General features: G+C 38.6%; 1 protein-coding gene across 1 annotated transcript; it reads right to left on the reverse strand.

The window, feature by feature from the left end:
- Positions 1-34998: 34998 nt before the first annotated feature.
- ndfip2 (Nedd4 family interacting protein 2) lies at positions 34999-43705 on the reverse strand. The gene is made up of 8 exons (XM_062445540.1): positions 43494-43705; positions 40160-40388; positions 39760-39890; positions 39297-39384; positions 38433-38557; positions 38234-38300; positions 38030-38144; positions 34999-37954 (listed from the first exon to the last, which is right to left on the reverse strand). Exons 1-7 carry the CDS (start codon positions 43518-43520, stop codon positions 38041-38043), a joined length of 771 nt encoding a protein of 256 aa, XP_062301524.1. The 5' UTR covers positions 43521-43705; the 3' UTR covers positions 34999-37954; positions 38030-38040.
- Between the last annotated feature and the right edge of the window lie 15927 nt (positions 43706-59632).

Raw genomic sequence — 59632 nt, forward strand, 5'->3', positions numbered from 1 at the left:
GAGATTAACTACATTAGAACATTTATATAGAAACCGACTGTTTCAGATAACAAAATGATCGGAGGCTATAATTAGAGGCTTTGACTTGAATTTCTGCCACGACTCATATCATATATGAGCAATCTGGCAATCTAATCTTCAATTTGAACCTTTTTTGTTGTTGCAATGCGTGATGGCCTTTTCTTTATCGCTGTGTCGGACCATGATGGTGGTGTACTGCATATGCGTATGAGTGACAGCTTAAAGACGAAATAGGTTGTCATGGAAAAACTTAGTAGTTAGACTTCCTGTTTGTGGTTTGACCAGGCTGATAAACGATGGTATACGATCGGATCGCTTGTTCAGCGGGGATGTTTGCCGATGTTCAGTCATTCACGCACACATACACACACGTGTACTAACAAATTATCAGACAAAATGTGTAACTGACAACTGATGCAGATTCTGTTATTTATATAGTGTTATAATGTCAGATATATGTTAAACATTCCCTGTAAGTCCCAGGACTTTAACCTGCTCTGAATGCTTTGTTTGCAATGTTTTTGCAAAATGCTACCACTATCATTGGCCTCAGTGGCCTCCGCAGCTGGCTCATGTCTGCCGAGGGGCAGCTTCAGAGAGCTAGCCAATCAGAACAGGAAGAAGAGGGTCTACTTAAAGAAACAGGAGTTAAAACGGACTGTTTCAAACAGATGCTGAACAAAGGAGCTGCATTAAGGGCCAGAAAAAGATAAATAAGAAGTTTTTGAGCTGTAAATCATGCAAAGATATTCCAGTAGATCCCCAGATTAAAAAATATAGATCTGAAAATGTGCGTGATATGTTCCCTTTAATTGTGATCGGTGTATTATTAGTACCCAGCTAAAATATTATGTGTTTTGGCTCAGGAAAGCTGTTGGCTATCAGCAGAGGCCCCCACACACCGGAAAGCTGCTGGGTGAGCACGCTGCAGTCGAGACACACTTCACCGGTCGGTACCGAAGCGCACACACACACTCTCAGCTGTAGCCAGGCAGCCGAGGCCCTCAGATATACTGTCGACAGAGATTGTCAGCGCAGTTCTCTGGCTGCCTTTCTCTCTCTGCATGTGGCAGTTTACTTTGAGCTGGGGACCAGGCCCTGACCAGCATCCACCTGGTCAGAACCAGGGCGAGAAACTTGGATTTATAGAGAGACGGAGAGCGAGAAAGGATGAGGAGAATGAGTTCAGAGGGAGGAGAGGGCCTCATAAAGGGAAACATTTGCAAACCGGAAGGGAGTTATGTAAATGGGTTAGTCATTAAGGCCTTCTAAAAGAGAGGAGGCCAGATTGGGGCCAGGGGCGGGCGGGTAGGCAAGTAGGGGAACATAAACCCATTATGTGAATAGGCTTCTCTGTTTAACATAAGCTCCCCTTTCTTTTTCCTCTTTTTTTCCTCTTTTTTCTAAGTTCAGATTTGTTTTCGGGAGGATACAGTCCTTTACCGAAAGGCTCATATCAGCAATCGGTGTGCACTTTCCAGTAAATGTAAGGAAAGGTTCAAGCAGTCATTATTCAGCAATGAGCCTTTTACTGGACTCATCCTTTCAGTGTCGCTTCCCCTGGTGGACACTGATTGTTATTCACAGTGTGCCTCTGTGATACTAATGTTTTCAGCTGTATCAACACCACAGGCCTTTACAGTTCATTCAGAATACTTACTAAGAGATTTTTTTGTAATGATGATCCACGATCGGAATATGACATGAGCCACCATTTGAGCTGACAATGTCAAGTATTTCTGTTTCTGTAGTTTTGAATGAGTTGTGGTAACCTTTTCACACATCAAACCAGGTTTTGGGCTTTCTTCTTCTATGTGTAGATTGCTAAAATTGTGACACCTGTCTACAGCTTATTATGTAAGATTGTACTTACACACTGTACACATGCAAACTAGACATGAATGGAATTCTTGACATTTTATACTGATTAAAAGATCATCTGAACTGTTTCATGTGGGAAAATAACATTTTAGTTTAGTTTAGTTTAGTTTAGTTTAGTTTAGTTTAGTTTAGTTTGGTTTGCACAAGACAGATAATGACAGATAATAAACAGTGCAGGGAGAGGCAGAAAACCTGAACAGATTTATTTAAAGCCTCCACCTAAAACAATGTTAAAAGTTCACAATATTTATGACCACATAAAAGTGAGACCAGCATTTCTACACAAAGATGTATCTTCCTACAAGAAAGATTTGTTTTCTATTATTAATCTGACACGTCAGTCATTTAGGCAGATGTTGAAAACCTCAACATTTGCTGTTTTGCAATGACACTCAAAAAGACTTGTAGACATTTAGGAAATGCAGTGTTAAAGTTGCAATGACAGAGTAACAGGTTGTGTTTATAAAATTACTGGTTGCTGTTAGTTTTGACAGTGTTCTGTGTCACAACCGGACCGATGAACGCTAGCTCAACCCCTTCATTTGTATTACATGTGACAAAAAAACACTGAATGCGCAGGAACTGCAAAATATTTAGAAAGTGTTGAAATAACATTGTTACGTATTGTGATGTAATACTGGTGATTGCCTACTGTTAAGTAACCTATATGTTGCAATTGCATTGTTGAGTCTGCTACAAGACGTTATTTCTGTTGGTACCATACAGTACAAACATGAACAAAAAGGAATTTCTAGTGGGAATATGCAAGCTCAAAAACTAACAAACTTTCAAAGTGGGAGCTAGGTAGCTTAGCTTGCTAACTCCATCTTCTGAATGAAAGCACCATCCTCCCAAATATTGAGTATTAATATTTGCTAAAAAAGGAGGAAAATGTCTTGAATCAACTCTTGGGATCTATACAGGGTGCTCCAATCAGTAGTGTGCTATGGAAGTAGACAGCACATCCCTTATCATTGCCATCTCTCAATGAAACACCCTCCCAGAGGCTTGAAGTTTTGAAGCTGTTTCCATTAATGTCCAAAAAAGAAGTGTCCTTTTTCGAAAAATAGGAAAAGTTTATAGTTTTTATTTCCTTACACAAAGAGTGAGGGGAATTCAAAATTCAGTTTAAAGACTCAGTATGCTTCAAAGAAAGTGCACGAGGGACCATCTTAATAGCATCCACATCACCCTTTACAACACCGGAATCAGGAAAACTTTCCGATACATACAATCAAACAATGAGGCCCAGTTCCGGTGAGAGGAGGTGTTAAACGTTGGGGGAGAGTCTGTTAGTTCATTTCAAGCATACTGAGCCCTTTAAAACCTCACAGTACAACAGAAGTTGACAGAAGACCAAGCACAACAGGTTTAATCAATTGCTGCTTTGAGATGTTGAAAGTCTTCTTAAACCTCTACAAGAAAAGTTCCATAAACACACAGCTTATCGCGTCGGAAAACTGCAAGCTACCGTCGAGGTGTCAGCTCTTGCAGTGGGAGCTCACACACCTGTTGCGAGCGACACCAAAAAGGCAGACGAGGCAGAAAGACAGAGAACGACATCCTGTGTCTAATGTGACACCTATCAAAAACCTGATGTGTAATTTTCACAAGAGGGGAAGCGCAACACCTGAGCCCCATCTGTCAGGAGGCAGGAAACAGATTGAACCTTCAAGTATGTCACGGTGAAGAGGCAAATGTGGTCTGACACATAGAAGCCTGGGCTCTTCAAGTCTAGTCCTAGAAAGACACAGATTGTAACTGAATTTCAACTTTTTTAACACTCATTATGTATGTTTACTGGCTTTATTTCAATGAGACTGCCAGAAGATGTCACTGTCGCCCATTACTCTTAGGTTTAGAGGGCAACGGGGCGAAACGATTCAGGATCCCGGATTTTTTTTCTTTTCTCGTCTTCTTCCATAAAGATCGGATCCTGCAGGAGCACGAAGATCACAGGAACCTCACGCTACTCACACTGCCAGGCACTTAACCTGTAACTGCTCCAGTGGAGCCAAACCTCAATATCAAATCTGCGGGTTTCATTTATCAGCTTCCATGGGTGAGGGGAATGTATGAAGCCAGCGCCTCCCTGTGGTAAATCAAGCTATTACATGATTCCCACCATGGAGACTTTTAACACATTATCCTCTCATCACAATAAACATGAATTCAAGAGGCTTTGTAGATTTTGGAGTTTATTAAACATTGCGTTTAATTGGTATTTATTGACAAGTCATATCTGTAGAAAGCAGAAAAGACTTCTGTTAATTTTGTAAATAAATGCATTTTACTAAGTTTCTTAATTGGAAATGGTAGATGAAATACAACCCACAAAATTCTTCATTTAGCAGCTTTGGAACAATAAATCAGTAGTTTCAATTTTCAGCTGATGAAAGACACTAAAGGCCAAAATGTGTAAGAAAAAAAAGAAAGTCTCAGTCTTTTGGTTTTGCAACCTTCATCAGACACTTGTTTGATGCCTCAGCACCAGATCTTTGAGGAAAAACCCAAGGCGCGTGTCTCTTAGTTTCAAAGTTTCCAGTCTGGCCTTGAGAGCATGTCTTTTCATCAGTTCATGTTTTATATTTTGGGCTGCACACCAAATGCCATTTGAAGTATTGTGTTATTTTAAAGGTTTTGTTCAATCTTGAGCTGACAGTGAGCCACATAATGACCCACTGATTTTTCTACCTCCTGGCCTGTGGTGTCTTTTCACATAAAACCAGGCTGTTATATCTTAACACAGGCAGCTGGGTAAGGAGAGAGGGGCTAGTTAATAGCCTGAGGCACTGGGGTGTGAGGACACATTGATCTAGCAGGGAGCAAAAGGCTCTCCCAGAGCAGTGCTAAAAAGCCTCCGGCTTATATTTATCAAGCCTCTCCGAGCGGGGCCACTGCACTCGGATCAGCGGTCGGGTCACACCACCATTTAAACTTCAATATAGCTACAAGAGTAAAACGGGCCACAAATCACAACTGTGACTTTTAGAGAAACCAAACCATAAAAATAAGATTTATCAGATCATCAATGAAAGAGAAGCTATTTAATAAAACAGGCAAAGAGGTGTTAAATCAATATTTTAGAAACACTCTGACTTTAAGATTTTATCGATAATAAAGATGTCTGCTCATCGGAGACGCCATTCGACTTTAACGCTCCGGCTCTGGCCCCGCAATGTTAATGCTGCCTCACGCATACAACCGAGGAGTGTCTTTGGCTCCAAACTCATGAAACTTAAATAGAAAAAAAACTTTATTTTTCAGATGACATAATTAAAGTCTGGATCTTTGGTGAGCGAGAGGCTGAAGATGGCCTACGAGTGTCCAATTTATGAGTTTAATATGACTAAAAATAGGTGTTACGCTTACACTCCCACATACCTTCTATCGTAAAGAAGGGCACGCTTCGGTGGTAATGAGGGTTTTGACACCGGTTGGAGCTTTGACCCATCTGAGGACAGTGTGATAAGCCCATGATGAAGCTGCTATGGCAGATTCTTGGAAGCAATATTTGGCTCCATCTAGTGGACATAATGAATACAAACAGCAACGTAACCACCACTAACCTCACTTTTAATCTGCCAATGCCACCAGCTGTCGAAATGGAATATGAGAAATAAAATAGATTCATAGAGCACTTTTCCGAGGCAAGTATAAAAAGCTAATAAAACAAAGTATCTTTAAATTTAGTCCAGTCTTGAAATGACAGTTGTCAATTGAATCGAGTCAGGACTTTGGCACATTCAAGATACCTGAGGAAACACGACATCTCATGACGATAAGCTGTCATGTGCTTCAAAAGTTAATGGTAATTTTTTTTTTAAGCTGCTCTCGTCAGTACGTTTCTATTAAATACGGATCAAACGAATGTGTGAAGTGAAAGGGGTCAATGTCATTTCCAGCAGCAGCAGGCAGAAACATTCTACACCACCTTTATAACTGCACAGCAAACAAAGTTAGCAGCTTGAGCCAAGACAACTCAACCATTAATTATCCCCCAGTTGAAACAATATTGACACATGGTATTTACAGCTTCTCCCTTTACATAAATTCCCTCATGGGTGAGGTTATTTGTCCTTACTTGCACCGGTCTAATAAATGTGTGCCAAAGTGCTCTAGAGCCAACGTGCCAAGTAATAGCAGGAATTTGGGCACATTTATTACTTTAAGTGTCCTTTCAAACATTATATTTCCAGTTCATTTATTTTTTATTGGGCTGCAAAGTGAAGGCCAGGAAGATAATACAACAGAATGAAAAGTGTGGCAAGGCAGCGAGGGTTAAATGTATCTGATTTGGTGTTACCAAGTTCCTATTACGCCACCTAGGGGAATTTCACCCACAGGACATTCAGAAGGGGTTCAACCCCTAATGCTAAATAGAGAAAGCTCACACAGGTGCAAATGAAACGCAGGCAGCAAAGACATGTTTCCAAAAAAATACAAGTTTTTATTAACAATAATAGTAAGAAACAGCAAATATAATAAAAGGTCAAATGATAGTATATAGGCCAATTTTAAAAAAAGAAAAAAGAAGGTAATGCAAGACAGGGGACATAAGATGCAATGATCAGCATGCTGATACTGCGCCTACACCAAGTCTGGGTAAACCAGAAAAACAAACTACTAAAACAATGAAAATCAATAAATAGAGGGTATCAAAACAAATCCTAAAGTAAACACTAATAGTCACACAAAGTCAACACAAAAATTGCAAATACACAAAAAAAAAAGATTAACACAATATTACACAAAAGTAAACAAATCCTAAAATAAAACTTATCAAATAAAAACATTAACCACAAATATAACACCAAATATCATATATCTGGTAACTACCTGGCATGTACTATCATGAAGTTAAACTTTCACACACCCATATAAACATAAATATAATATAAATATAATAAATATTACATTTACATAAAACCACTACCAAATATAAATCCATTATCAATAAATATATACACACCAAAACCATCCAAATAAATATCCATAAATAATTTACATAAAAAACATAAGCAAAAACAAGCAACTAAACTCCCCTCTACGCTCTTCCCACTTGGTACCTCCCTCCCCGAACTAATGGAACTAATAAAAGGTGCCAGAACACCTGGTCTCTGGTTTGACCGAACACCTTGGGAGGAAGAGAGGCGGCAGAGGTAAAATAAGACAATTAAATTATCGGGTTGTTTAAACTGAGTCTCACTTTCTGCTTTTACCACACTTAAGTGCTGCAATGACTGGACAACCAATGCACCTTTTTTTTTAAAATGTTGTCAGGTGAACATTGGTGGAATAGTAAAACAGACTTCACACAAACATTTTAAAATGACCTCGCGCTCTTTCAACTTTTATATTACATGCCAACATGTGTTTTTACAATGTATGCTTTCAATTTACCATTATCATTTATGATACATATAAACTAGTGACGGCCGTCCGTTGTAAATAAATAAATAAAATAGACCTTTTTATTTCTGTAATGTGTTGTATTAGCTCAAAAAAAAAAAAAAAGAATTCGCCGCAAACTGTTTAGGGTAATTGTACAAATTTTAAGTGTGCCTTCCTTAAACACTGTAATGCTCATGGTGAATTTTAGTCAGATAATTTGTCAACTGTCTCTTAATCCGCGGGACGTCATGCACATGCGCAAAGCCAAACTGGACAAGTCCGCCATTTTCTTATAATCCCGCGCTGTGAGATAAATTTGTTAGAAGTTGTTTATTTACAGCGTGCATACATTTGGCAGTTTAAGCAGCGAAAGAAAGCAACATCTTATTATTCTTTTGTTAATTTGTTGTGGTACGCTGGTGAATATACTTGCGCTGGCGTGCAGTAAGTTTCCACCATGCTGCCTTATGTTACTTATGTGACCTGACCTCCAAAGACAAAACAAATGAAGAGCATATTATAGACTTGTGTTTTTCTTTTAAGTTTGGAGATAAAAATGACTCATGATTTGTAACAGTTTCTTTCTGTTGATAAATACAGATTTTAGTTTAAATTTGAATCCAAACAAGGCAGCAAGACATACTGTACTATCTGTGGATGTAACGTGCTAAGTTGCTCCTTACCTACTTAACATTTTAACATGCAATCACCCCTTATAGTACAAAGAAATCGAAAATAAAAGTTCAATTCTCCCTCTCACCAAAATGAACAAACCAAAAGTTGTATTGGGTGTTTTGTAAATTATGGTCTGAAAAACCATGTTTAATTTAATGCTTGTAATGTTAGGTAACTGATAAGTTGTTCTGATATTTTACTCAGGCTGCAACCTTTTTATAAATTCTATCTAACTTTTCACTCTACTACTCAAAAGTAGATCAAACAAGTGGTCATTGTGCAACATCAGGGGTTTGTGGTTAACAGTGATTGGTGTAGAATTGATCATTGCTGTTTGATGTTTCTAGTCAGAAAGGACAAAAAAACACTATAATCTGACTTAAACAGTCATTTCATGTTTTTGCAGATCCGTGCAGAGTTTCACAGAGTGTGGAACATCAACCCGGAGAAGTGCTTCTACACTGAGCTGGACCGACATGCCCCTTGTCTAGAGCTTGTTCAGGAGGAAAGCTGCACGCACAGGAAAAGAAGCCAATGCCATCAGTCAAGTCTTCAAGATTTATGACCTCCAGGTTAGTTGGTTTCTGGGTGCTTGATCAGGGCCTGAAATTCATATTTTTAAATAGGGGGGAATTCCCTCCTTAATTGCTTCATATAGGAGGGATTTTACTTTGTCGGGGGGGACTGTAGGTCGTACCTTGTCGTATTCTTACCACAGATTGTATTTTGTCACTTTCCTTCAATTTAAGATATTCTCTGAACTATATTATTTAATAATTAGTTATTTAGTATACACAGTTTTATTCTCTAAACTACAGTCACCTGCAACTTCATTAGGAACACATGTGCAATATAATTCAATCCAATACAACAGCTCTGCTATAAATTGAGCTTTTTTGAAGTTTATACATTTTCAGTTTTTGTTGACATTGTCAAAAAAGTGATAATTGTACTTTGTTTATTACTGAGGTCGTACTAAGTGGCGGTGGTGTACTTGGGTGCATTACATTGAATGATGTTCTTAATGTTTTGCCCTCCTTATGTATTTTTAATGGAGTGGACAAAATATTAGGAACACCTTTCAATATAATGCACTCTAATACACCACAATCACTCAATAATGAACATAAAGCAGAATTTTCACCTTCTTGTCAAAAAATGTATAAGCTTCATAAATGTAGAATTGATAGCAGAGCTGCTGTATTGGATGAAATTATATTGCACAGGTTAGGCCAGTGAGTATCTTACATATATATATATATATTATATTCAGTTTCAGTAGCATTAGCATCACGATTTTGTTGAATCTGCCTCACTGTCTCTCTTCAGGTCTGTTGAATGAGAAACATGTGAGTTAATTAAAATTGATGTTTTGTAACATCAGCTGATAAAACGTGCAGCACCGCAGCATTTTACACATCGGGCCGCTAATATCACCTGTTTAGTCGGAGCCGTTCATACACTCTGAGCCGGATAGCCTGAAACGTGTTACTATAGTAACGTCACAGTTACCTGTCTGAAGATAAATGTTGTTAATGTTGACATCACATGGCGCTGTTTTTATTAGCAGGTTCTGCCTCAGATGATGTAGATTTATGCGTTAACCAGCGGTCTGTGTTATGCCTTAAACTTAATATCACTGTTAGCATGTCTGTGTTATGCTAGCGAGAGGCGCAGAGAGCTACAGGTGTGTTCAGGGTCGAAGTCAGACAGTCGGACACAGCGGTTCCGGCCAGTCGTCCCGCAGTAAGCACAGCCGCAGATGTCGGTCGAACAGTAATATACATCGCTGTAAACGTGTGCGGGAATTTCCAGCATCATATCTGTTAGATTTGCGGGAATCAATTAAATTGTGCGCAATACCGACAATCCTGTGCAGAAATTCAGGCGCTGAGCAAGACGTCATCAGCATACATTGCTATTTTATGTTCTATGTTATTAATCATAATTCCCTGTATGTTACAGTGTTCTCTTATTGCTGGAGCCAAAGGTTCTAAGTAAAGTGCTAAAAGTGTCGGTGACATAGGGCATCTCTGTCGTGTAGATCTTTCCAGTTTTATAATATCGGCAAGGCGTCCGTTTATCTGGATTCTTGCAGTAGGGGCAGAATATATGGTTTTAAAATTGTTAATTGCTTTTTCATTGAAACCAAATCAATCCAAGACTAAAAATAAATATTCCCAACTAACACAATGAAAAGCTTTTTTCAGCATTTAGACTTGCCAACACAGCACTTGTTTTTGCTTCTTTAATATTCTGCATTATATGGAGAGAGCGCCTAATATTGTCCTGTGTTTGGCCTCCCTGGACATAATCCAGTTTGGTTACTGTCAATTAATTCAGGAATAAAGGAGTCTAGTCTTCTGGACACGATAGACACATACAATTTGTAATCCTGATTAAAAATTGAAATGGGTCTATATGAGCAACATAGCATTTTGTTTTTGTCTTCTTTTGGGATAACAGAAATGACAGCCTCACTCCATGAGGGTGGGGATGACAAGTTCTCAAGCGTCCAATTAAAAGAATTTAGTAGTACCGGATTCAAGTCTTCTCTAAAGATCTTGTGCCACTCAGCTGGTAATCCATCACTTCCTGGTGTTTTATTATTTTTGAATTTATTCAATGCACTTTCCAATTCTTTCCACGTAACCTGTGACGTTAAACATTTGTTTTGATGGTCTCCAATTGTAGGCAGGTCTAGGGAATTTAAGAATGTTTTTATATTTTCTTTATTTTCTTGCTTTGGTTGTGGGTAAAGGGTCTTATAATATGTTTGGAAGGCAGAATCAATTTCATCTAAGTTCCAATATATTTGCTAATATTTGATATATCGATTGTGACATTTGCTTTTGACGTAATTTCCCTGCTAATAATTTAGTAGCTTTAGGGCCTACCTCATAATATGATTGTTTTAGAAACTTATATTTTTTCTCTAATTCCTCTTTATAAATGTCCAAAATTGAGTCATCATTTCATGATTCTGATTCTCGCTATGTCGTCTTTGCAATTCTTTTAGGTTGTTTTTGAGCTGTTTAAGTTTATTTTCTTTTGCTTTCTTGATTGTCATACTAAGGGATATTAGTTTACTCCTGATAACTGCTTTTAAAGTGTCCCATAGTATATTTTGGTTCACTTCCCCATTTTCATTAATTTCAAGAAAAGTCTTAATTTCAGATTTGACTTGTTGAAAGACCTATTTATGGTTGAGCAAACTTGTATCCAGTCTCCAAATTATTTTCTTTGGTCTACTGTCCAAATGTAATTTTAAATAGATCGGCGAGTGATCTGATATGTCTCTAGTTCCGATTTCACAATTCAGGATCCTATGCGTGTGAGAAAACCTCTGTCCCCAATGAAGATCCAGTGGCTCAGTGGTTAAAACATCTTCCCTCTCAGTCAGTCAGAGATTGTGAGTTCAATCCCAGGTTGCTACTTTTAAAGTCAGAAAGCCCAAATAAAGACTGATAAGAACTTGTCCGAGATCATAAGGCGACGGCGAAGCAACACCCGGTTGAAATCCAGGTTAGAGCGAGGAACGGGAGAGGACGGCAGGAAAGGGAGCGAGAAGGGGCTCTCGGCCACCAAAGTTTCGGAGAGGTGAAACTAAGGGGTTATGAATCTTGACAATTTTTCTGTACTTGACAAACCCTTGTACTTGTTTCACCTTTCCTTTTTTTGTTTCTTCTTCTCTCTTCAGCTGGTGGTGTTTTCCATCAATGTGATTAAACATCCAGCAGTGTGTGTTGAGAGAGGATCAGCTGTATCCTGATGATCCAGAGAGGTTGAAGCAGCAGCAGCAGTTTGTGTGTAGAGAGGCTGCGACCGGACCATGTTACCGGGGGGTAGAGTGGAGAGGTGAGCTTCATCCAGCCGTGACTGACAGAGGAATCAGGAGAAGCGGAGATGACTCTCAGCGCTGCAGTATCAGCGTATCCGGACCGATCCGCTGCCGCTCCGTCCTTCTACACACTCTCCGCAGACACACCGAGACTCCTCCACTCAACCGCCTAGATGTGAGTCTGGATGTCGGTCCATCTGTATCATCTCCAGCAGAGAAGACTTGTAAAAATCATGTCTTGGCATATCATTTTTAAATGTCTCTTTACATGTGACTATATGTATCTGTTGAAACTAGAATAACTGTTAATTTACAGGATTTGTAACAACTCTATTTACTTTAGTACTAGCACTTTATTGGTTTAAAAGTATTAACACTAAAAGTACTCAGTTTGGAGAAAATCAGCCCCTGTGTGTCAGTGTAATTAATTTAATTACCGTCGCATCCATGCGTGCACAGCGTGTTACAGTTGTAGCTGCAGCAGTCGGAGCTAGTTGAACTACTTTATATACGGGTCAGTGACAAATAAGGGTTGGCGAGATGAGAAATTGAAAAACGTCTTAAAAAATGTTTTAAAAGTAACATTGGGTTTATTAATATATTTATTTATTGTTTTTGTCGGTTTTACGTCATTTGAAATGATAATTTGTAAAAAGAATACTTGATTTTAAAACATCAGTATTCCTTCATTTAAATGTTCATGCATTTTTTCAATATTGAGCAGGACATATCCTAAAAACAATTTTTTGTTCTAAACACACAGTCCATTGACTCTTTTAAGGACATTAAACAATATGTAACAGAGAAGTTTGAAGATTTTTGATTTTTATTAATTCTTTGGAAATTTGCAAAAGTTTGGAAGGTTTTAAATCAATTTATTTTAAAAAAACAATTTATTAAACAATGTGACTTCCTGTCAATTGCGGAGGCAGAGGTCAAGATGTCTGTCAATTTATTAATGGCATTGTCCTTGTCCAGACTGTCGCTATAGTACTGCTCATTTAGGCAAAACAAAGGAATTTTTTTTATTGACCTATATTTATATTAATAATTATGAATTATTCATATCTATTAATTGATTCATCATCACACTGACAGCTTCACAGGGTCAAAAATCCCCCAAATTCAAGCTTTTAAATAGAATATAATAAACTTGATTAAATAATTAGTGCTTAGTCTATTTCAGACATATACATTTAAAATAAAAAAATAAATGCAGGTTAATACATGTTCACATTTTGAAGAGCAACAAACAAGTCAAACCATTAAACAGGCTTCAGCAGCAGGACCAGTCTGATAACCAGTAACACCAGAAGCAGTTTTACCTGAAGGGGGGTGTCACCTAAAGTCATGTGATGCTGGTCACATGACTGTCATCACTGATTAAAGCAAGCCGTTTGGACTCTTCACGGTAAATTGGCTTTCTTTCATACTTATTTTACCTTCATCTACAGTAACTTTACACTTTGTTTGTTGCTCTTTTGTGATTGTAGTTCATGTTTTTATTGATTTATCATAAACTTTATAGAACATGTTCACAGATGAAAAGTAGCCATTTTAGCTAATTCTGGTGCATTTACATTTGAATTTGAAATGTTCATGAATGTACACTGTCCCTTTTTTGAAATAAATACATAATGTTAGAAGATAAATCTAAAATCTGGCTAATTATTGATCAACTTGCTGGTGGAATGAAACAATATCAATCAGCTAATCAATATTTCCTTTCTTCAGCTCTAAAAAATGAACACGTTTCATATGTTTGAATATTAAATGTGTCGTATTCACTGATGTGGAGGAACAGTCAGTCAGTATTACTACAATAACATGCAAACAGCCTAATTACACTTAGACAGGAAGAGATGATCTGTGTATTTATTGCTTTATTTCTCTTTGTGATTATACTTCATCTACTGAGCGAACAGTTAAAAGTTAAACTAGTAAATGAAGTTAAATTAAGATCTAACATCTGCTGCTGTGAAGTTTTGAATGTAAAATAATTAATATCAAAGTAAATGTGTCACGATTATATTTGAATACATTTGTTTTTGTGTATCATGTGAAATATTAATGTTACAACACTAAAGAGAATGAATAGATACCCGAATCTATTTAAATGATGTTTTATTGGCGTTGAATTTGCTGAATGTTAATGATTCAGTCAGTGAATGTAAATCTTCCTCTAAGCATCATGTGTGCTGCTTAACCCTGTAAAGCCTGAACCATGAAATAATGTGGATGGAGTGTTTATTGAACCTTCTGACACATGAATTTTTTCATAAAGCAGGAATTTTTGTGTAATGTATTGCTCACAGTTTGTTTATGTTATTTGACCAAAAACATGTAAAACCCAACATTTTAAACCCATTTAACTTTGAGTTTCCTTTAAACCCCTCAAGTCAAACATCCAAAAGAAAATGTTTCCATATTTCACAACAACGTCATAGGTATTCTGTATCTGCTGAAATGAAGGTATCGTGCAGCAATGACAAAGGATTGTGTATTTTATTCTCTGAATTGTTCAGTTTTAGTAGAAATCAATGAACAAAAGACAATCATTAGCAAGGGAGCCATGGCCAATATTCAACTAGTTATCAATTGTCACGATACAGCAGGTTGCATATATAAAAATAGAAAATAGGTTAGAAATATCTCAATGTCTACTCTATACCTAATTGTCAGTTAAACCTTGAATTAATTTAAGAAAAACACTATGTTGCTTTATTGAATGGAAAATGCATAGAATGCAATAAAATGACAATTGACAGATTTGCAAGGGTTAATGTCGCCATCTAGTGGACTCATGGTGGAACTGCATCAACTTTCTCTGACTCAGTTTTATTACATTATCTATGAAATTAGAGTCAAAAAAGTAATGTTTGCCTGCAAAATATTTTGAAAACAGTTAAGTGTAACAGAAGACCTGCAACACCTACGCTCTGTCAGTATTATGCATAATAAATAATAATATAATATATTAATCCAAATAGTGGATCTGTTACAGGAAATCCACTTTCACTCACAAGGTTATTTGTGAGTTATAGGCCAGATTTTTATTACTTAATCTTGTTAAAGTAATTGCTTCAGGTCCCTTGTAGGTTTAAACATTGTTGCAGAAAGAATTTAACAGCATCTAAAAATAGAAAAATCCTTAAACAGTACCTTTTTTATTTAGTTGGAATGAATAAAAAGAATTAAAAATCAATAACATAAGTAAGTTGTACACGCACCCTGCAAATATTTAAAATTTAAAATAACTGTTAGTGGTTAATATGATCTTAAACTTCAGACTCATCAGTGTTATAATTATTATTCAAGCTTGTGAATATCATATTATGTAGTGAAGGCAAGGTTTTAGTCTATACTCTACTATGTATATATTTGCGAGAGCTGCAAAACCACCAGAAACTCTTCCCAGGTAAAAGAAAATCCAAGTTTTTGTTTTTATGCAAATGTATTACAGCATATAAACACACACAATAAGTTGTCGATGCCTGTCTAACTCTACAGCTGCAGGTCTCTGTACAGATACCAGAGGATCCTGATCCTTTCCCATCCCACACCTCCTTCCTTGCTCCTCCTTCAGCATAATCAGTGCAACAACCAGCACCTCCTCAACCTGTGGCAGCCCCTCCCGCTGTTGTGAGTAAGTTGGTGAACACACTTACACGCACATATATAAACTTATGAGAGGCGTCATTCACACATTATTATTGATTTGATATTCATAATTACTCTGCTGGTAGCCCTCAAGTATCAACACTTTACTTTAGTAATTAAAAGAAGTCAAGTTGTGCTTAAATTCATTAAAGAGAGTTAAATGTACAGAAAAGTTGGTGATTATTGCAGATGTGGCAAAAAAAGGAGCAAAATCTTATGAACTAAAACTTGTAATTTCTTTAAAATGTAAAAAATGAGTTTAGTCTCATGTTGAAATGTGATAGAAAATAACTAAATACAATGTTGACTGACTTAATATTTTCATACCCGTCTTTAAATATTGTACATATATTACACATATGATGTATTATAGATTTAACTTTAGCTCCATTGAATGCATCAGTGACTGCTGTTCAGTAGTACTACTACTATAGTACTTTTACTGTTGATACTTGAAGTACATGTCGCTGATAATACTTTCTGAATGCAGGATTGAATCTTTTAAAGCAGAGTCAGAGCGCCCTCTGCTGGCTGCAGCTGAGAGAGAAACTAAAGTGGAACAACAAGAACAGATGCATCAAGTAGAAATAAGTCGTCTTTAAAAAGTAAAATACTGTATTTATTATCAGGTAGGATGTACAAAGTGAGAGAAAGGGTCAAAATACATGCAGCAACTACTATTCATACTAAATCCAATAATATGTTTTATTGCGATTGCACATAAAATACAAAGCAAAGCATTGTCATCCCAGCAGCATACATGGAAATAAATATATGCATGTTTATATTATAGATACATAGTAAAGTGCAGCAGTAGTGTGTGTGTTGGGAGGGGTTCAGTTTGTCAAACATGTAATATTACATTGAAATAGCGAATTGGATAAATCTAAAATTATAATCAGTGGTTAACTTGAGTTTGTTCTTTCTTTCTTTCTTTCCTTTGCTGCTCTATATATTTTGTTTGTGTTCAGAGATGAACGTGTAGACGTTTGTTTCACTGAGCTCCTGAAATATTATTTCAAAACTTCACTACCCAGAAATCCTGTGTGGTGACATCACTAATAATCAGCGATTGTTTGTTTTTTTGGTGTTTTTCTCCACAGGAGTCACATTTCAAGCAGAGAACACAGAGAAGAGAAGAACACACAGGAAGAGACGGAGGGTTATTAAAGGTAAGATTTTATTACAATGAATAAAAGTAGTCGTTGAGCCGAAGTTGAGTTTAAATCCTCTGAAATCACCTTAAATGTAACTTGGACGTGCTGCAGAACATATAATATTTCTAACTTTACTTTAATGAAGCTTTTTAATTGATGACTGGAATAAATAGAATAAGCCAATCAGAGAGAAGTACTTATCCCACATCTTTTAATTCGAGATTCAAGAAGTTTATTTAGCCATTTGTGCGGTTTGTTCAGAGTCAAGACAAAATGTAAAAAGACACACAAGAATGACACATTCATAAAACACATACACATACTGTAGACATAAAAAAAGTGCCTAAAAACTCTGTGTAAAGGGAAAGTTAGAGTGTTGTAGTAGGCATAGGTATATTGCACATGCCCAGAAGACAATATAATATAATAAAATAATTACGAGACGATATAGCGTGAGGTAGTGGATTTTGTTTTGGCCAAGAGTCTCACCGCGGCAGGGAAGAAGACGTTAAAGAAGCGCGTTCCGTTTGCGACGACGCCGTCCCCGCGTCCGAGGTCGTACGTGCATCGTTTGCGTTCGAGCAGGGAGCGAGCCGGACGTAGCGCGTCTCTGGTGATTCTCTCCGCTCTTTTTTGACAGCGCCGTGTGTAAATCGTGTCCACGGAGGGGAGTCGAGTTCCGGCGATCCTCTCTGCAGTCTTTCTGACTCTTTGCAGAGCCTTCCTCTCTGTCTGTGTGGTATTCCCATACCAGACAGCGATGCCTGTGGTGAGGATGCTCTCCATCAGTTCTTTGTAGACCTGGGCGAGAGGGCGACAGCGCAGACCAGCTTTTCTGAGCAGCCTGAGGAAGCACAGTCTCTGCTGGGCTTTTTTTCAGTGTGGCAGCAGTGTTCAAAGTTCAGCTCAGATCAGATGTTACCTGTAGTCCCAGGAATCTGTAACTGTCAGCCCTCTCCACCTCAGTCCCCTTGATGATGAGGGGCGTGGATTTTTTTTCTAAAGACCATTATTATTTCTTTTGTCTTCTCTGCGTCGAGGCATAGGTCGTTCGCCTAACCGTAGACAAGAACGTCATTCACCAGACTCCCGTAGCCCGACTCGTTCCATCCCCTCGACGAGGCCCGGGACGGCGGTATCGTCCGAATACTTGACGACGACGACGACGGTGCTTCAGAGACCTGGGGTTACCCAGATTGCATTGGTGTTTGTTATAAGGAGGCTTTGTGGGTGACCTTGAAGTTGTAGAGATTTGGTAGTGGCACATTGTGTACAGTTGCTGACAAAAGTCTTGTCACTTATCCATTTTGTAGAAACAACAGCTTATAACTCTAAAATCCGCCTACCTGCCCCGTCCGCGTTAATAATCGACATCATACATTCCTCGCCGACTTCCGGCGTCGTCCCGGCATCGCTAAAGACCGTCGCAATAACACCGACGCCGATCCGAACAACTTCCGACCCATCTCAAACCTGCCATTTGTCTGGAAAATTCTAGAAAGAACCGTCGCAGCACAGCTCCACACCCACCTATCCGACAATAATCTCTACGAACAATTTCAGTCTGGCTTCCGTCCCCTTCACAGCACCGAGACAGCACTAGTGAAAATCACCGACGACCTCCCGACGGCATCCGACTCTGGACTTCTCGACCCGAGCGCGGCTTTTGACACCGTCTCCCACAAAATCCTCCCGGACAGGTTATCCTCCATCGGAATCACCGACATCCCTCCGGCCCGGTTCCGATCATATCTCTCTGGCCGCAAACAGTTTGTTCTACCCTAGCGACACTCGACACTTTCTCCACGTCCATCGACAATTCCACCGTTCGTACATCCCCTCGGGTAAAGAGCCCGGGCGTTATCCCGGACGGCACATTATCTTTGGAAGCCCACGTCGATAACGTTACTCGGACCGCATACTTCCATTTACGGAACATCGACCGTCTCCGTCCTTCACTTTCACCTACCCGCACCGCTATCCCGGTAAACACCCTGATCACATCCCGTCCGGACTACCGTAACTCTCTCCTCTTTGGTCTTCCGCGGAAATCTCTTCACAAACTCCAGCCGGTACAGAACGCAGCTGCCCGTATCATAACCAGAATCCCCTCTATCGAAAACATCACTCCTGCCCTGCAGCAACTTCATCGGCTACCTATCAAATCCCGCATCGACTTAAGATTCTACTCCTTCACAACCCGGCACCGTCATATCTCTCGGAACCGATTCGCATCTACACACCCTCCCGAAGTCTCCGATCCTCCTCTGCCAACCGGCCGTTTGCCCCATCTGCCAACTTAACTACCAGGGGGTCAAGAGCTTTTGGCCGATCCGCCCCCCCGCCTTTGGAACTCTCTCCCACCAGACATTTGCACTTCGGACTCTGTTTCCACCTTTAAATCCCGCTTGAAAACGCACCTATTCAGAGCGGCATACTCTGTCTCACATTAACTACGCAATCACGTTCTTGCTTATTTGTTGCACCGATGCACTTTATAGTCACATTCATATTTATTTCTTTATGTTTGCACTAAAATTGATGTGATTTTTATTGTTTGATGTACCGTTGTTGTGTTTTATGTGCTTTGAAAGGCGCCTTTAAATATAATGCATTATTATTATTATAACCTGACTTTTAATGAATCCATTGTTTTTAGAAACGGCTCATATGAAAGCTAAAACCCTCCCAAATGATGTTTAATATACTAAAGTAGATTTGCTTCACTGAAGAAAGATTGATCATTTAATGAACACAGAAGACAAAAGTTTTGTCGCCTACAGAGAGTAATGTGAAAATGGAAGAAATAATTGACTTGAAATCCAAAAATATGTTGCATCACATCAGTGAATGAAGTAGTGGTGCTGTGAGATCCATGTCGAATATCTTGTATGACTTCCATGAGGTCGAAGGACAACGATTCATAGAATTTATCGATGTAGTCATTGTTAGGGAATTTTCCATAACTAATACGCACTGGGTCAAACTAGGCTTTGCGGTCATAGCAAGGCCACACCAAATATGGGGTTTAGACACCGTCTCCCTTTGAGATAGCGGTAAGCAGCGAGTCTGCTCCTTTTGGGGAAAACGGGAGGCATTCCGATAGCGTCGCTACAGCGGCCGAGGTCAGATACGTCTTTGACCGTTTTCCCCGAACGGGGTAACTGGAGTCAGAGGTTTGATATAGTGTCGGATGTCGGACAAAGGTCCCGAGCGAGGTCTAAGCAACGTTTTGGCTATAGACCAGTAGACTACATTCTGTATATTGAAGATGTGTCGGTCTGCCCATATTTGGGCACGGCTCAACCTGTGCGGTTTATACCGATCATTTGTTCATTTCTCCTTTGTATACAAGTAAATAAACCTTTTCAATGCAAGACATCCTGGACTCCTGTGTACTCTTTCCATTGACGTATGGGCTGCATAATTCAAATCATTATTGGTGATCAGGAATAGCAAAGAAAGCAGTCTTACATGCCTCCTAGAGTTCATCAAGATTGTTTGGTTTGGTCTTTGACGCTTCCTATTTCATTCTATCCCAGACATGCTCAATGATGTTCATGTCTGGTGACTGGGCTGGTCAGTCCCGGAGCACCTTGATCTTCTTTGCCTTGAGGAACTTTGATGTAGAGATTCAAGTATGCAAAATTTGACCCCTTTTATGGTTGGGAATGTAAGAGGTAGCTAATACTTTTTGATATTTTAGGCTATCGATATCGCCTTTCACCCTGCAAACATCCAGGTGGGCTGCAGTAGGTCTCCTGCAATATTTGCGGCGGCCGTGATGTAATCCGACCGAAGATTGGTCTGAGAAATCCACCTTCTGCCACTTTTCCAGCGTCCATCCTTTTAGCAGGTTGTGGGCCTTGGCAAATGCTACAGGTTTTTTTAATTGCGCTTTGTTTAGTGCTGGTTTCTGGGCAGCGATTTGACCGCGGAGGCCATTTTGAGACAGAATTCTACAAACTGTTGTGGTCGACATGGGGAGTTGAGGTGACAAGGACTGGTGGAGCTGCGCTGCAGTGGAAAAGGGGCCGGTCTTGGATTTCGGAGCCAACAAACGGTCCTCCCGAGCAGTTGTGTTGCGGGTCTGCTGGACTTGGGCTTGTCCAAAACATCTCCAGTCTTTTGAAATGTTTTGTACTTGAAGGTGTCAGCCACCTCAGCAGTGGATCTGGTCTTTAGCCTCTTGATAATCAATCAATCAATCAATCAATCAATCAATCAATCAATCAATCAATCTTTATTTGTATAGTGCCAAATCACAACACAACAAAGTTATCTCAAGGCACTTTACACAGAGCAGGTCTAAAGCGTAGTCTTCAGGTTTGAGACCCAACATTCCCACATGAGCAAGCACTTGACAATGTCAAGGAAAACAAAACTCCCTTTTAACAGGAAGAAACCTCAGGCAGAACCAGGCTCAAAGTGGGCGGCCATTTGCCTTACATTGACTGGTTGGGGGAGAGGGAGAAGCACATTGAAAATAAACATTGAAGGTAAAAAGGTCTGGGACTGGAATCTGTCATCTGGATTGCCTGTGAAATGAGAAAAGCACAGGGTAAATTTTAGGCATGTTGTAGTTGATGTGAAGGTCTGGTGTGCTAGGGTTCTTCTCATACACACCCAGTAATTGAGTAATCAATTATTGGTTGCAGGTGAGGCTGCGATCTAGTCATTGCACAAACTTTTTAGCAGTTTGTTTTGGTAGCAAAACATTGTTTGAAAAAGTGTGGGGGATTAAGATTAGCTATGTTTTGTAAAAGAAATGGATTAGACATACTTACAGTCGACTTGTAGCCCAGCGACAAGACTTTAGTCAGGGACCGCATGGGGAAGACAAAGGAAGGAAGGAAGACAGGTTAGGTTAGGTTAGGTTTTGTAAAATTGAAGTTAGATTCCTGCCGTGTTCGGTCTCCGTTTTTGGATGACGTTTTTGGTAGACGATTTTGTAGACGTGCGCCTCCCCTTGTAGACGCGCCCCCCTTGACGTTACGCCCGGCTTAACGCTTCGACCGGCTAAGCGCCAAGACCGCTAAGCGCTCTTGGGATTCATGCTCAGATATACTGTGGCCAATCACTCCATCCACCTGTTCCGCTGATTGCACCACGCCCACACAAAACAAAGGGGGAGTGGCAACACGTCAGGAAATCCAAACATGGGTACACAGTCAATCCAACACTCCTAACTCACAATACTACATAACAAATACACACCAATCTCAACAGTAAGCTTGCCAAGTATTCACAGGGGGCAGACTGGTATGTCTGGTGCATACTTCTTGTCAACATGTACATTCATGTTTCACACATATTAATTATCAAAATTTCTTCATTCATTGGATTTCAATATTGCTTTGACTTACTTTCTGAGTGTAAAAAAACATTTTTGCCATCTTTGAATAAACTTTTCATTTTGTACACATTGGTATTCCTCATTATTACAATTCTCTCCTGCAACATCTATCTATTTATAGTCATTCCCAATTCAAATCAGTCTCCAGTCAACTTGGACAAACACTGCTCTCTGTCAAAAAAAAATGCTGTAAGTAAGTAAGTAAGTAAGTAAGTAAGTAAGTAAATGAGTAAGTAAGTGAGTAAGTAAGTAAGTAAGTGAGTGAGTAAATAAATAAGTAAGTAAATGAGTAAGTAAGTGAGTAAGTAAGTGAGTAAATAAATAAGTGAGTAAGTAAATGAGTAAATAAATGAGTAAATAAGTAAGTAAGTAAGTAAGTAAGTAAGTAAGTAAGTAAGTAAGTAAGTAAGTAAGTAAATAAATAAATAAGTGAGTAAGTAAATAAGTAAGTAAGTAAGTTAGTTAGTTAGTTAGTTAGTTAGTTAGTTAGTTAGTTAGTTAGTTAGTTAGTTAGTTAGTTAGTTAGTTCAAAAAAAGCTTTCTAATAAACAAGGTAAAAGTGTTCAACTGATAAGGGACCAGTTGGAAGTTTTGTGGCCATTGGTCCAATCTTCATGATAGCCAGTAAATTTCAAGTGAAACCTCCACACAAATGACTGGACACCTCAATAACTTTACCTTTGCTCATTTTTTAGCGCGTATCCCATTTCTAACTTTTAACAGTGGAGCCCTTTCTGGTCAGTTTCATAGTTGACATAAAGCAGTAAATGTGTCATCATTTCAGTGTCAGTATAACTGTCAGTGCTGTAACTGGAGCAATCATCAATGAAGAGTCATTTCCTTTAATATAGATATTACATACATTGGAACTCTTCTAATGAATAATTCTGAAAATATTCCTTTAGAAAAGTGTTTATCCAATTCAGACTCAACAGCTCTATCTCCTCTATTATAACAATTAACAGAATAAATCCATGTCATTCTTGAAGTTGAATATTGAACATTTTGGAAAATCTCATTTTGTGGATTTCATCATTAAACCGTAAACCGTAATAAAAGGTGCAGGTCTGAGTCCGATCGTAGTGAGCTAAAACAAATGGCAGCTTCGCTAATGCGAGCGACTACATAAAATAGCATGTGCACCAGTTAGTGGTTACTCACAACTTGTTGAGTAGAAACATGACGGAGGATGAGGATGGAGCGATGAGTGACGTCGCAGACTGGCTGGAACGACTGTCCGGGAGGCGTTTATTCTTCCGTCGAGTCCGGGAAGGGGTTCCTGGTCCTGAGTCAAACAAATGAGGGAATCAAAGTAAACACAGCTGTAGAGACATTCTTTCAAATCATTTCAGTTTCAACATCTTTAGTGGTCAGAGTTTTCTGTTGGCCTCATGAAAACTTCAATCATTTTTTCTGACCCCAATGTCAGATTTTCTTGCTTGAAATCATCACATTTCACAAGTATGAAGAATATTTATTAACTTTTCGTGGCAGCGACATCCACAAAACATAGTGCCGCAATTGACAAAATAAACTGAAAACTCAGCTCGTTTATTGATAATGCTGACTCGCAATTAATCCAATTATCGGTTTAAATCTGACTTTTAAATTCAATTTATGTTTATTCACATCCTGAAGAGACAGTCCTTCTAATTTATATCTGTGCACTCTTAATAAAATTCAAGTGACTCAACACATTCTCTCTTTATGGTCACATTAAGACTATTTAAAGTCATTTAGACAATTAAAAAGTATTAATAAAGGTTTAGTTAACAAGTTTAACAGCAGCCCTAGTTTGTACTGGATATTCAGAAAAACATTAATATGCCCCCTTCAGGACATTTTTGGCTTTTCACTTTTTATTTTCTTGATCATTTGGGCTATGTTCATGTGTATGGCTTTTAAATATATATATATATATATATGTTTTATTTTAATCATTCACTTATAATAGGTCTATATTACAGTGTGTGGATAAAATGGTTCCTCTGAGCTGCTTAGAGCCAAAAAAGTCCCCTTTGAAACCCATTATAACTAGTCAGTCAGTTACAGAGTCAAAAAATGTAATTATAATGACTTTCAATGGGGAATTTTTTTTCCTGACACTACACAAAAAATAATAATGCATCACAATCAGTGTTGTTGCTAATCATTGACATGACTGCAATAATCCCCCCCCAAAATAATCCACTTTGTATTTAGTATATAGAAAATAATTCATTGTTTGTGTTTTCTTTCATTCAAAAAAACAAGTGTTATATGTAAACAAACATTTAAAGGGTTAAAATCCTGAAAATGAATGAATATTTCATATTTATTTTCAGAACTGATGTTGGGGTTTTTTGTTTTTTTTTATTCATTGAAAGTGGAAAATAATTTATTATATTTTTATGGTCGCTGTTACTGGGAGGTGGAGTGGAGAGGTTTATATATCAGTGAGTTACAGAGGAATCAGGAGGAGAGGAAACAGAGATGAATGCCTTTTTGGAAGGAATAATCAGTCCTGGTGTCTGATCTGATGGTCGTCCTTACGCTTACCGTCACAAAAACAGGGAAAAAGTCATCTCCTCTCCTGTCTCCGACAGAGTAGCAGTGTATGTGGACTGTCCTGCTGGCACTCTGTCCTTCTACAGTCTCCTCTGACACACTGATCCACCTCCACACCTTCGACACCAAATTCACTCAGCCTCTGTATGCTGCATTCGGGTTCTGGTCAGGGTGGTTTGGTTCCTCGGTGTCTCTGTGTTCTCTGTAGGAGGGAAAGCCTGTTAGAGTTTCTCTAACCGTTTGGAATAATATAGCTGAATCGGTTTGATTATAATATTAGGGTTTAGTTTGACGCCATCTAGGTACTGGGCAGCTTGGCCAGAGAGGTGAATCTAGGATTTAGTGGGGGTTTTTCTGTTTTTTTTTTTTTTTTTTTTTTTTTTTTTACCAGGGCAAGAGAGGCAGCAGATGCCATTGCTTGCAAAATGGTCAAATAAACTCAAAGAAACTTCTTGCTTGCCTGGACAATGCACTGTTTTCCCCTGCGTCAGATTCATTCCTGAGGTACCGTTTCATTTTAAGTTCATTCATTTTTCTTCATATTTTTCTCATTTTTCAAGTTAAGGACTTATCACCACAACAGTTAATTAGTACGAACCTGATCTCTCACTGATTATAAATACAGTTTCTAAACCCAACATGGTTTCCACATGACTGACTGTTTGCTTGTCAGTCACATATATACACACATTTAAAAAGCTGTGAAACAGAAAAAATATTCAATTTAAACACTTTTATTGGAAACTTAACCTTCCTTTGATTTTAATCGCCTCGGTTATCGATCGAGGCCGTCGGGGAAAAGAAATGTCGACGCAACCGTGAACGACACTCAAATAAATAAATGTACGCATAAATCTGAATCCTAATTAAAATCACAATGAACACTTAATTATCACTTCGTATTAAAATATGTGCAAAGTGTTAATTGTAAACATAGAAATTAAGGTAAAGCCGAGGTAGAGCTGGGCGATACAGATAAACTAAAATATCGCAAATATCGCAATATATTTCACCAAATACCTCCATGTTGATATCGCAACAATATTGTAGAGATGACTATTGGTGCTTTCCCTAAATATTTACACAATGACATTTTTTACAAATAATCATCGGTAACGTGGATATAATGATAAAGTGGGTAAAAGGTAAATAAGAGAACAGCTAGAACAGTCTGGTAAGTGCAGAAATGTACTGTAATGCAGCCTTTAAAACCACGAAAAGAAACACTTGTGCTGCATCGCGATATTACGATATCCAAATACCGAGACGATATGCTCTCATGTCATGATATCGATATGAACGATATATTGCCCGACCCTAGAGTGAGCTTTAAGTTTCTACTTAAGCTGCTTAATTATATTAATATTGGATTCCTTTGTTTTGATGACTTGATGTTTGATGCGTTATTTTTTTGGGTGTCTTGTAAGGGGTCCTTGAGTGCTTTGAAATACGCCTATAAATAACATCTAAATATCACAATATAAAATGTGACATTTCCGTTTAAAAAGTACAAACGGCATAGCAAGTACTCACCCATCTTTTGCTTGAGTGGTTACATCTCCAGTCTGATCTTGACTGCACAGCTGACAGATGCATGGTGTATTTACAGGACCTAACAGGAGTGCATATTTAACACATTCGGTGTGGATGTAAAAGCCCGAGACAAAGACTATTTGTAAGAAAGATGCAGACGCAAACTTTCCTCTGGTTGTGTCATCTCAGTACAGCGACGTCCACAAAACATAGTGCAGCAATTGACTAAATAAACTGACGACTCGGCTCATTTACTGATAATACTAACTCACAATTCATTCATTTAATGATCAATTACATACAAACATAAATAACCTACGACGCAAACATTGTACCGCTATACTCTACAGATGCCAAAGTGGTTACGATTACACAAAGTTGCCATGGTTAGCTTATTCGTCGTCTTGTAATTAACTTCATTACTCAATAATACACGGACGTACCGTGGATAGGAAATGTTCACATAGCATTGAGCATTCACTTACTGTTCATAAATACACTTTCTAAACCCAACTTGGTTTCCACGTGACTTACGGTTTGTTTATCAGTAAACATATATCCATATTTAAAAATCTCCAAAAAACAAAGCTGATTTTCTCTGACCAGATATCTCAACCTGTCAGAGGACTGTTTGGAGAAAGTTTCCTGAAACATCAAGTTGTGACAAAGGTTTTAAAATGTTTTCTCGACTTGAGTATCCTAATTGTCCACAAGCAATGCAATGCCGCGCAGTGTTATGTGACATGCCATTTTGAGCTAAACTTTTGTTGGACACCCTGTTTCTATTCATCTCATCTCCTGTAGTTCACATTGAAAGCGCATCACAGTAAAGACAGAGCTGATTCCTTTACTTCAAAATCAGGGGTTATCTATATGCAGTAGCGTGCGGGGGTGTTTCAGTCAACATCCGCAACACATCCGCAACACCACTGTGCAGCATCGCCATCAGATCATCTTCCCTTACGTCACTGCCCACTTTACAATGCACATACCATGATGTGACACAACATCAAAAACAGCACATACTGCCCGACCAATTTGCACCCTTAGAGGAAACTTGTAAATAACTTCAAAAATAAAATCAATTTCTATAACAGACACAAACATGCTCCAAAGACGGTTCGAAATTTACTTCACTCACTCACTCACTCACTCACACACACACACACACACTCTCACACACACACACACACACACACACACACACACACACACACACACACACACACACACACACACACACACACACACACACACACACACACACACACACACACACACACAGAGAGAGAGAGAGAGAGAGAGAGAGAGAGAGAGAGAGAGAGAGAGAGAGAGAGAGAGAGAGAGAGAGAGAGAGAGAGAGAGAGAGAGAGAGAGAGAGAGAGATTAGCCCAACAGCAGCTCCAATCTTGTCCAGAGAAAGTCAAAAAAACTAGCACTCACCGATTACTTTTAGATGAAATCCATCCTGCGATCCTTCATGATTAAAAAGGCACCCGAAGCAGTTCCACAATCATATCTTTATTCTACCGATCTTGCTGTTAAATCAACCGCCATCACATTTCCGGAATAACAGACAGTGCGTCATCACGCACCTGCCCGTGGGCCAATCAGCAGAGCTCATTTGAATGACGACGCCCAGACCAGCACTAGAAACTTGACTTAGGGCGTTCTGTCAATAACACATCAACATTTCATTGGCTGATGATACGGTCACTCAACGTTACGCACCCAATAGCAGCGTCAAGCTTGATCAGAGGCTAGCAATGCGACTACTGCTTGCACCAGCAGAGGAAAGGAGCTGTGATGCGTTTATAGGACATAGGAGATTTGAGCTCCACAAAATAGAACCGTTCGTTTTCTGGATAAAGTTGCATACTGAACAAGTCATTGACTCCAGATACATTTCAGAATGACCTTTTAATTATGAAAAAAACTGACAAAATACATTTTGACAGGGCTAGCAGTGCTAGCCTTGCTGCCCCTTACTGCACACCGCTGTCTATATGATACCTGCTCATTTCACTCAAAAAATGGAAATCAAGTGGCAGCTGGCTGGAGGATTGCTAGTTCCCCCTCCTAAGTTTCTAATTAAGTTGCTGTCGATTATATTAATATACTTTTTATGACTTCATGTTTGATGCAATATTTGTCTTTTTATGTGTCTTGTAACATGTCCTCGAGTACTTTGAAAGGCGCTTATAAATAACATTCGTTTTTATTCAATTGTATTTCCGATAAAAATAATATCACAATATAAAATTTGGGATTTCGGTTTAAAAAGTCAAACGCAGACAGCAAGTACTCACCCATCTTTTGCTTGACAGCCTACATCTCCAGTCTGATCTTGAGTGAGCAGCTGACAGATGCATGGTGTATTTACAGGACCTAACAGGAGTGCATATTTAACAGATTCGGTGTGGATGTAAGAGTATTTGTAAGAAAGATGCAGACGCAAACTTTCCTCTGGTTATGTCATCTCAGTACAGCGACATCCACAAAACATAGTACAGCAATTGCCAAAAAATACTGACAACTCAACTGACAATTAATTAATTTAATTATGAGTAACATAAACATAAATAACCTACAACACAAACATTGTACCACTATACTCGACAGATGACAAAGTGGTATGAAAGACAGACAAACTTTTCTCTGGTCACGTCTGAAATGACAGGTGGAGATCAACAGCTCTCTACTCCCCCTGCTGGAGACCACTGGTAACTACAACTGCTCAGTACTGCCGGTGTGACATCAACATAAAACAGAAGAAAACACATGAATTACTGCTGATAAGCAACATTTTAAACATAAACATGATTAATATTCATTTAATCAATGTATAGTTTTGTCTGTAAAATGCCAGAACATTATTAATACTTCTATAGTTTATTCACACACACTTTAGTGCAGTCTAATTTGCAGTTTCTCATTTCTACAATCTTCACACAACTCGACTTTAAATGAAAAGTGACATTTTCATACAAATCATGTATATTTACAGTTATATATATATCTACTCTCTCTACTCCTCCCCCTGTCCTCTCCCTGTCCCTGGTGCTCCCACCTCCACCTTCCCCTTCCCTCCCTAGTGCAACCACCACCATCACGTATTTCAAGATATGCCTTTAAGTCTTTTCGTCTACTTTGTCATTCAGAACAGCTGTCTCTGGTGTTTTGCAGTCCGGAGAGATTTACGCTATGAAACAAAGCAGCTTTTCTAACATACCCACTGTATCTCTTGGAAATCTACTGACAGAAATACACATTTTTCTTCTGGATTATTTATTTATTTCCAATGTTTTCTTATTTCCTGTTAGATCCTCCTTGAGAGATGGGATGGTGTGCAAGGTGAAATCCTGAGGAGCGGCAATACCGGCAGATGGCGCCAGAGAGTGTGATGGTGAGAAGACGTGTGCTCAATCCGCAAAGGAACCGATGCCTGATACAAGATGTTCATTTCCCTTACATTTTCTTTTGTTGATGTAACATAAACATTATGTGCATAAATGTCATCAAGATCTTCCAGATACAGAACTCAAAGCTAGCTGTAATTGACACAAAGTCTTGGACATAATAAATACAACTCTTCTTCCCTGACTTCAACATTTATCTGAGCAAAATGTTAGGAACAACTTTTAACAAATCTTCAGTGAAAGAAACTCTCTGAGGCAGCAAGTTGGTTTTAGTGAGTTTATTCTCTGTCTGTGGCAGGAAATGATTGTTTGCTACAATATGAATGAAGATATATTTTCTGCTATTCCTTCCGAAATCGTATCGTTATTTTAAGCAAAGGGACGATAAATCGTAAGAAGCGTATCCAAAACCGCAATAAAATGTACACCGGCACACTGCAGATTGTTATATTTGACAGCAAACTGAAACACGCAGTTTATGTTATCTATATACACTGATAATGTCCAAAGCTACATTATTTTGACATCTGACTGAAATGAATGATTCTTTAGTAATTCTTACGTAGTGACACTTAGGAAACTTACTGTCCAACCTGAGGCCACAATAAACAGTATTAAACATATTGGAACTTCGTTTTTCCCCATCGGCTCCTTCGCAGACAGCGTTGACTGTTTTGGCACTGCTCTGAACAATAGTAGCTGAACTCAAGCATTTCTTCCCTGCTTCTTGAGTGTTGCGTTCCTTCATCAATGGTTCACAAAATGGAAACAAGTGCCTGGTGATCTTGCTGCCAGCTTCAGTGAGCTCAGTGGCAGAGAGCAGCACCAGCAGGAAACAGGCAATCTGGATCTTCATGATTCGCTGGAGAAGGAAAAAAACAATAAAATGGTTCTGATGGAGAATTCAGAGTGGTACATGTGATAGCTTTGCAGTGGCTTTTAAAGCATTGTTGATTGTCTTTGCTGTAAATACAGACTCAAATGAACTCTAATTATTTAAATACCAAAAGTCATATGTAAATGTTTTAATGTTAATCTGTGAAAATCTGATATTTTGATCACTTTTGGGTCATTTTTTAAGGGAAAAAAACCAGTCCAAATTCTCTTAATCCAGCTTCTTAAATGTGAATATTTTCTGCTTTCTTTACTCTATGACATTTTATAGACCAAACAATGAATTAATTAATCAAGAAAATAATCATTACTTGCAGCCATAAGTTTCCTCACCTTATTTTTTGCTTGGCTGATAGTTGTTTGTTTGGTTCACTCACTGTTTGTGTGCGTCACAGTGCTCAAGTGCTGACAAGACATTTCCAGTTTTATTCTGTTTTGTTTCTTGAATTATCATATATATATATATATATATATATATATATATATATATATATATATATATATATATATATATATATATATATATATATATATATATATATATATATATATATATATATATATATATATATATATATATATATATATATATATATATATATATATATATATATATATATATATATATATATATATATATCATATAAGATCTCATAATTTTATAAACGTTCTTTACGTACGTAACGACAGCATTGTCAACAGCAGGGACATTTCTAAATTTTTAAATTACAGTAAATGTCTGTTTAAATATATGTAGAAATACAATTGTTACAAGACATGTTTGTAAAATAAAATTATGCAGCCAGTGTCATGGTGCCTATTGATTTCATTCATTTGTCTAGTACATTGAGTTCAGAGAGTCCAGTGACACAGAGCAGCACCGGCAGCAAACAGGCAGACTGGATCCTCATGATTCACTTAAAACTTGAGTGAGGCTCACTGAGGAGAAGTCAGACGACCAAGACATTTTAAGAGCTACTTTACCTTATTCTTGCTGGGTTAATGGCAGGTTGGTTGGTTGTTTGGTTGGTTGGTTGGTTGGTTGGTTGGTTGGTTGGTTGGTTGGTTGGTTGGTTCACTCGCTGTGGTCCAGGCAGGAGCTGGTCAGCTGAGTCCGTTGGTCAAAGTGTCTTCGGTGAAGGAAATCACTCAGAAGCTGCGACCTGGTTATGGTGAGTCCGTTATATTGTGTCCAGGTGGATGGGCGCCACCTGCTCGTATAACCGATTTGAATAAAGATTTGTGGGAATGTAAATCCACAGCTCTGTAGGTGAGATACACTGGTAGATTATGCAAAATGTGTTAAGCAAGTTCAGTTTAAGGTCATATCGTGCAGTGCGGCCCATATCTGGGCAATGAGGCAGTCTTGGCTCTGAACCCCAGCAGACTGAATCTGAACAGTGACTGAGGTTAAAGTGCTACGGCACAAGGACGAGGAAACAAAGGGGGTGTTTCTTTATTGCTTTAGGCGTTATCGTGGAGGATACCAAGTCTATGATGATAAGTATCTGACGTTAACTATTGAATATGCCTTTATTTATGCTCGTTTTACTTTTCCTCCCTTAAAATTGGGACTATGTATTAACATTATACAGAATTCACCTGTTATGGATGCGACCGACCTCAAATTAAAGCTGAAAGTTAGTATTTTAACCTTGTAGTCTTATTCAAACTCAATATCCTAAAATACAGAAGAAAGCTGTTGTATAAACTATGAGAATAACTTCTATAACTCTAATAAGACCATGAACTGTAGGGACCATTTAGAGCTTATTAGGAAAATTATTTTTGATATAATTTTGGGGATTTTTTATATAAAAAAAATCTTCAATATCGTCAATATTATACACTCTATACTCACCAAAATCATGCTACACAACAAGGGTCACCTGATAATCATACTACAACAGTCATGTTTTGCATATTTTTGGGGAATTTTATTGTGAAAAATCGTCAATAGCGTTAATATTATACACTGTATACTCACCCAAATCATGCTACACAGCAAGGGTCACCTGATAATCATACTACAACAGTTATTTCAGAAAAATGTGTTTTTGTTTATTTTTGGGGAATTTCATTGTGAAAAATCGTCAATAGCGTTAATATTATACACTGTATACTCACCCAAATCATGCTACACAACAAGGGTCACCTGATAATCATACTACAACAGTTACTTCAGAAAAATGTGTTTTTGTTTATTTTTGGGGAATTTTATTGTGAAAAATCGTCAATAGCGTTAATATTATACACTGTATACTCACCAAAATCATGCTATACAACAAGGGTCACTCCAGGACCTTGGTTTTGGTATCCTTCAGGAACTGTTGGACCAATTCCGATGTGTGCTTTAGGTCATTGTCTTGTTGGAAGACCCAGCGACGACCTAAGAATAGACTACGAGCAGATTTCTGCATATTATCCCTCAAAATGTCAACATAATTTTCTTTTTTCATGATGCCATGCACCCGAACAAGGCTCCCTGTGCCTGAGCCTGTAAAACAGCCCCACAGCATGATGCTCCTACCACCATGTTTAACTGTGGGAACTGTGTTCTTAGGGTTCAAGGCCTCTCCCTTTCTTCGCCAAACATAAGCAACATCCATGTGCCCAAACAATTCCAGTTTAGTATCATCAGACTAAAGTACAGACTTCCAAAACTCATCTTTACCTTTCAAATGTTCACGGGCAAACCTCAGTCTGGCTTTGATGTGCCGCTCTTTGAGTAAAGGGGTTCTTCTTGGACGATGGCCCTGAAGCCCACCACGATGGAGAGCCCTCACAACTGTGCTCCTTGAAACATCAACTCCAGAAGAGTCCAGGTCAGCAACAATCATCTTGGCAGATGTCTGGAGATTCTTGCTGACATCTGACAATTTTCCTCTCTAGAGTTCTTGAAATCTTGAGCTTACGACCACACCCAGGTTTGTTTCTTACAGAATTTGTCTCCTTGTACTTGGCAATGATGCAACGTATAGTGGTTCTAGACACTGTGAAACACTTGGAAATGGCAGTATAGCCTTCCCCCTTATCATGAGCCTCCACTATCTTCTTTCTGAGCTCAAGACTGATTTCCTTTGTCTTTGGCATGGTGAGTTAAAGTAGTCCCTCTCAATAATGTGTTCAAGAGCCCTGTTCCTTGGAGTCCTTTTATGCTGATTGAATGTTCAGGTGTTGTTAGGAAGCCAATTGACTGCACAGGTGTGGTTTGAAAGCTGATTGGTTAATTAGGTGTGTTTTTGAAGGCAACAATTCACATGGGGGGAAATATTATTGACCACCCCATCATGGGGGCTAATATTTTTGACATCCCCATGTTTCTCTATATTTCATATAAAGCTAGCCTAAAATGTTATTTTATATTCCAAAATGTACCAAAAGCTACTAAAAAGCACTGGTCAATGTTAGATTATATTTAGTTTTATCAATGCTGAATAAATTTGGGAAGAATTTTAGGAAAATGTTCCATAATTCCTGGGGGGCTAATAATTTTGGTCACAACTGTATGTGTTACCTGGCTGGTGGGGCAGGGGAGGAGGTGTGTGTGTGTGTGGGCTGCAGCTGTGCACTGCTGCTGCAACGCACCTCCGTTAACTTGGGTAAAGTTAGAAAGAGATATCTTCAGTTAAATAGGCACTACAAGGACTTATATTGACATTTACAGATAAACAAGTTATTGGCTAGTTTACTTTACTTATATCATGCATCACAGTCACAGCCAAATATGAGCTGGATAACCCACATCAAAGACAGCCGCACCTCACTAACGCGCGCGCACGCGCACACACACACACACACACACACACACACACAAACATTACCCCTACCTTGGACTGAATTGGACTGAATTGTATAAAAAAAACATGAACAGAAAGTCAACTTAATCATTCAACTGCACTGCAACAGTTGCCATATTTTTTAAGCCGTTTAAAAATGGCAACTATGATACTACAAGCACATACAATTACGTTTAAAATGTTCATCTGCAATTTAACAAACATTAAGCTAGTTAACGTTAGTAGCTACTTTACATACCGCGACCTGCTTTTTCAGGTTGGAAGACGAGTTTTTGTAGGCCGTGATATAATTTGTTCGCGGTAAGCACAACAAACAACATCTCACACATGGTTTGAGATAAGGCTACGGGTGCTTGGTGGGACTTTCTCCAGTTTCTTCCTCCATTTCTTCGTATGGCATGACGTAGTACAGGTACGGCAATTCGACTAAGACAAACCGTACGCGAATCAGCAGAAACAGGTTATTTTCTCAGAATTTTGCACAAATTTACTTCGTTACTGTCCACCACTGCTGTCAGGTTATTTTATCCATAAACAGTCCTTTAATTGATACAATCATTGTACACCATGACTGTTGTCAACCATCAGTTATATTGTCATAGTTATGAGCTTTAGAGTGATTTTTTATCTAGATTGTTTAATAAACATTATAATTCAAGAGTAAAAATATCCCCCAAAGATAGACACATTTTCTTTGTGAACTCACAGACCCTTGACCCCTGACTAGACAGTTGTGAACCCCCGAGGGTCCCGTCCTTGAGTTGGGCACCGCAGCTGACTGCCAGAGGAGGAAGAAAAACACTATTTCAAACTCAAAAAGTCCTGGCAGGCTTTTGAACTTTATTGGCATTTTTTTTGCAAGACATAATTTGTCAATTGAATTCCAGTTACAATAAATGCATAACAGTTCAAGAGGATGTTAAAAGGATTATCTCGGACAAAAATAGTTTATTTTTTGCTGCCGTCTGGTTTTTTTTCCTTCTTCGTTTATGTACAAACAAAGAAATGTATTTGTCGTTTAATCCTGATATTACCCCACTCGTTCAGGTGGATAAATCATGCAGCGGAGCTTTCGTTTATCATGAGATCTTGATATTGCTGAAAGAGGCTTTAAAGTGGGATATGACCACAGTCCAAAAAACAAAGCATAAAAAAGAAAAGAAAAAGAAGAGTTTGGCAATACTTAAGCTGTCACAGTTTAGGCTAAACGCAATGAAAGAAGACACACAATAACAATATTATCAATTTTGTAAAGTAAAAAGTGCAAAAAAGGCAAATTATCCATTTGGGATGATTTAAGAATTCCAGTTGAAAAACTTGGATGGCTAAAATAATGTTGTTTTTTCTTCTTTTTTTTTTTCTCTACCCACCACATCAAGTTAAGCAGATTCACAAATCATACTGTACAGAAAGTTCAAAGTGCAAATATTATGAATTGGCATAAGCTGGTATATACATTTTTTTCATTTTCTGGATGAGAACAATGATCGAATAAAACAAAAAAAAGCGCACGTTTTTCTTTGTCCAGTCGGGCTCCGATTCTGTAGCCGTCTAATATTCGTTTAACCTACTTCGACAACATCTGCTGATATTGTTCTTGAGTTTGTTACGCCACGAAAACGTGCTCATCCTCTCTGTGCCGGCGCTACGTACGTTACACCTCTGGCGACCGAAGGCTTCCACGAAAAGAAACAAGGAAGTCGATTACAATCTAATCTAACCGTAAAACCCCAGAGAGAAAGATCTGCGTGTTGGCTTTCTTTAGAATCATGCAGTACATGCACAACCAGTCACATTAGAATTGTATTGTATTGCTAAAATAGACTGCAGTTACCTTTTTAAAAAAAATATTAACTGGTAATTTAAAGACTTTTTATTGGCAAGTGTGTACCGTACTTGCATTTGTGAATCCTCAGCTTCATCCAAAAATAAATGTACAACCTCTTCACTCTGGACCGAACCTGATGTCTCAATCTATAAAAAAAAAAAAAAAAAAAAAACTATCCGACTACATCTATGTCATTATTACAGGACTTTACATCCACATTTATTGTAATTACAAGTTAACTAAAATTGCATAAGACTAAAGAGTTAAACTCACGCCTGGCACGTAACAGTTACTGCACAGTATGTTAAAAAAATGCTTTGCTCCACTTCCACAGCACCGAAGCAGGAGATGAGGCTGACAACAGTTCCTGCCTTTGGGCCACATTATTCCCACTGACCCTACTGGAGCAGCCACTGTGTGTGTGTGTGTGTGTGTGTGTGTGTGTGTGTGTGTGTGTGTGTGTGTGTGTGTGTGTGTGTGTGTGTGTATGTATGTGTCCGAAAAACACTGTTTTCGTCCTAAGGAGGCTCCGCTGATTAGCTGCGGTACCCTTACATATACTTTTTTTCTTTTTGCCAGATATATTTGGCAATGAGTGTGGAGAAAGAAGAAAATCATATATCATGTTTTGCAGCTTGATGAAGTGACCTCCAGAAACGTGCGCATGTGCTGTCAAATACGGTCGGAACAGATGATTTAACTTTTGGTTTTTTAAGGGAGCCGAGTTGGGAGACATTCTTTTCATTTTTCTTTGATTCAAACTGAGATCGGTGCTGGTAAATGGATACGTGGATATAAATTGCTACTGCATATCAGGTCAGGATGAAATGTAACTTTAAAAGGCCAGGAATGAAGGGAAAAAAAGGGAAAGGGGGAAAAAAAGCTATTTCTGGGAAGCAGTTTCTGCATGTATCCTGTTTTTTTTTTTTTATCACCCTCTCTCATTGGCTGACCATTTTACTGCATCTAAAATGATTAACTTCTTGATTTATTTGTTCAGTGGATCCCAGATTATGTAAAATTTGAGTAGATATGATATGTAAACTCCTGTTTTCAGCCTTTCTGCTTCTCATTTTCAGGTTGTTATTTTTTTTTAAGAGTTGAGGCACACACTGTTAAACTGTCACGACAACAGCGGTGTTCATTTATTAGGCCGAGCCACACATGTTAATGAAGGTTAAAAAAGAAAAGAAAAGCTACATCGTGGTTAAAGTAAGACTTGTTCAAAACACCCTGAATGTTAAAAAAAAGAAGCTGGAGGAATGGCAAAAAAAAAAAAAAAATTTAATTGTGGAGATATATCCTCTGCTTTTTTGTCGCGCGAGTCTCGAGAGGAAACGAGTCAAAGTCGGAGAGGAGGTTTAAATATCAAACGCTCAGAATAGATTTCCACTTCCTACACGCTTTTTATTTTAATATTCCAAATGCAGACGGAGGTTTTCTCATTCAGTAATACGCTAATAAAACTGCTGTCATCGTTTTTTTTACATTACACAGGGCGAGCGACGTCATAGAAAATGAGTAGTTTACTTATAAATTGCTGATTTTTTACTACTATTGGTATTGTTCCTGGAGGAATTGATTTCATTGTGCTTTCATTTATAGTGTAAATGCGACTGAGGTCATGTATCTCAACAGCTCTTCTACCCTTGAGAGAGCAGATTGTGTGAAGATAAGTTCTAAAGATCTTTTGAATCAAAGGAAAATGAAAAAACAAAAGCCAGGAAGGAGATCTGATCATCAGGGGCTTGTTTTTCTGGGAGGGGCGGAAGTAGAGACTCGAGTTATGTTATGCGAGACTGGTGACGCTTTCTCCCCTTACTTCTTTCCTTCGTTCCTTCCCCCCCTGTCTCCTCTCTTCGCTGCAAAGGTCTCTCCCAGGTCATTCGAGGGGGGTAGGGGAGGGAAGGAACTTCACATTGGAAAGGAATGGTGATGGTGTGGAAACCTGGAAGAAGATCAAATAAACTTGTTAACCCGAGCAAAAGCATCTTGATTCTTTTTCAGATTTTTCAGATCGTACCTTTTTATTTTTTAATACAGGAAGAAGAGGCGTGTTCTATGAGAGGTGGCCATGTTTTCTGACATGTTGCGGACTTTAAGATAGTTGACGAAACCCCTGAAGAAGAGCAGGAGACCTGTGGAGGGAGAGGGCAAGTTATTTATCTCTGCGTGTGTGCACAGATGAACCGAGAGTCTGCAAAAACAGCGTTGATCGTGTACTCGCCAAGCAACAGGAAGATCCACCAGAGCCAGTATTGACCATTAAAGTAGCCGGTGAAGTAGTCAGAGAACTGGAGACAGAAAGAAAGACATTTAACCCTTTAAGGATACTCTTTGCATCCTCAAACGCCAAAAAACAGTCATAAAACTAGTAATGAACTGGGCCAGACACTGCTGGTGAACATTCGTAACAGCAAAAATACCCTGACGATGAGGATCCACTTGATTAGGGACAGTCCAAAGCCGCAGATGGCTCCGTAGCGTCCTGCGATGGTATTGGTCAGACAGAAGGACAAACAGAACCCGATCCAGTTGAACAGGAAGGCCACTAGAGGGAGAAAGAAGATGGATGTTATCAATACAGACCTTAACCCTTATATACTGTTTAGGTAAAAAAAAAAAAAGACTCATTTTTACATCTGAGAGTTGTAAAAACACTTTGTACACATTTCTTGTAGCTGGACAGTTCCTTATGTGAGCCACAGTACATAAAAAAGGGATATTTAATGAATCTTTTTGTTCTTTTTTGTGCAGCTGATACACATTCGTATATATATGCAAATGTACACATTTGACCTGTGTTTATTAAAAAAATTCAAAAATCACCATTAAAATGTGTTCAAATGTTCTCCTGGACCATGTAATAGTGATTGTGAATGTTTCCATAAGATTAATCAAACATGTATTAATGACTGATGGGGAATTTATGAATGTGAATTGGTGTAGAGACTAATTATGAGTCATAATATGAACAGTATGTAAGGGTTAAATGAGCATGTGTCCCTTTCATTTAATTACTGGGTAATAATTGTTGAATGCAAGATACCAAGATACTGTTGCATTCTTAATATTTATATATCTATATATGCATTCATGACAACACTGATCACAGGGAAATGTATGTTGGATTTGATTAGTTTAAGAGTGTTGATGTTGAAATTAAATTCCATTTGTTAACTTCAGTTATTAAAGACTGACATATTAGGAAATTATTATTTATATGTTCATATTGTTGTGTGTGTGAGCGAGTGTGTGTGTATGTGTGTGTGTGTGTGAGTATTACGTACTGAAAAAGGCCAACATGAAGATTCCATCGTTCCCAACTCGCAGCTGATCTGCATCACTGAAATCATCTCTGGGAGGGAATTCATCATCCTAACACAAGCACATACACACACACACACACACACACACACACACACACACACACACACACACACACCCCCACACACACAAGCGCACACACACACACACATACACAAGAAACAAATGTAAACATTACACACGAGTAACTACAACACACTTGCTTCACAAAGTAAACAGATGAGCTGCTAAACTGGTTTGACAGCTAATGAATTCTCTGGCGTTGAAACACAAATTTCACATATAAACAAAGAGAGAAAATATTCCAAAATAAAAGCATTCAGCAAATTATGCTGGTGTTTTCTCACTGAAATAAAAAAACAAAAAACACTACTACATATTATGAAGCCAAACTTGGATACAGCGTTTAAGACATGTGTGCCTTACCCGTGGCATCACCTCCACAGTAGATGTAGCCAGGGCGGCCGCTTTGGCCTTTTCTGCTTCATCGTACGTGGGCAGCGAGGTGGCGACGCTGTAGGGCGGAGGCACCGGGAAGTCTCCTCGGTAACTGGTCTCTGCGGGAGGAAGACTCCGTTACAAATTGGATAGCGAGGGAACCGCGTGCACACGTGTATGTAGCTTGGTAGAGCTATGTCAGCTGCCAGTAATGTGGTGGTGCAGTCATGGAATGAGCGGTGACTCATGATGAAGGACCATCCGCAAAAAAAACTAAAAACTGCCACGACATGAAATCCTGTTGCCATTTTTGGAAGCATGAAACCACACTTTGGAAAAACTAAAGTTGCTGCTTAGACTGAACAGAAACATAAGCTTTTATACAGACCTGGTGCAGCAGCGGTCGCTCCCAGGTCGATGGAGGCGTACGGAGGAGGAGGTGCCTCCGCCTCCCCCTGAGTCCTTGATCCCGAAGCCTCTCCTGACGTGGAGGCGACGGGGGCGGCGCTGGCCTGGCTCTGGCTCTGATCCTGGGACGTGCTGGCCTGGACTGTGGCAGAGGTGCACGGCTGCTGATCGCTGGTGGAGGCCTCTGAGGAGTCGTCCTCATTGTGCAGCTGGAAGAGGAGACGACGGGGTTAAAGCGATCGGCGGGAGCGGATCAGCTGATCGGCTCGCTCGAGGGAACGCTCGCACTGGTTCCAAATTTATCAAACTGGCATGCGTTGAGTATTTTCTGGTAGGCGGAATGGTTGGCTTTTTAAGGTTGAGAAGTATTGACTAAGAGTGTTTTACAGTGGCACAAAGTCAGCACTGTTTCCTGATATCAGCGCCATTATCAATTTATTGTGTAACACTATGAACTTTGCACAATCTGTTTGTTTGTCAGCACAACACACGGCTACAGAATATTGATTCTCTTATTTTGAAGTTTAATTTCAACATTTTCAAGCTTAACACAGAATTAAGAGTGTTTTTAATGAAACAGTATAAGCTAATTGTTCATAATGTAGTGTTAAGATGAAGGTCGGTTTATAAGAATCAGTGTGAGGAGATTCATGCATCTAACTGCTGTTTTAATGCAGTAAAACTACTGGTAGTGTCAGCTCTGTTTGCCCTCAGCAGAATGTGGGAGACTTTGGGCACGGAGACAGGAAACCACATCAAGTATGTCAACAGAGGAAGGTCTCTGGAAAAGTGATACACATGTAATCAGTTAATAAGCAGCACCCCCCCCCCCCCCCCCCCCGCTCGCTACAGCTGACAGAGTCATTTACAGGCTTAAGTATGTTCATTCTCAACCGAGCCTTCTGAAATTACAGATTGGGGCCGGCGGGAAATTTCGGGCGGGTCTCCGACTTCCATCGAGGTGCCCTTGAGCTCCGGGGTCTACGACTAGGCTCGGTCTGGATCTGGGTTTTTTTCATTCCTTCGTACCTTCCTGACATTTCACTGAGGGTTAAAGCTGATAGAAGTCACTGCAGCGTGTCTGACGTCGTCTATCCTGCAATGCTGTCTGTCTAATATTCAATTAACCTACTTTAGAGAAGAAGTCTTGCTGGGTTTAAATACTTAGAGCTCACAGAATAATGACTCGATAGGAAATAAGTCACATTTTCTGCCGTATATTCATGTTCGAGGACACAATGACAACACAGCATCTCCATCAGTTTAACAGAAAGAGAAGTGTCTCTATTTTTGGCAATTCAATGTGCAATAATGACACTAATTATACTGATTGATCTTTGACCTTTGTTCTTTTATTGCTATGACTTGAGGTTAAAATACGGTTCAGTGGAATTTGCTCAATTCTCTCCTGACAACCGGCCGTACTACACAACAACCCACAGGCAGTCAGATGGAGACTGAGATTAACCTCCGAGGCCTCCGAAAGATGCGGCAGAGCGAGTTGAGCTCGTTCCCTGCTGTCAAAAACACATCTCTGAATGACCTCGAAGTCTGCGACCTGAGATCAAAGGGAAGATGGCAAGTGGCAGTCTGCAAGATAAGAACAAAAACGCTGTGTTCTGGTTTTGATCTTTAATATTTCAGAATTCTGATAATCAGCGTTGTTATCTTTATAAAAGGGAAATTCAGTTATTGTAACAGTTTCCATGAAGTAATGGTAAGTTTCTTGCTGCGTGCGGTGCAATTGCAGCAACTAGGGAAACACCCTTTTGTAATGGCGTCAAAACTGATAACTAAGAAGTCACAGGTGACTAATATCAGAATGGCTCAATTTAACCGCAGCCTTGCTCCAAAATCCTGGGAATTCAAAGCACCGGCGGCGGCGCGGGGTCCATGTGCAAGGCGGCTGCGAGTGAATGAGTGGCTGGTGACTGGCTGAGAATCAAGGACAAAAAAACAGAGCGCACCCACATAGCACACAGGGGATTACATAAGATCTTTAACAACATAACCACAAGCCTCCTCATGTGTGTGTATTTGTGGCCAAATATACCCAAACCTCATACGGGCCTGCTCGGATCCTCGTAGAGTATTATTTAGAGGAGAAAAGTGACAGATGGAAGAGGAATGAAAAGGGTGTGACAGTGATTATGGTACATTTTTTCTCCCACCGTTTAATTTGAGCAGCTTCAAGCACTTAAATTGAGAATCCTGAATTGACTTAGGCGACTCTGGTGTTAACACAGGAAGCTGACGTGAGCGGGTACCAGATGATAAAAGTGTTACTAACCTAATTCGAGGGTGAGAGGGATGATGACGGGGCTGACGACAAACCGCGACGGCTTAATCGGTTTGACCTGACCTGAGTTGAATTGCGCGATGACTAAATAATCCTTGAAAACCCCCCAATCATCCAGAAGCACAGCGGTGTGTGAATATAGCTTCACATAATAAACGACTGATGATTTCTTCAAGGCCGAAAAGAGTAGAAGGAAAACTTTGCTTTGGCTCGTAGAGACTCCTTTGGGATTATCGCTCGTGCAACCAGAACCACAGGCATCTGAGCACAAAGCAGACTTTATCTCCAATGTGGCCAGAGCATCAACTTCTACAATGCTGTTGACTAGGACTGAGGATCCATGAAAGTTAGAGCCATACTTTGAGTTTAATATGAAGCCACCTTCGTCAGGCACAATTTTTCTGTTGTGTTCATGTGTTCACAACAAATAACACATACTGCCATACATTTAGTTATTAAGTTATGAGTAAGTTTGTTATTAAAGTCCCCTAAAATCTCACCAGCCCTTAGTGTTTTGAGTTTTTCATATGATGTTATTATTTACTCATTTCTTAAAAAGTCCCTAAATGCAACATTAGCTTAACTAACTACCAAACAATAATAATACATACTCGTGCTAACATTAATAGAGAGGTAAGCTTGTTAGGGCCTATGTAAGTTAACATATAGTTAGTGAATATAAATAATAGTAGGTAATTCAAGACCGTTATACAGTTAAATAAGAAGCTAACTTTCAAGGCCTACAAGACTTATCTTGGCTGGCTAATGTTAGCCTAGCCGATGCGGAAGTGCTTAACGAAAGGCTCAAAACAAAACAATTCGCGTCGGAAAATGAAGCCAAACTATGAAATATCTATCTTTGTGTTTTACAGGAGATGATAAATAAGTTTAACGGTCATAACTACGTAATGGAAGTGCTGCTAAATTAGTCATATAATTGAAGTAAGGCCTAATTTCCTGTGACAGGCAGGCCGAGCTATCAGACGGCTGTTTTGATCGCATCTGTCAAACTCACCACTTGGTATCGGCTTGCTGGGTCCATCCCGACGAAGATTCAGCTGGCGACAGGGCCAGCCGAGAAAAAAGGAGGAAAATATAACTTCCGTTTGTTCCGAAAGTTTGTGTAAGGGACGAAGAGAGACTCCTCTCAAAACAACGCTAAATGCAGGAGGCGGTGCGATGAAAGAAATGGCTGCACTCTTCTGAGCTCTCGTTTAGAAAAACACTGATGTTAGTGAAACGTTGAGCAACACAAGTCAAGCTGTTTGCTTACAGCGTGAGACTTCCGGTCACATGGTTCCAATAAAATAAAATACATTTCTTAACGTGTCTAATGTTAGTTGGGAATAGGGAATAACACATAACAACAACAAGAAAAAGAACAATAATAATAATAATAAAAGTCATAAGCACTGGACTTAAAACTGTTTGTGGACTTAGCATTTCCAAACTATATTTAAAAAAAATACATTAGTCTGCCTTCAAAAATGTACTTATAATTTACTTTTTACTTAATACATTTATTATCAATATTGTTAGTTTTAACTAATTTATATACTCGGTATTTTCGGTTAAGGTTATATTTAATGTTGAAAATAATTGCAAAGTGAATGTTCCCTTTTTAAAATGCAGTATAGCAAATGAAAGTTATGTGAGTAAAATACTTGAATAATTTACTCTTGGCAGTAACGTGTGTTTAAAGTGTAAGCATCATACTGCAGAAAAACTTTAAATTGGGTTATTGTGCTGTTTTGAGCTGCTTTATATAAGGATCTGTCTCTGTTCTTTTTCATGTGTTCATGCATATATTAAAATAAAAAGGAATATGTACACTGGAAAATAAACTGTAACGATCCCTAGGTTAAATATACTGCTAAAACATCTTTGAAGTTTTTTGTGTTTTATTTTGAAAGCAGAACCCCTTATTTCTTGTCTTAGTCTGACTACCTTGACGGTAGGGTTGAACACGGATTTCCACGGATTCAGTTTAACGTGATGACGCACATGCAAAACAAAATGGTGAATAAATAAACCACTGAGTGGCGCCAAAGCCCACTTATGTCACTGATACATCACAATGTGTGAAATCTTGTAAAGAATGTTTGAATGTCCCACTTTTTCACACGCACATTGGTTGCATTTAACCTCAAATGTAAATAATCCCATAATTACTGAAAGCGAATTACAGTGTTAAGCAGCCATTTGTCTTTAATTATTAATTATTAAAGGTTACAACAGAAATAGGCCAAGGAGAAGAGTTTGGCAGCATGTTTTGCGAGCTTTCCAACTCACAGGGAAAAAATGGCCTTGAGTGAAAGACAAAAGCCCTTTGGACACATATCTGCACTCTGTAGACTATATTACATGTTTAATGTAGTTTTTAGCTTCACTGATGATTTTGAGAGCTCTAATTTGACTAATTGAATATATTTCACTGTATTTAACTGAGTAATTCTAGTCCAATGATCAAAAATATTCATCTCAAACTTTATTCCAGTAGGTCTTCATCACTGATAACTTAATAGTGAATAAAAACATGGATGAGAAGTGTTACAAGTGCTTTGGATCAAATAATAACACTGAGCGCAAGCTGGAACCATCTCCATAACAACTATGCAAACTGAAGGCCATGTGATACAGTTTAAAGCTCCAGGGGGGAAACAGGGACATTCAGTAGGGATTGTTTTGTCTCCTCTGATAAAAAAAACAAACATTTATATCAGCTTTTATCTACGCTTTTGAACTGTTGAACATTTGCAACATGAATGAACTTTCTATGCAACATTATTTAGAGACAAAATTACTTTTAGGCTACTGAGTTTCCATTGACCTGCAGTTTAACTCTAGTTAAGTTCAAATTTAGCTGTGTTTTTGCCCACTTAATGAACTTAACTTAGGGGAAACATAACATTAATGCCCTTGGTGATGCCTCCTTTAATTACCAAGAGTTCTGTCATTTTGCATGTGTAATACTAATACAGAAAAAAGCAGGTCATGAACCTCCTGAGCTCCCCCCCCCCTCCTGCAGATGGGCTTCATGCTTTTCACTTGGCTGTGACTTGAGTTTGCTTGTGTGTGTTTGTTTCTAAGTGCCAAAGCATTCATGCACTTAAGCAACAGCCTGGGAGAAAGTTTTTGCAAAGTTGCAGCACACACTGAGAAGTTTGTTTTATCACTGCTTATACTAAACACTGCAGACAGTATACATAATACACCATGTTTGCATTCGGTTTTTGTTTTTTTTACATGACCCTTTGTGCACGTTCATCTCACATCAGCTGAGTGATGCAGGTTTGTGTCTTTCCATCATTCTGAAGTTTACTCTGTCATGTGCTTCTGCCTTTGGGCTAATCCTGGATCAGCATTGCAGTGGATCAGTGCATAATGGACTCCTTTTTGTGAATGCAAGCACCGGAAACCATACTTTAAAGGGATTGGATGAGTTTTTTAGACGCCTGTGTGACCTGTAAAAACCTAAATTCACTACTAAATACTTCTTGGATGGATTTGAAAGAATTCCACAGTGCTCCTATCTGCAGAATCTATCGCGTTAATGCACTTACCATTCCTTCAATTTGCAAAAAAAAAAAAAAAAAGAGCTGGGTAAAGCCACCCCTAAACAGGAACAAAGAATGCACGGCAAAGTATTGATAAAAGGCTCTTCTTGAATTAAATATTAATCCCGTTCGCTAAGAAGGGATTACTGTAGTACATGTATCAGTTAAGCAGCTCACACTGAGAAGGGGAGAAGGAAGGAGAGAAAGCCATGAGGTGCAAAAGAAAAGAAAAGAATAGAAAAGCATCGCTCTTGTTGTTGCAATATCCTGCATCACTGCATCATGAAGTGTTTTGCCCTTTGCAAGGCCGAGGGCATTAGCAGCATTACAGATTCATGTGTAGTAGTGATGTATGGCCTCTCGCCTGCACCTTGCCGAGCTGCAGACCTGTATGAGAGGACAGAGGACTTGAAGTGCCAGGCTGCTGTTACAAAGCCACTTTTAAAGCCCGTAATGGCACTTAAGAACATCCATCACTCTCACACACACACACACACACACACACACACACACACCTCTGAGCACATGGCCACCCACTCACATACACCTACACCCCCACACACATCAGGATGTTGTTACTTGGCAACATCATTTCAAGGTAAATAGCTGCTATAAAAAAAAAGTTAAAAAAAAGAAGTAAAAAAAAAAGGTGTTATATAAAGAAACGGTGGGTGTTTGTGTGAGATGCTTCAGCTTTTCAGCCAGGTTGACTCATTGTTATGCTGTGAAAGCGCCGCTATTTGACTGGAGGTGAGCGTTTTGTGATAGGCTGATGGAATCGTGTATTACAGGAGGAGACATTTGTTAGTTTTGCAAGGATACAAGCTGCAATTTAATTGCCTATCTGCAGAATATTTTCATGTGAAATTGCATGAGAGGGAAATTGCATTAAAGGAAGGCTGTGTAATCTGTTTTCCCAAAGGCTGCATACATGTTCATACAACAAAAGGATGAGAATTCAGTCTAAACAATGAGATATTGTGTGTAAGCGATGTTGGCAGTGAAGAAACATGCATGATTTGACAGTTTAGGAACCCACGCACATTTTTAGTTCCTAGATAGTGAGATTTTTATCAATTAATGTAACAGCCACCCTAAATGTTAATAAATCTATGCAAAATTATAGGCGGTTCATCTAGAAAGCAATTAATTTGTTGAAAAAAGTTTTAAAGTAAATCATTTACTTGCACAAAATCTGTGTATTAATTAGTGAAGGGAGTTTTGATGTAAAATACTTGGGGGAAGATAACAATTACGCCACATTTTTTTTTAAATTTATACACATTTTCACATCACAGCAACTTGAATTTATAATTAAATCAGCTTTTCACCAAGTTCCACTAAGATTTATAAAAGCTGACTCTACCTTACATTTTGAACAGTGTCATTTTCAATAGAAATCATATATTTTATAATTTTAATCCTTAAATAAGCTCTGCAGCTTCATGCACACAGGTGTTACTGTGCTTGATTGAAATCTTTCTCATCTCTCTATTAGTTTTGTGGCACTTAAAGTATTATTCTTAATGCAGTTTGAATCCAGCATAACTCTGGCCAACATCAGCTTGAGAAAAAATGGAGTGAAAAGAGCTGAGCAATGAGGTTGAGCAATATACCATTATCTTTCTGCAGAAAGGTGACATTAAAGATGCAGAACTTGTGAAATATCCTTGCCAAAGAAAGTCTGATTGAACCTGATAAGTCTAATGTCATGCCATCTTGTAACTTGCTAGTTGCAATGCATGGAAACAGAACTGCTGCGGTACACCGACTCTCAGGAGCTTTTAGATAAGAATCAGATCAACAATTTTCATAATTATAAAACATCTAACATTTAAAAAAAAAAAAAGCAGCTCAGTTTAAACAGAAATATTCTTTCATATTCTGGCCTCAACTGCTATAGAAACGTAATTTTCCATATGTTCTTAATTGTATAATTGCTGTGAATGTAACCCTCTTTGTGTATGAGAGGCTTTTTCAAGGAGAAGACTGGGCGTGCATTGTTAGAATAACAAATTACTAAAGTTTTGTTAGCTGGGTATTTACTTGAATTGACAGTGTATCACATTCAGAAGTTGAGTGGTACTACAGCCAAGTACTTATCTGAAAAGTTACACTGTAAGTATTGAGGTCAAGTTGGTACATCACAGTAGTCAAGCATAAAAGCTTTATAGTTTTCTGATATTTGAATGTATTGCATTAAATAATTACAATCCCCAGAATAGGACTTTGATACAGCAAGAATTCAGTTTCATCAATTATAACAAAATAATGTGAAACAATCAAAAGGCAATATTGATATAATACACGCAGTGCAAGCTTTTGTTAAAATATTCAAGAATATCGAATAAACCTCAAAGGTTTGAGTTCAGTTCCAAACATCGAGAGCTGTAATTGAAAAGTGCAAGTAAGCAGAAGCTCTGTCCGTGAAATTGGCCCCTACACACTACACACTACAAACATGGAGTAATTAAAAGCGTAATTATGGTGTATCTCTATCGACACAGGCCCAATAAAAATGTCTTTTAAGTAACTGTCAGTATGAGCTACAAGCAGCTGCTAATTAGCAAGAGATGTGAAAACGGAGAACATTAATCACACGTACACGCCTCTCACTGTGTTTGCAGATGAGTGTATGGACATGTGTGTGTGTGTTGCATGCATGTGTATTGTATGTACTTAAAGCATCCAGCAGAGGGCATAAAACACAAGGTTATTCTTGGGGGGCCCCACTTTCTTTTTTTTCTTTAAAAAAAAAAAAAATCTCACCATCCTGTCACCTCTCCTTTAAAATAATGCTAATTTTATTTTTCACTCACACTTATGAGATCCAAATATGCAAATGCTTCATGGTGTGATGGTTAGAATTGTGTTTAATTCGATGATGTGCATTGAATTTATAATAAATATCAAACCTTTGTCTTAAAAAGAGGCTTGTATTCAGTTTCTTAGCTCTATTAATCATTGCACCCACATTGTTCCCCAATAAAAGAGCATGTTGACACAGTGCAAAATGGTGTTAAATCAATCTGATTCAGTTCCTTTGTCCAGCTCAGAGAGACCACAACAAAACCCCCAATGATAAAAAAAACAGACTTGTTAACCTTTTTGAAGATATATGGCGACATTTAAAACAAAGATACCATTGTGTCCATGCTCGGCCTCTTCCCTGGCAGCCACCGCTCACTTTGTCATGATCATAATGAGCCCAGGGAACAGGAGCGCTCGTGTCGTGGGGAGGGCAAAATGGGCCGATCATGTCTGAACACACACTCCAAAAACTGGCTGTGTAACAGAGTCATTTCATCTTGTATTCTGTCTCAAAAAAAAAAAAAAAAAAAAAAACTTATTTTGGCGCAAGAGGGTTTTACAGCTAGTGGGAAGATTTAAATTATTCCACAGCATCTGGCAAAGCTCAATATAAGACTGAATGACTTTTTAAGACAGTCATTTTTGGCAGCGTGAGGTTGGTGTAATGACTGCATGTGAGTCTGAAAGTCAGGACACTGTGGTAAAGTGCACTAATTAAGTTTAGTGTTAAAGAACTTCAGCTGGTTCAAAGTGACACTTGAATACTTGGAATAAATGAAGCTGCATGAATCGTGACACTGTTTTTAATCTGAAAAAAAAAAAAAAATCCACCAGGCCATCATCATGCAGCACACATTTGTCATAACGTCTGACAACACCCTCATTTTCTCTTGGCATGATTTTCCTAATTGGACAGCCTTCCACAATTAAGAAGACCCAAGCCATTTATCACTGGGTGTCAGTTTTAATTGCTTTACTGCAGCAGACAACATCTGCATCTGCTCCATTTAAGTACTGCTGCACCATACTAGGTTTTAATTTAAACTCCTGTCATCCTCCTGCTATTCCTCACCTGCTCACTAGTTGTCCTCAGTGTGTTTCCCGCCCACACGTGGCTCAGAGCTGCTCCTCATCAGTCATCAGCCACAGTTTATAGCAGAGTGACCTCCAAGGCAACGCTCACCTTTTTGCCAGATTGTCTGTTATGAAACAATCATTAACATTCATTAAGATTGTGTTTAACATGCAGTGTTAAAGATTTTATTTTTTTATAACAAAAATATGCAACAAGCTGGGCACCACATTAGCATGCTTCCAACTCATGAAGTTAATATGGCAGATGTTCTAACACTGACTAATTCACACGTAAATGTCAGTGTGATACTAGTTGTACAGCTTTGTCAGGCTGTACATTTGCAAAGTGGTTCATTGAGCTATATACTAACCTGCTATTATGTTGATATCATATTGGTATCATGTTAACCAAGTTAACCATTTTGTTTTAGCACATTATTCCACATTTAACATGCTAACATTTGCAAATTAGTACAAAACACAAAGCACAGATGAGGCTGGATTTGGTCATAAACCAAAATATTGGACTCTAAAAGTTTGACGTGGTGATGATGTTAGATGAACAGTCAGAAAATCATCAAAGTTACAATAACTCATCCTGATATGGCTCTGATATGTGTGTCCTCATTTTTATGGTAATCCAACAAATGGTTGTTTAACTAAAAGCAAAAAAAGTCAACTTGCTGGTGGCACTAGAGGAAAAGTACCACCAATGTCAATAGGGTCCATCCTCGGGGAACATCCATCCATCCACTGATTCATCCATCCATCCATTAGACCGATAGACCCAAATTGCCAGCCCTATACTACAAACCATAGTTAAATACAATATGCTGCTTGTAAGTTACATAAAAGTAGAAATGGTAAATACTGTGAAATGAAACTAATCTTTCAGATGGGCTATCCTATCTGATGCTGATAATTGTATAGCCTCCTGACAATAGTAATTTGCCAGTTTAACACACTTATATAAACCATCCCTGAGAGACAGCTGTTATAATGCATGTACATGTTATATTACACGCTATGTTGATTCATTTTCATTTGTTGATGTCGTCCAAAGAGACGACAACAGAGTGACACAGTGATCGCGTTCAATTAAACATGCCATTAATCAGGTTTACATGTTGCCACTGATGTGTTAGACTGTACATAACCTTCAAATCTGACAAAGACAAACAGTGGTCAGTATTCTCTTTTATATCTCTCCAAAGAGTCTTTTTTCTTAATAATTACTGCAGTGAGCAGATGTGACTTGAGATATGAGTGATATTTTTTCTGGGTCATACATAATAGGCCATGTTATTCTCTGTAGTATTGAATACTTGGGGAATAGTCCTTTAAATGTTTAATGATTTAGGGATGTGCAGTTGCTTTATCTTCAAGAAAAGTTTATCTCCTAGAGGTTTCATTTGTTGGAAGGTATTGGAAATATTGTCTTGTGTGTGACTGTGCCTCCCAGCTGATGACAGGAAGTATTTCTTACAAAATAAAAGAGAGGAAGGTGTATGCAAGTGAGGGAGTAATGATGACGGAAAGAGCAAGCAAAACAGAGTGTGTGAACATTAAAGGGAGAAGTAGGCTAATACACTGCTGAGGCTGTTGTGTACCATTGAGTTCATAAAACAGAAAGCCCTCATCAAAAAGCACATTGAAGAGTCAATGTATTCCCCCCAGTCTCCAAGACAGTCTTTTGATGCTGAAAAAGACTTTTTCTTTCTCTCTCCATCCTTCCCTCCTCCCTCCTACTCTCTCCCACGCTCCCTCCATTGCTCGCCATGCTGCTGATGAATTAAAAGAAAGTATGTCAGTTGGCAGGCAGGGAGGGGAGAAAGAAAAGAAAAGAAAAGACATCAGAAAGAATTCATTCAGTGAGTTTCTCAAGAAGAAATACAGACTGAATTCACCGCCTCATGAGCTTTTTTTTCCCAGGGTTTGCAAGCAGTTATTTGGGTCAGTTGTTAGGGTTGAGAATGCAGCTTTGTCCACTCAGCATTTTCCACTCAGGTCAACAAAGACATAACAAATACAGGAAAAACGTATCGATAACTTGGCTTCAGTGTCCACTGGGTTCCTCGCATTTAACATGAGCTCCAAACACTTCTACTGTATGTAGGTAGCCCAGACTGGTGGAAGCTGCTGTTGCTATGCGACTGTTGAGGGCCTGTTTGGAGTAGGCTATAATGTAGCACCGCCATGCTAAAAGTTGAAATCACTTTTTATCTGGCAGCAATTTGTGCTCTGAGTGCTACAACACCACAAGCTCTCAGCACAGCATGAGAGCGAGCATTTTATATTTCAATTGAAAGATGAGGAGAAAAAGAAGTGGATGTCATAAACTAGGTTAATATTCCCAGCATACATGAATTGTGAGTCAAGACTCTTGATAAAAAAAACCTGCTAAAACTTTAACAGAATAATTTTGTTTAAAAGTGAAACTATGTAACTTACAATAACATAATGTAACAGCAGTACAAGTAAAGATTAATCATTAAGTCAACATTAGCTGACCTTAGCCACCATAGGCTACTGCTCATAACAGTTAGCCTGTGGTAGCTGTAATTCATGCATATGAGGAAAAATGTGTTTCTTCTAGTAAGTAATCTTATTTTAATTTACAAAAAACGAGTGAGTGACATATCTAAACTACTGTTGGATATATTGCGATGAAATTTGGTGTAGACATCCATGTTACACAGGTTCAGAGCAATTTTTGCTATCAATAATTCACTTAAAGAAGGGAAAACAATGCTAATTGCTATGTCATAGTATTCAGTCTTTTGGTTCATGACCAGCAAAACAACCAGTCTCAGCTGTAGCCTACTTTGTGGTTAATGCTAATTGGATATAGCTAGTACATGTTAAACTAAGCCTAAGACATTAGCAAGCTAACATCGTTATTGTGAGCTGGCTGACATTAGCTGTGCTTTTGCTGAAAGAAATGACAAGATAATGCTAAAACATATTGTCACATTATGTAACAACAAGCTGAGTGAAGATAAAAGTCACTAAGTCAACATGAGCTAACCATTGCCACCAACTGAATGTACATTGAATTCACTTAAAGAGGGGAAAACAATAGCTAATTCAAAAAACAAAATGTCAAATTATTCAATTTTTTTGTTTATAACTAAATACCTGCAAAACAATCAGCAGCGTGCCTTGTTGTTAATGCTAATTGGCAATAGCTAGCATGATAAATCATTAAACTAAGACATTAGCATGCTAACGTTGTGATTATGAGTACGTTAGCTGGCTGACATTAGATATGCTTTGCTAAAGGCTAATGTCAGAGTCACAGAGCTGCTAAATACAGCCTCACACAGCTGCTAGCTGGCTGTAGACTTGTTTAAGGGGTATTCAAAGCCTATTTTGTTATATTTGTCATAAAATAGAACAGCTTTATGTCCTGTATTTTCATTCTGTCATTTTTCTTTGTTGTATCCTTTTCTTTGTAGCTGTTGATGTAACCCAATTTCCCCATTGGAGTAATACAAATGTTGTGCAATTCTTGACATGAAATAAAAAATATATACTTTTCTTTTCACTGCTCTTTTTATGAAAGCAATAAGTCACTTACCAAAGTGCTTCAGAGCAGTTCATAGAGCTCCATTCTGCTTCAGGTCATGCCTAAAAATATAACCATGATGAAGGACTGTTTCCCATATAATTTTGACAGTATTCAAAAACACATCCCGTCTGTATCTTCATCATAATTCTTTGAGCAGTTATTCAGACCCAGACCCGTTGCATTGCCTGTAAATGATGTCAAACCCAGAGGCTATCCCTTTATCCATCTAGTATGCCATATTCTTTTAGTTTTCTATATGTGAACTGTTTTTAAAGCATCAGCATCAGACCAAGTGAGGTCGATAAAAATCTAAATGATATCAAGGCAGTGCAAGAGCTAGTCGTGAAAAAGCTGTTTTCTTTTGTTCCGATAACCTTTGGTTGACTTTTGTTTTATGGCCCCCAGGAGTGCTTTTTATTAAGGACTTGGCATCTGGTTTGCCCGCAGTCATCTATCACAATATCCCTGTCATCCCCTCAACAACCACCTTTTTCCTGAGAAAGACCAGGCATGACTGTAAGCTCTCATATGATGTGGGATCTATTTTTTCATCTTTTTCAAAAATAAGGACTGGGGGACAGTTTCCAACACAGAAAGAAAGAAACTGACAAAGTTGAAGAGTGGGACTATGTGTGGTTTTTTTTTTTTTCCTCTCGCAAAAGTGAGTGCAGAGATGATCTGGGGACCTGATGTGCTAGAAACTGTTTGACAGCAGAGGAAGTCTCTTGCAAATCTCTACTTTGGTTTCGTTGAGTGTGATGGCAAAGAGGCAAGAACTGTGTGTACTGTGAGTAGGAAGTTAGGCAAGTAGGTACTGCTGGATAAACAAACATTGACTAGGTATGCTATATTAAACCTTATTCAAAGCTGCTAACAACTTAGTGCAACACATAATGAGAAGCCTTCCATTTTCTCTGCCTTGAAGGTCTGCATCATCTTCGTGATGTAACCCTCCAACTGGTCTCGGTTTCAATCTTTGGCCTCCTGTACTACCTCTTTGACCCTGATGATTGGCGAGGAGTCATTACGGGATATTCCAACTGACAAAAGAGTTGCTTCTCTAATATGTCCTGAAGACAAAATACGTACCCTGTTCTCAACAACAGCTCCAGGCACATGCCTCCTTCAAACTGCTGAACAATGATATTCTTTAATGATTAGTTTAATGATAAACTGTGCAATATACCTCAGGGTTAGAACCCCTATATACAATATAAAAGCTCCAAATGAAAGGGAGATTAAAAATCTATCACTTGTACCCCAAGGGACTCATATAATGTGAAGACGCAGGGGGGGAACTGGAAAGCAGAGCTCAGCATTTTCTGGAGTCATTATGCATAAATAGTGTGTGATAGAGCTGATATATATTTTCTCTACCTGAAATGGAGGGGAGGTGATCACGCTCCTGAAGGGATTCCATTAGGCGGTTCCCCTTCAGGGAGGCAGTGCTGAGGACTTCTCATTTTAAAAGCTCATTTTAATACGAAATTACATCCATTCATTCTCTGAAACTGACAAAATGTGTTGAAATATGACATTGTACATGAGTAGAATGGGATTTGAAATGTGTTACATCCTGTTACAATGGACACAGCCATTTAAAAAAAAAAATGGTGAATCCTACTCTTCCCATTAAAGCTGCCTTGACAGATTCGTCCATGTCTTTCAAAGTACAGCAAGATGGCCTTGTCATTACAGAGTTGGTTGTATGAGGATTTAAATACTGTGTACTGTACTACATCTTTTAAAATTGAGTTTAAATAAATTTAAAAAAAAAAAGGTTTTTGGCTTGAGTGAGACCTCCATATTTGTATGGCTTTCAGGCACTTCTTCATTAGTAAGTGAGTACGCTTTCAGAAGAATCAGTTACCTAGTCTTAATTAGAAATATATGCTGATGAGAACACTATTTACAGACCAGAAACTTGAAATTTTGATACACCCCTAATGTATTCTATGTAATGTAACTCTGGATTACTGGTTAACCCAGGTATGAGGTATCTGTGTAGTTGCTCTGTATCTGAAGGGTTGGCTGCACCATTAGCGGGTTATAGATGGATTTAGGATTGATCTGCTTTGTGATGGAGTGGGTTCAAAAAAAGGCCAATAATATATCTTGGATATTTATTTTGTTCTCAGCTTTGAAGAAGGTTCAAACATTTTTCCTCCCTTTTTAAATTAAGACACAGCTGATAAGAAATATGGCAGATGTAACACTTTGCTTTGGAGCATCCTGCAAGAGTTATGGTGCCCAAACATCAAAGTAAGCTGAAGCGCAACCATCCCAAATTACATAACACCTTTTTTTTCTTTTTTTTTTCATATTCTGTTTAAATGTGCTGTTGTGTGAAGAATTCAGAAATAGTTCTGTGTAGGTCCCTTTGGTGGCTCTGACCTCCTTCTAATGTCCTAATTACAATCATTAGCTGTAAAGCAGGAAACTGTCTTTGTAAACATACATTACACTCTACAATAGTGGGGTTCTAGTGTGGTTTCCTCTCATTGATCCAGTTTTTGAAAACGTGGGTTTCTTTGGGGATCTTTCAAGGGTTCTTATAGTAGGAATGTACAAAATGTTCTACTTTAACAAGGGAGGAAGAACCATTTCATGAAACAACACGCTACAGTAACTGGTTTAAAGATATCTAGCCCTCCATAGCATGTGATTGTACTCAACTGATTTAATAGTTGAACCTTCTCATCTGGAGCAATGTTGCTGGGAAGTGACATTTTTATGTACTGTACTGTACTGTTGTGTAAATGTTCGCAGAACACTTTGAAGCATAGGAGCTAAATAGATTTTTTTTTACCTCATAGCTGCCAGAAACATGATTGAAATATAAAGCTTACAACCTGGGCAAAGGCTTTGGGCTAAATCGATTGAGTTATCAGTCAAAACAACCATCTCATCTCAACCAAACTCCCTCCACCCAAATTAAATCAATACCAAAGCAGGAAAAAAAATCAAGATGAAGTCGGTTTCTCCACATATACTTACATTATTGTCTGAAACCACTGAGGGGTCAAAACCTACAGGGAAGACAGTTAAAAATAGAAATGGTTACAGAAATGAACCTTATATAACAATATTCTTAGACAAAATGTATTGCAGTTATGCTCTAATTCATGAGTAGATTTACTGCATACTCACTTGCTGTAAGAATCATCTGAAATTTCAGTAATATTATGCATTCTTAGAAGGAAAACAGTTACAGATTTATAGATTAAATGCAAAAACAATGACAGTGAAATGACACAAAATGTTACTGGGACAAATGACAAAAAAAGACAGGCTAGCACACCTGTTGATTGAAGATCCTGATTGGCGTGCTGGGCCCGGTTCGTGCTGCTCCAATCAGGATCACTGATGCGAGCCACCTGGAAGTAGAAGGAGCCACAGGGACCATATGGTAACTGACAGGGGAGGAAACACTGGAAAAGAATAAACACACATACACACACACACAAATTTATAGTGGCATCAAAACGGACAAAATCCCTTCAGCCAATGTTGGCTAAAACCAGATCATCAAATAACTGAAATGTGACAATGTATTTTCATCAAAACACTGGTTCAGAATCAAAGATATCTCAAATATGGATCATACAAATAATAGTTGAATGCAACTTGAGTGAGTCAAAGAGCCTGAAAAGAAGAAAGTTTAATAATACTTTTTTTCTCTCTTACCTCATGAACCATGTGGCAATTGAGTAGGCTGGAAAACTGGCAGGTTACAGCACCTCAAAACAATCTCCACCTCCAGTGTCCTTTTTCTCTCCAGTCTTTATTTATCCAGGGAATTAACCGTACTCTTATGCACACATTCATAAAGTTCACTTCATACACGTAAGATACTGTATCCAAGCTATGAGTAGCTACACTGGAAAAGATATAGATTAAGTGCCTTGCTCAAGGGCACATGCTTTTTAGACAGTGTTTTCAGGATATATTAAACTTTGTCTGGTTATTGCCATAAACGTACATATGCAGATTCATATGGAGTGTGTCATGCATGCTCACAATACCAAATACACAGGTACAATGTATATCATTTATTTGATGGTTTAACATGATAATCTATTGAAAAAGGAAGAGAAACATACAGAGATATACAGTATAAATCTAAGCCTAAATACATTTTGTGGCAGCACAGAACATTTCACATTCCATTATGGGACCAAGGCCATACAACACCTGAAAGTCTTTGATGACTTTTTTTGTTTTTTTTTTTGTTCCTTTTTTCTTTTTAAAGTAGGCTCACATGGCATAGTGTCGTCTCTAAAATGAGCAGTTGGCAGCTCTTATATAAGTGAGTTTGCAAAATATCTTCTTTTTTAAAAATCTTCCCAAGTTACGAATTGTAGTTGCATGCATGATAAACAAGTATCTAGAGTTTGTAACAGTTGCCTTCTCTTTGACATTTCAGTTTGGTAATTAATTAAAAAAAAAAAAAAAAGACTTATACAATGACCGCAAAACTGCTTAAAACTTGTTTTAAATGTCACCACATGACCCCAAAAGTATTAGTTTGAATCAAAGTGAACCAGTAAAGCCAGGAAGATCTATTTTAAGACCTGCACTGTCAAACTGTTATTTTCTAGCTTCAGTGTTCCAGAGATCTGTCTTATAATATCTTATTTACACAACACGGAAGCTACATGAACTGTTTTAGCGTTCCATAGGTACAAATTTGATCCCCCCCAAACTACACAAAGCAACTTTGGACAAACCGGTTCTTGGTCCACAACTTCTAACTCTCTACATGATATCATGAAACATTGCTTTGTGCCCCAAGAACATCAAGAAAGCCAAAGACATCCCCTCTTAGCAAGATGTTTTGGCTTAATATTTATAGGTATTATTTCATCTGTAAGTGTGAACTTTCTTATATATCAAGGACCCGGGTCACATGTGCATTTAGCCCCGTCTACACAGTAGAAAACAGGACAAGAAACCATCAATGGACTTGGGGGTCACTTGAATCAACTGGAGCCCTAAGTAAATCAGGGTTGAGGTCAATTCTGAAAGCATATTGCAGCTGTGCAGCAACAATCCAAGTACAATACATTCAGTTCTTAGTCATATATATCAGACTGTACACGTAAAACTTTACAATTTTTTACTTCAAGGTTCAATTGATCCCAACTCTGAGTATCAGTGACTCTCATTCACAACATCGTTTTCTCTACATGTATTCTTGTACATGCACAAACAGTGGGTGTATCTCATGTATCCATGATTGGAGCAGGAGAATGCTTCAAATTTACAACATCGTCCGTGAGCTGTATCTGGTCGATTGCTCTGCGACCTTAGGTGGAATGGCACAGTTTATATCATAAAGAGTCGAACGGGAGAGCTATTTTTATCCACAAAAAACTATTATACGTTGACATTTGTCCATAGTCGAGCAAGCAGCACAGAAAATAAATGGTCAACCCACACCCTTCTATCTCTCTTTCTCTCAAGCACTCTGTTTCCCCCCCCCCCCTCTCTCTCTCTCTCTCTTTCTCTCTCACACGCACACATGCACATGCACACACTCTTTAACTCCACCTCCCCTCTTGCTTCTCTTTCAACCGTCACTCGTGACATAAGAATGGGCGTGTTACATTCTGATGGAGAAATGATGACCATGGCTCATTATCCTCTCCCTGAAGAATGGATCTGATACATTCAATGCTAGTGTGTGCTTATTAGTCGGCGGACCGTTTATGGGAGGTCCCCCTGCGGAATCAATGAAATCCATTTGCATCGCCAGGCTGCTGTATGGCTTTCGCATACAGTCGCTCTAAAAAAATGCAGAATGTCTAAGAGTGGAACTTCAAGATGGTCACATGTTTGAGGAGAAATGTATCCAGGGTGCCTCACGAATGTTCAAAAACTAAAACTGATGCTTGAACTGACTCGGTTAATTTGTTTAATCCTTTTTCTTCTTTTTTTTTTTTGTTGCTTTACTAAATAGTCTGATATTTAACAGACAGCATGACAATCACAAAATGCTTGATATTTGATCATTTTCATTTTGGGTTGTACACACAGTAGATATATATATACATTTATGTATATACACACACACACACAAAAATAGGTTTCGTTACTCCAGTGTACCACTCTATCGCCAAAGTTCATGTTGAGCAAAGG

The sequence above is a fragment of the Scomber scombrus genome, chromosome 24 (assembly GCF_963691925.1).
Source record: "Scomber scombrus chromosome 24, fScoSco1.1, whole genome shotgun sequence".
Lineage (NCBI taxonomy): Eukaryota > Metazoa > Chordata > Actinopteri > Scombriformes > Scombridae > Scomber > Scomber scombrus.

Excerpts from the sequence above, each read along its gene's own strand:
- ndfip2 (XM_062445540.1), bottom strand. The coding sequence starts at position 43,520 with ATGGACCCAGCAAGCCGATACCAAGTG. Across the intron at positions 39,385-39,759 it reads CTGTGGAGGTGATGCCACGG|GATGATGAATTCCCTCCCAG; the intron begins GTAAGGCACACA and ends TGCTTGTGTTAG. Across the intron at positions 38,145-38,233 it reads GTGGATCTTCCTGTTGCTTG|GTCTCCTGCTCTTCTTCAGG; the intron begins GCGAGTACACGA and ends CTCCCTCCACAG.